The sequence below is a fragment of the Abramis brama genome (genome assembly GCF_963993115.1).
Source record: "Abramis brama genome assembly, chromosome: 9".
Taxonomy (NCBI): domain Eukaryota; kingdom Metazoa; phylum Chordata; class Actinopteri; order Cypriniformes; family Leuciscidae; genus Abramis; species Abramis brama.
The window spans coordinates 43,361,688-43,433,776 of NC_139971.1; the positions used below are offsets into that span (position 1 = coordinate 43,361,688).

General features: G+C 38.9%; 1 protein-coding gene and 1 long non-coding RNA gene across 2 annotated transcripts; one reads left to right on the plus strand and one right to left on the minus strand.

The window, feature by feature from the left end:
• Positions 1–11,658: 11,658 nt before the first annotated feature.
• Positions 11,659–31,076, plus strand: LOC311089898 (xaa-Pro dipeptidase-like). Its single transcript, XM_084124942.1, has 6 exons — positions 11,659–11,813; positions 22,904–22,981; positions 23,792–23,940; positions 24,779–24,963; positions 29,483–29,674; positions 30,505–31,076. Exons 2-6 carry the CDS (start codon positions 22,977–22,979, stop codon positions 30,646–30,648), a joined length of 675 nt encoding a protein of 224 aa, XP_083981068.1. The 5' UTR covers positions 11,659–11,813; positions 22,904–22,976; the 3' UTR covers positions 30,649–31,076.
• Positions 31,077–34,466: 3,390 nt separating this feature from the next.
• LOC311089901 lies at positions 34,467–38,325 on the minus strand. Its single transcript, XR_014607781.1, has 5 exons — positions 38,047–38,325; positions 37,816–37,951; positions 36,750–36,830; positions 36,500–36,649; positions 34,467–34,832 (listed from the first exon to the last, which is right to left on the minus strand). It is a non-coding gene; the product is annotated as an uncharacterized lncRNA (long non-coding RNA).
• Positions 38,326–72,089: the final 33,764 nt, after the last annotated feature.

Below are 72,089 nucleotides of genomic sequence, written 5' to 3' on the forward strand. Positions count from 1 at the left end.
TGACCTAGTCAAAAATAACATGTATTCCAAATAAACATCTTTGTTTATATTTATCATTTTCCCTTATATATATTTTCCAACTCACATTCTTATGGAGTCATTATCTATAATTTTCATCAGCTTGTACTTGTCAATTAACTATACAACTATTATCATTGATCTTTCCTCAAATTAATTCCTTAACTTCAATCTTATGTTACTTATGTCTTGTTCTTTTTCAGAAATAACTTAAATTTTGTAATGTTAAACAATGATCAACTTTCAAACACACTTTAACATCAGAAATCTGCTAAAAACTTAGCTTGTTTCTGTTTTTCTCTTCAAATACCCAGAAGATAATGTTTTGCTATACAATAACCCTTGTGTATTCTAGAGAAGCAACAGGCTTTCTATTTATCTCTCTCTGTGTGTGTGTCTAAAGGAGGGTAGATTCCAAAGGAAGGGGCTGCTTCACTCTCCCTTCTCACTGATGAACAAAATTAACCCTTATATTTTCAGTTATCTTTTCCTTTTTTTTCAGTTAAACTCAGATCAGTTTTTTTTTTTTTTCCTTTTCTTTTTAGTATTATCTCAGATTAATTTCTTTGAATTTTCTTTCTTTTTCCTTTAAGCTTGCTCAGAATAGTATCTCAAATATTTGAACAGCTTTACGGTCAAAATCAGAAATGCCTGCGATCTTATCTAGTTACATCGGCACATACCTGTATGACTCCAGTGTTAATGTCCTTAGAGCTTATTTTTAACCCTTTCTATGGCGCTCGTCACACTTGATCACTCCTGTCATCAAGTCTTGCTGCCTTTTCATACTTGTATTAATTCCAGCGCCTTTATGGTTGGATCACGGAAGCTACACCAGTTACCTTTGCCAAGAGATTTAATTTATTATGTATCATGTGTCAGACAGAGAGAAACAACATATAAGAACATGGCTACATGAGAGGTCTTCATTCCAGATTTCTCTGTTCCCCATTCTTAATCTTCTCATCCCATCATGTTAGATGTAAATGATTTCTCTGGCTTTATGTTTCTCTGCCATCAAGTTTCTCATAGCCTCTGTTTCTCATATGCCTTTGTTTCTCATATGCCTTTGTTTCTCATATGCCTTTGTTTCTCATATGCCTTTGTTTCTCATATGCCTTTGTTTCTCTGAGGTGGTACAGTAAGGTAGAGCTTATATACATTACAGAGCAGCTTCCTTTTAAGGTAACAAACACATATAGCTTTAAAAATGGAACGTATATGTCATGCGAACACATGGCACAATTTACTTCCATATTAAGAACTATCTCTGTTGTTTACATCTGCATCAGTTGAAAACATGTTACATTGTACATACCCTCTACAAAATATAGCTCAACCACCTGTCTCATGTGACATGATCTTCACATGGTTTCATTCTATCTATAGTCTCCTCATGCACTGAACACATGCATAACTCTGGCTTGACAAAATACATTATGAAATTATGAATAAAGAAAAATAATACAAATACATAACATTAAACAGTAAATTTTAGTCTTCATATGTGTTTTTAGATAGCCTCAGTCTTCCACATTTTTTTAAAAGAGATAGCCAATAAGCCTCATAATTACTCTTTTCTATATGACAACTAGCCCTGGTTGTTATTAAAGAATGTTTACAAATAGGCCTACTAACCAACATATAAATCTTAATAGCATAATAAGAGGACATAAGTACAGTAGGCTACATCATAAATCTACATGAAAAGGTGCAAACACAAGAAAGCTGATTCCTTAAACTCGATATTACAGTTTTTAGAAGAAAAAGACACATTTCTTGAAACATTCACCCATTTTCTCATAACATTAAACACAAATCCAAATTTTCAAACTAAACTCACAAAGCCGTTGACTCTTCTGGCAATCTAACAATTGCTTCAAAACAATTTCAACTGTACTCAAAATCAAACAGATCATACACACATTAATCAATAAAATAAGCACTAACAGATCATTCATTAGACCCTACATCAAAAAATGAAGAACACAGCATCCAGAACATTACAGAAAAAAAATGATATTGTATACACTATACAGTTAACTATTTTTTGCAATTACATAAAATATAGTAATTGCAACTGAGTAAGGTAAATATGTTGTTTGCACTGCAAGTATAGTAGAGTACTGAATATTGAATAGTAGGCCTATTGAATGTCTGTATATTCAGCACTTGCATACTAGGGGTGGGAATTGGCAAAAATGTGACGATTCGATAGTATTGCGATATTTGGCCCACGATTCAATATTATTGCGATTCTTAACATATTGCGATACAGCAAGTATTGCGATTCGATTCTGCGATATATTGCGATTCATGCCCCCATATTATTCAAAGGCTTTACAAAAAATGAGGAAAATAAGACTGCTCAACTCACTTCAAATGTCACATTTAATTCTGTGAACATTATCTTGTACACATTAACTGAAGTGCAAAAACTTTTATATATATAATTCCTACAAAAATCAGCTTATCATTGTAAAATGGCACAGCTTTTTATATATCGAAATTATATTTTATATATCTATTTAATGATATAACTTCAGTAATTAGATCTAAAACTTGATAATCATGCATGAATGCATATGTCATTTTAACTGAACTTAAACTCAACTGTGGGTGCTTAAGATATTGTTGGTCATTCAGTGTTTCTGTAAAAAAAAGAGAAAAGATAATAGTAATTATTATTAAAAGATAATCCTACGACTAATTCTACTACTAATATTGACAATATCCAACCATAGTCTATAAAAAAATAAATAAATAAAAATTATATATATATATATATTATGTCTCTCACAGTGGACATGCACCTACGATGACAATTTCAGACCCCTCCATGATTTCTAAGTGGGAGAACTTGCAAAATAGCAGGGTGTTCAAATACTTATTTTCCTCACTGTATATGTGTGTGAGGGGAGGGGTTATTATTACATTACACAAAGTACATTCAGAACTACAATTATATTTAAGAAAACGTACAGCCTTGTAGTTTGCCAACAGTTACAGAAATACTTTAAAGCTTTCCTGTTATCTGTGGGGTATGGTTTTCTTAATAGGTTACATAGCCTATTCTGATTTCACGTTGAAGAATAAAAAAGGGGTTTGGTTTTACTCTACCTTTGCATGTATGTATATGATATTTAGTGAAAAATGTTTAGACTTCAATTGTCTCGCTAAGTCAGAAAACGAAATGAATCCAGCCCTTTGGGAGATTCAGCTCGAAGGCCGGTTAGCGCCCTCTGGAGGAAGACACCATATAGCATCTTTGCAGGTAATGGGGACAGATCACAGTCTATGAGACAGATAGGCTTGTGTGCATTTGTGAATCAGGGCCGCGGAACGACAGTCTCAAAAGATTCCACGGATACAAAAGCGCATATTCAGGGGCATTCTTAAGGCAGAACACCAATGCAAAAGACTCTGAAATTACAGGTACAGATAAAGCAAAGTTGTGAATTGTGTTGTGTGCAAAGCAATGCGAGTTAGGACAATAATGCACGATTGTGTGTGGATCGCTGTGTGTGTGTATCTCTCGCGTGCATTCGTGGATCGCTGTGTGTGTGTGTGTGAGAGAGATAATCTCTCGCGTGCATTTGTGGATTGCTTTGTGTGTGTGAATCTCTCGCGTGCATTTGTGGATTGCTTTGCGTGTGTGGATCTCTCGCGTGCATTTGTGGATTGCTTTGCGTGTGTGAATCTCTCGCGTGCATTTGTGGATTGCTTTGCGTGTGTGGATCTCTCGCGTGCATTTGTGGATTGCTTTGCGTGTGTGGATCTCTCGCGTGCATTTGTGGATTGCTTTGTGTGTGTGGATCTCTCGCGTGCATTTGTGGATTGCTTTGCGTGTGTGAATCTCTCGCGTGCATTTGTGGATTGCTGCGCGCACATGTGGATCTCTCGCGTGCATTTGTGTTTTGCTTTGCACACATGTGGATCTCTCGCGTGCATTTGTGGATTGCTGCGCACACATGTGGATCTCTCGCGTGCATTTGTGGATTGCTGCGCGCACATGTGGATCTCTCGCGTGCATTTGTGGATTGCTGCGCGCACATGTGGATCTCTCGCGTGCATTTGTGGATTGCTGCGCACGCATGTGGATCTCTCGCGTGCAAATTTGTGGAAGGTTTTGAGACTGTTTTCACTCCATAGTTCTGGCCTCAGGACTTTGTCCACATCAATGGCAATGTCAGCTCTTGCCATGCAAAGGGAAACACCTTCTAGTTTGACTGTTCAAAGGAGAGAGTAAGAGCTGTTGTCACGGATGAAATAAGAGCCACCATCATAGAGCATGTGGTAAACCATGGTCTATCATTGAGAGAGGCTGGTGAAAGAGTCCAGCCTAATCTCAGACGGTCATTATCCGCTTCTGTTTATTGCTTCCACTATCCGGATTTTTCAACAAATGAATGAATAAAACAAAATGGATTTCATACTGTATGTTCTATACGGATAGAACTGAAACATGACAAGTAATGTGTCACGGTTTGGGTTTTGTTTCTGTGTCTTGTCATGTGATCCTGCCATGTGTCTTGTCATTGGTTAATCGTCTGATCATTGTTCACTGGTGTTCCTTGTTTTGTAATTAGTCTGTGTATTTAAGTCATAAGACTGTCAAAATACTTGGGTTGACTATGTGTTCATAGGATAGAAAATAAGTGCTAGAGTTTTGATCGAATAATTCGATTTTTAAACGGTTTTGCAGTGTCTTTGATAGAGTCAGTGTATATTGAAAAAGTGTATTTTCTTTTTGAAATGTAGAGTTTGTATTTATTTAAGAAAATGTGGTTTTGGCCAGAAAATGTACTATTTGGCTAATTGTGTAATGTAGGTGTGTTGCTGTGTTAAGAGTTTAGAAAAATTATTTTAAGAATTGGCAAACGCTTCTAGTTCTTAGCAATTGAAGAAAAACTATAATGATAGTATGGCAAAAAGAAAAGTAATGTTTTCGTCTTACAGTTTTTCTGAATTGCTAAAACACTAAACCCCATTCTCTGAACCAAATTCTCAATAGTCTAAACCAATTTGTTGAATAAATCACTCTTTCTGTAAAACATTAAACAAGTTCAGGTCATTAAAACACTGTTTGAAAATCTCATGCACTCTTTTTGCAAAACTCTAAACACATTCTCACTCACTAAAACACATTTCACTGAGATGCGTTTCAAAACGCTCAACACAGGCAGGCAAAAGTTAAACTACAACACAGTTGTCATCGTTTACACACAACGACTCAAAATTGTTCACACTTACCGTTTTTCTCAATTGCTAAAACACAATTTCAGAAAATCAAACACTGCTCTCAAATCATAAACAAAGTGATCAAAATGATATACACTATCAAGCAGTCAGTAAACAATACATAAAAAAATAGAAAACACATTGTCCAAAACATATAGTTGTCTGGGAGAAGTAAATTTTTAATCACAAAACAAATTGAGGTTTGGTTAAAAATTTGGTTCCCTATCGTTCGGTCACTACGGCGTACGTCGTGGTGAACGACGAATAGGAATCTCGCTAGAGAGGCCAATCTACTTCGAGTGAACTAAAACAAGCCAATGCACATTGGCGTGCAATCATTTGCATCAGCTGTGCAGCCTCGCAGCGCGGGTATTTAACGAGCAGCTGGTGTGATTGCACTTCAGCTTTTTGCTTCGGAGCCAAGCACTACGATGCGTTCTACAGAGTGTGACTTTGACGAGACGAGCCTTATTGGACCTCTCCTTCCCGGTGCGGGCGTTACAACACGGCAGCACGAGCAGTCTTCTTTTCTTCTCTCTTCTTTTTCTCTGTCTTTTTTGTTTTTGTTACATACTGAGCAAACAAAAAAGCTGTTTAACAGCTGATAAGGTGTGCCATCAGAGCGCTTAAAAGCTGTTTTTACAGCTGGTAAGACCTGCCAGCGAGAGAGAGAGAGACAGCGCACAGACAGGTGCACATTCCTGTCTGTGTTCGCAGTGACTGTTCCCCTGCGTGTTTCAGCACCAATAAGAGCAGTCCCTAAAAGAGCTTACACAGATAGAAAGCGTCTTTTTAAAGATGACTTTCTATCTGTGTGTTTCTGGATGCGGTCATTACCTGGGCTCACGGGATGGTCACGAACGCTGCCTCGTGTGTCTGGGCATTAAACACGCTGAGGCAGCGTTGGTGGATGAGTCATGTACCCATGACTGCGGTCGAGACTCACGTTCCTGCAAAGGGGCGGAGTCCCCGTGCCTCTGCCTCGATCCAATCCTCCTCAGAGGGTTGCTTCGGGCAGTGACATGGCTGACCTGAGGATCACTGTGAGCGCGTCTCCTTCGGGGAACCAACCCCCTAGGAGCCCTCACCCCACTCATGCTCCGCAGCCAGTTGAGCCCCCATTGGAGAAAGCTGGACCATCCTCGCGGTGTGTACCGGTTGTCTCCTTTGGGGCTCCCTGAGAGGATCAGATGTCGATCGCTGCATCGGAGGGTGGGTCAGACTTCTCTGCGGATGACGACTCGGCGCCGCTACCTCCTTCGGGTGTGTCAACGGTGCCTGAGACGGACCCAGAGATGATGGCCATGCTTTCCTGGGCCGCCAACGGGGTCGGGCTCGTGTGGAATCCTCCACCGTGTCCTGAACCCTCGAGGTTGGACGATTGGTATCTCGGGGTGGCGCGCGCTGGTTCTCAGCAACCCACCCCAGTGCCTTTCTTCCCGGAAGTGCATGAGGAGCTTACGGGGACGTGGACGGCACCTTTTACTGCCAGAAACCGTTCTGGTGGCTCCTCCTCCCTCACCACCCTTGATGGCGGGGCAGCTAAGGGATACACGCGCATCCCGCCAGTGGAACGGGCCGTTGCTATGCAACTGTGCCCTAACTCCACTTGGCGCGGAGAACCGTGTCTCCCTTCACAGGCCTGTAAGTACTCGTCGGATCTAACCGGCAATGCTTACAAGGCCTGTGGGGAAGCTGCCTCTGCCATGCACACCATGGCGTTGCTGCAGGTTCATCAGGCCAAGGCACTGAAGAACCTGCACGAGGGTGGTCATGATCCCCAAGTTCTTCAGGAACTTCATATCGCGACGGACCTCGCGCTTCGTGCGACGAAGGTGACCGCGCGGTCGGTGGGTCGTGCGATGTCCACCATGGTGGTCCAGAAACGCCATCTCTGGCTGTGTCTGGCGGACATGCGGGAGACCGACAAGCTCCTGTTCCTTAACTCCCCCATGTCCAGACCGGCCTCTTCGGCGACGCGGTCGAGAACTTCGCCCAGCAGTTCTCGGCTGTACAAAAGCAGACTGAGGCCATCCGTCACATCCTGCCGCGGCGGCCAGCTGCTGCTCCCACCCCTCCGTCTGCGGCTCCTCAGTCTGCTCGTCGCCGAGGGCGGCCTCCTGCATCTGCCCCTGCTCCTGCGCCGCAGCAGCAGCCTCCATCCAAACGGCGCCGTGGAGCCAGTCGCAGGCGGGCCGCCCCGCCCGTCCAGGACCCCGCTAAGAAGAGCGACAAAGCCAGGAGCAAGCGGCCCTAGGACGGGCGACCCAGAGTTGGCAGGGACTGCTCTCCAGGAGACGATGACTGCATCGCTCCATCCCCCGGAAGAGGGCCGGGTGGAAAATCTTTGTTTTCCTTTTCTTTTTGTTCCGCCGCTGGCCTCAAAACCAGCGGTACCCAAATTTTCAATAAAAGAGCAGTTTCTTCCGTCTCTGGGTCCGAAGAGGGCCCGGAGAGCAGTGGGGGGAGAGAATCCTCACCACTCTCATCCGCCTCTTCTATCGCCAGCAGACAGCAGTGTGCAGTTCGAGAATGCAACCAAGCCGTCTCCTGCACCTCCCGCCTCGTGGAACCAGGTAAGTGTTGCGCAGCACACTCAGACTCCGCTACGGGCCGCCTCCCAGAGAGAGCCTCCCGAGCCGAGCCCCTGTGTTCCACCTCGCTGCCCCACTCCGGGTACGCCTACGGTCCCTTTGGTCCCGCTTGTACGGTCTCTGCGAGCCTGGCTAGCGCTCCCCAGTCCGTCTCGCTGGCTCATTCGGACCATCAGACTCGGCTATGCGATTCAGTTTCGGGCCATCCACTCCACTACAGTGAGAGCAGCCGATGCCCATGTCTTGCGCGTGGAGATCGCAGTCCTACTGGCGAAGGACGCGATAGAGCCGGTCCCTCCAGCCGATATGAGGTCAGGGCACTACAGTCCCTACTTCATTGTGCCCAAGAAAGGTGGTGGGTTACGACCGATCTTGGACCTGCGAGTTTTGAATCGGAGCCTTCATAGGCTACCGTTCAAAATGCTCACGCAGAAACGCATTTTCGAATGCATCCGTCCCCAAGATTGGTTTGCAGCGATCGACCTGAAGGACACGTACTTTCATGTCTAGATTCTTTCTCGACACAGGCCATTTCTGCGCTTTGCGTTCGAGGGTCGAGCATATCAGTACAAGGTCCTACCCTTCGGGCTGGCCCTGTCTCCCCGGTCTTCACGAAAGTCACGGAGGGGGCCCTTGTTCCCATGAGAGAACAGGGCGTTCGCATTCTCAACTATCTCGACGACTGGCTCATACTAGCACACTCTCGAAATCAGTTATGCGAACACAGGGACCTCGTGCTCAGGCACCTCAGCCAGCTGGGCCTTCAGGTCAACTGGGAAAAGAGCAAACTCGCCCCCGTGCAGAGGATCTCTTATCTCGGTATGGAGTTGGATTCGGTCGCACAGACAGCGCGCCTCACAGAGCAACACGCTCAGTCGGTGCTGAACTGCTTGAACACGTTCAAGGGCAGGACGGCGGCCCCACTGAAATTCTTTCAGAGGCTCCTGGGGCATATGGCAGCGGCAGCAGCGGTAACTCCGCTTGGCCTGCTCCATATGAGACCGCTTCAGCACTGGCTTCACGGCCGAGTCCCGAGATGGGCATGGCATCACTCACCGGGTGGCAATCACACCGGCGTGCCGCCAGACCTTCAGTCCGTGGTCAGACCCCTCGTTCCTCCGGGCAGGAGTCCCCTTGGAACAGGTGTCCAGGCATGCTGTGGTTTTCACAGATGCCTCTGCCACCGGCTGGGGTGCCACATACAACGGGCATGCAGTGTCAGGGGTGTGGACGGGCCCCCAAATGCACTGGCACATCAACTGCCTCGAGTTGCTAGCAGTACGTCTCGCTCTGAGCCGCCTAAAAAGGCCGCTACAGGGCAGAGACGTGCTGGTCCGTCCGGACAACACTGCGACCGTTGCGTACATCAACCGTCAAGGTGGTCTACGCTCCCGTCGCATGTCGCAACTCACCCGCCATCTCCTCCTTTGGAGTCAGAAGCATCTGAGGTCGCTTCGAGCCATGTATGTCCCCGGTGTGCTCAACCGTATGGCCAACGAGCTATCACGAGCTGTGCTCCCGGGAGAATGGCGACTCCACCCCCAGGTGGTTCAGCTGATCTGGAGAGAGTTCGGAGAGGCTCAGGTAGACCTGTTTGCCTCCTCAGAAACCTCCCACTGCCGGTTGTTTTACTACCTGACCGAGTGAACTCTCAGCACGGATGCACTGGCACACAGCTGGCCCCGGGGCCTCCGCAAATATGCATTTCCCCCAGTGAGCCTACTTGCACAGACCCTGTGCAAAGTCAGGGAGGACGAGGAGCAGGCCCTACTGGTTGCTCCCTATTGGCCAACCCGGACTTGGTTCCCCGGAACTCATGCTCCTCGTGACAGTCCCTCCCTGGCCCATTCCTCTGAGGAAGGATCTTCTGACTCAGAGACGGGGCACTCTTTGGCACCCGCGTCCGGACCTCTGGAAACTCCATGTCTGGTCCCTGGAGGGACGCGGAGGTTCTAGGTGACTTACCCCCAGAGGTACTTAACACCATCACTTCTGCGCTAGTGCCGTCTACGAGATGTGCGTACGCCTTGAAGTGGAGCCTGTTCGTCGAGTGGTGTTCCTCCCGCAGAGAGGACCCCTGAAGATGTTCGATAGGGTCAGTGCTTTCCTTCTTGCAGCAAGGGTTGGAGTGAAGGCTGTCTCCCTCCACCCTTAAAGTACATGCTGCTGCTATTTCAGCATATCATGACCACATAGATGGCAAAACAGTTGGGAAGCACGACCTGGTCGTCAGGTTCGTTAGGGGGCCGAGACGATTAAATCCTCCTCGTCCCCCCTCCATACCCTCTTGGGACCTTTCCCTGGTGCTCCGAGCACTTCAGGATGCTCCCTTTGAGCCTTTGCAGTCAGCAGACTTAAAGCTTCTCTCCTTGAAGACTTTGCTGCTGATTGCACTGGCCTCGATCAAGAGGGTAGGGGACCTGCAAGCATTTTCGGTCGACGAATCGTGCCTAGAGTTCGGGCCGGGTGACAACCATGTTGTACTGAGACCCCGGCCTGGCTATGTGCCCAAGGTTCCTACCACTCCCTTTAGAGATCAGGTAGTGAACCTGCAAGCGCTGCCCCTGGAGGAGGCAGACCCAGTCCTGGCTTTGCTCTGTCCCATTCGTGTTCTTGGGATGGTACTCATCATTCTTCTTCCTCCAAACACGTTCTATTTTGGTCTCATCTGACCACATGACTTTCTCCCATGACTCCTCTGGATCATCCAAATGGTCATTGGCAAACTTAAGACGGGCCTTGACATGTGCTGGTTTAAGCAGGGGAACCTTCCGTGCCATGCATGATTTCAAACCATGACGTCTTAGTGTATTATCAACAGTAACCTTGGAAACGGTGGTCCCAGCTCTTTTCAGGTCATTGACCAGTTCCTCCCGTGTAGTTCTGGGCTGATTTTTCACCTTTCTTAGGATCATTGAGACCCCACGAGGTGAGATCTTGCATGGAGCCCCAGTCCGAGGGAGATTGACAGTCATGTTTAGCTTCTTCCATTTTCTAATGATTGCTCCAACAGTGGACCTTTTTTCACCAAGCTGCTTGGCAATTTCCCCGTAGCCCTTTCCAGCCTTGTGGAGGTGTACAATTTTGTCTCTAGTGTCTTTGGACAGCTCTTTGGTCTTGACCATGTTAGTAGTTGGATTCTTACTGATTGAATTGGGGTGGACAGGTGTCTTTATGCAGCTAACGACCTCAAACAGGTGCATCTAATTTAGGATAATAAATGGAGTGGAGGTGGACATTTTAAAGGCAGACTAACAGGTCTTTGAGGGTCAGAATTCTAGCTGATAGACAGGTGTTCAAATACTTATTTGCAGCTGTATCATACAAATAAATAGTTAAAAAATCATACATTGTGATTTCTGGATTTTTTTTTATAGATTATGTCTCTCACAGTGGACATGCACCTACGATGACAATTTCAGACCCCTCCATGATTTCTAAGTGGGAGAACTTGCAAAATAGCAGGGTGTTCAAATATTTTTTTTCCTCACTGTATATATATATATATATTAGGGCTGGAACTGTATACAGAAGTCACGGTTCGGTTCATGCCTCGGTTCAGACATCACGGTTCGGTACGAGTTCGGTACAATGAAGGGAAAAGCAAAACAAAAATGCAGAAGGCATGTCTCAGGCTGTACCACCAAAGGAAAATAAATTACTTAATCTCTATCTCTCTCACACACACACACACAACATAGCCTATTCCAGCATTGCAAATTGCAATCTTTACATCGCAGCCTGCTAAAGAGCTAAGGCGGGGCTACAGATTAGGTGTCCCTAAAGAACCCGCTTATCTAACAGTAGTTCTGCATTACATTCATTAATTTGCATGCAAATTTTATTTATTTTTTATACCCAGGGCCGGATTAACCATTAGGGCAACTGGTCACTTGCCCAGGGGAACATGACATCTAAGGGGCCCTGACAGGGACAGAGCTCAGTCAGATCATCATCCAGGTAAATAAAAATGTTTTTGATAAATACAATTTTCCAACGTTAAGCAATTCTTCAATAATTAGCCTATTGTAAATGTGATTTTTTTTTCATGCATTAAAACTCTTTCCTAATAATATTAATAAGAACATGCTTATTCGTCTCTTCAGTTAGGCTACTTCACGCCAGCGCTCAGTAGGCTAATTTTCTTCTTCGCGCTAGTAGCCTACACTTTGAGACTCAATAGAGTCCTTCATTTGCGATTTTTGGCCAATTTTTGTTCAATTTTAACTGTCGGTATAGACTTGATTATAATTTAGAAGAGAGAAAATAACAGTTAGGCTAAATGAGGCAGCTTTTGGGACAAGTCATGATATGCAATGTAGTAAGATTATACTTGGAAAATTCTAAACTTTATGTCTTGATTTGAGGAAACATTGTCAGGTAGCAAGTTAATGTCACCTTTGCAATTTGAAGTGTCTGGTGATGCTTCAGTGTATTCTGTTGAAAGATCTGTGTTAATGCCCTTTATTTGCATGTTCAGCTTGTCAGATAAAAAGTGGGCAGGAAAACACAAAGGTTAATTTTTGTATTGTGATTTTATTTAATTATTATTATTATTATTATTATTATTATTATTATTATTTTACTCCACTGCTGAGAGCCACTGGCAGAGCAGAGGGAAAAACAAAAAATCTGGTGACGTACTTCATAAGCACTGTTAGCTTGCAAACTATCTGATATTTTAACATATATTAAAAGGAAATTAAAAACTGTTGTATTGTATTTCTGTTGGAAAGATATTGAGTATACTGTAGTAACAAGGGTAAATGTTGATGTGACTTTTTCTCCCCGTTTTTAGTAAAATAAATAAAATTGTACCTTGAAAAATTGTTTAACTTACAGCACCCTTTTTTATGTTATTACAAAAATGGCTTAACCGCTATCTATGATGCATTTAATAAAGAAAAAACGTCTTGGCAAAGATGACGGGACACCATAACAACTTGCCACTTTTGTTGTTTGAAAAGAAAACTAACAGATAGGCTAAGTTTATGACGATGTGAACATATTCAATTCAAAACCCAGACGACTGACTTGATTAGAACAAACATCAGCCGTACAAGTAAGTTATAAGTTAAGCTATGGGTTTTTAGTCTGGCCCGCCGTGGCATGGTCATGCAATATTTTTTGCAGTAGCCCTATAATTGAAAGCTATCAATTTTAAAATGTATTAGGCTCCAAAAAATATAACAACTTTTAATTTAAGTGAACTTAAAACAATCTTCACATAAGCCCATAATAAATGTCATACTGACCTGGGCCGGGTTTCCCGATAACGATGTATCCCAGCAAGCAATAGCCGTCATTTCAACGTCTCGGTTAAATATAGACCCGATAGGCTATAGTCCGGCTATGTGTAACCCACTTTTAGCCCAAATAACATTTAATCTGGATAAATGTATTTTTTTCCAAAATAACTTGTGAGATATGATATTCCATCATGTAAGCAAAGTCAACTGTGATTACAAGTTGTTTGGTTTGCTTTATTTTACATGTTATATGTGTAGGCTGTGCGTAGCCAGGATTTAGCTCGTATTCAGACCCGGCTATTGTAGCCCACTTTTAGTCAAAACTGATTAATTGTAGTTTTTTGCCAGGCAGTGCATGAAATGGTTGATATTCCATCATGTTCGCATTGGTAATGATATCTACAAGGTTCAATGTGTCATTTCACGACATGGTCGATCTGTAGTCACGATTTAGCTCCGAAATGGACGGGCTATATGCAGTCTGCTTTAGCCCACCTGGCGAAATCAAGGCAATCTGGTCTACGGACGGTTTGGCTATAGCCCTGATTCAGACCAGCGATATAGTATAAGAATATTAGTCTTAAAAATGTTTTCGCTCACACAGCTTAATGTTTGCTGTCAAACATAAACATAACATTCATACACAATCTACGATATGACTGTCTATTATTTCCAATTAAATAAAATGCAATTGCATTTCTCAACCGCTAGATGGCACAATCGAAACACTACTGAGACATGACTACTGGGACTACTGGCATTGCGCGACTAGATCACTTTAGCCAGATCTCGCGATAAACATTTCCGCTATTTTCAATTTTATTTTACACGAGGCAGCTGTTGGAGAGCAACTGGCGAGCGACACTCTGAAAACCTTCAAAGTTCTACTTCGATCTTGTAAGTATGCGTGTTATTTTTGTTATGTTCATTGTTTAAAGTTAGTTGTTATAATGTGTAGAAACCGTGACATTTTAACATTACCATTGCAGAGTACTATTTTTCTCCAACAAGTTAATGTTTAGGCTACTGCACGTGTTATTGCAACTGTGTGCCCTTAATCTAAAATGTATCTAAATTCAAGGTGGTAAGCATGAAACTATGAAACTTATCATTAATATTTTTTATTATTAAAGATACCAATATATTTTTGTTTTTAGATTAGAGTAAGAAATAATAGTTTTTGATTTAATGCAAATTTTCAAAGTATACTTTACATAAAACTTAACAGCAACATAGTGCAACATGAAAAGAAATTATAAAAAAATATTTTTCCTTTCTGATTAATAAAAGGTAGTGGCAAACAGTAAAGTCTTAAAATAATTCAAATATGCAGCATACATTAAGTTTTCAGTGAATTTGTTTTAGATATATGGTGCATAAAAACTGAATGCTGCTTCTCCATGTTTTGTTTTGACTTTGTGGATATAAAAGTAGCTGGCTACTGTAGATGACCTGAGAGGTCTGCTCTGGATGGTTCATAATGCATCAGATTATAAATTTACTTTGGCCTTAAAATGTTAATTAATTTAATAACCAGCTATAGTATTTTGATATGAATTCTTTGACAGACAGATAGCCAGTGTAAAAACCTCAGAACTGGAGTGATGTAATCCACTTTATTTGATTTAAAGACACTGTTTATTGCAAATTATCCAGCAATCAGTCAACAAAGTACAGCAATTGAATATACAGAACACTTGTCAATGACTACCATTAAATGTATTGTTACCAACATTCTTCAAAATATATTTTTTTTGTGTGTGTTCAACAGAAGAAAGCCATACAGGTTTGGAACCAAGTGAAAGTGAGTAAATGCTTATATGATTTTTTTTTTTTTTTTTAAGTGAACTACCCCTATTAAGTATAATATATTTGTATGTTCATTAGAGTTATATGAGTAAGTGATAAAGAATGATTTATATGGATAGTTCACTTTGAAATTTTGGTATGTTTTAGCTTACCTCAAGGGCATCCAAGATGTAGGTGTCTTTGTTTCTGCAGTAGTTTAAATTTTGATATTTTGATAAACTGTTCTAGTCTGTCTGTCTGTCAGTCATATAATGCAGGTCTATATGTTTACTACCTGAAAGAGCACGATTGTTGTCACGATTTGTTATGATTTCTCTTACATTTGAGCGCGCTTTTTGACGTGCCTACATTTGTAATTAAAAAATTTTGGTCAGCAGGAAAAATTGTCTAACGAACAGTTCTGTTTAAAAATCCGTACTGAAATCGAACCGAAAGCCTCGTACAGAATGGTTCAATACGTGTATTGTTACACCCCTGAAATATATATATATATATATATATATATATATATAATATAATTAGTGCATCACCATTATGCAGGTAAAAAATTTCAATTATTGATATTAATTTATTAATAATATTGATATAAATTATTGTCTATATTGATATAAATTATATAGTCTCAATCTATATTCTGTTAACTCTATATTGGCCACCTCTAGTGTGCATCCTAGCAAAAGTGAATGACTGTAATTGGTTAAAAATGATTGTCAACAATGCTTTTCTTGAGCAATAATTTTTTTCTTTTTCTCATTTGGCAGACGCAGTGATGACCAACTTTCCTTCGGCGACTGAATGGAAAATAAAAAATGCAATTTCTGGTCATTTTAAACAAGCACCAGGGAGAGCAGGGGGTGGTGGTTATGGATATAAAGCTAACAATTAATTCTTAATTTTTTGTATATTTTCCAATATTTTATTTGTTCATTTTTATGTTTGAATGTTGTCTAAGTTGTTAATATAATTGTTCTAAATAAATCCTTTATATTCAATTAGTTTGGATGGATTTTCATTTATGAGAACCTGTTATATTTGAGTGAAAAGAATCCTTATGCCTCATTTTGTTGTCTATTACATGTATATGTAGTGTAATAGATGACAGGTCTATTCTTGGGCTATGGTTAGACGTCTATTAGATTTTCACTGACAGCCCAAAATCAGCCTTGTTTTAGCCTAGACCCATATTAGACGTATATATGTAGTCGTTTAATAGCTGTCTAATTGATGACTAGTCTATTCTTGGGCTATGATTAGACGTCTATTAGACGTATAAATATAGTCATTCAACAGCTGTCTAATTGTCTATTCTTGGGCTATGGTTAGACATCTATTAGACGTATATATGTAGTCATCCAATAGCTGTCTATTCTTGGGCTATGGTTAGACGTCTATTAGACGTATATATGTAGTCATCCAATAGCTGTCTATTCTTGGGCTATGTTTAGACGTCTATTAGATTTTCACTGACAGCCCAAAATTAGCCTCGTTTTAGCCTAGACGTCTGGGCTGTGTTTTGACGGCTATTAGACGTCTATTAGACGCAAAATTGCTTGCTGGGATCTTAGCTCTTAAGAGCGCTTTCTACGTGCAAAGTTACGAACGCTCGCAGCAATTCCACGAGCGTTTCCCAAAAATGACCTTAACATGAACGCGTGAGAACGCGCTCTACGTGCTACTTAAGAGTCGCTGTCCATTCGTGAAGTGCTGAAACAACCTTATATGGAATCGTATTCTGAACGTTTAACCTAATAATTGTCATCTGTTGTGGATTAGCAATCAAGACAAGTCTATATAAAGCACCTACAGGCGGAGGCACTGACAAAATGGCTGAAAAACAAAACAAAAAAAACACACGAAAAGATACCTTTCAAAAAGATGAAATAAATGTCCTTTTAGAGGAGATAGAGCGAAACAAAGATGCAATTTTTTACAGATTTAAAGGATTTCTTTTATTTATTTATTTGTTCATTCATTTAATTTCGATTAAAATTATTAGATTAAATTATTTCTATTTTTTTGTTTTGTTTTCTGACCTTTTTAATTATTTAATTTATACATTAATTTAACCAACAACAAAAAAGAGTAATAAAGTGTACAATAAAGTACAATCAAAACCTTATATTATAATCACATTGCATTTGAATAAAGTTAAAGGTGTAATCTGCCGGTTGTCCTGCAGGTGTCCTCATAAATCTGTCTTCTTACGATGCACTTGGGGATTTACGATTACTCCAGAGCACTCGTAGATCTACGAAGATTTTTAAGTGCTACTTAAGTTACGATGCTTTTGGGAAACAGACCGTAATTTTAAGATCAGTCGTACGATCGTTTTTACGATCAATTTAGGCTTACGATGCTTTTGGGAAACACAGCCCTGTGCTGTGCCCAACTGTCTACAGGTAGGAAATACACAGAAATTGAATAAAGTTATCAGACACTTCACAGTCTTCACTGCATGAAGTGCATCTATGCGGGTTCACGCAGACGAAGTCTTTCCTCCCCGCTGAACGCCAATGATTACCAATTCGTGAAATGCACTCCCGCTCTGGTTGAGCGCAGTAAAGTTCGTTTTAGGTTCAATATTAGCCAGATATTTGTTCTATAGGGTCGGTATTCTAACAAAGATATCAATAGCAAGATTAGTTTTAACATTATGTGACCATTGTATATCGACACAACGTAACACGGGGCTAGTTGTTGTAACACACTTGTTTTAAATACTTCCACACATGCTAGCATAACGAAACTTGGTGTATTTACTAGTTGCCATATCAACACTATGGGCCCTATCTTGCACCCAGCGCAACTGACTTTGTACACCGACGCATGTATCATTCCTATTTTGCACCCGCGCACAGCGCGCTTTTCCCTCCACAGAAGCACGTCGCTAAACTAGGGAATGAACTTGCGCTCCCTGGGCGGTTCAGCGCAAAAAAGGAGGCGTGTTCCGGCGCAAACGTTCCTTCATGCTATTTTGCAGGTTTAGAAAACAATTGCGCCACTAACCAGGAAAAAATAGTTTAAAGTCAGTGGCGCGTTTCGCATGTTATTCATAAGCTATTTTAAGGGTGCATGCTTGGCCATAATCAATGTAGCGTGTGCACAACGCGCACTTTGATTCTCTCATCTACACAGAAGCAGCAGTTTTCATTTTTGCAAATCATACATTATTACGATAGATAGATAGATAGATAGATAGATAGATAGATAGATAGATAGATAGATAGTTTATTATAAAAGCATACATCTAGCTTACACATTTACCCAAATTATCATACGCCTTTTTAATCGAAGTTAATTTGGGTGGGTTTCTCCATCCCCAACGTCCCTGACGAGAGCGTTGCTCTCCTCGGCTGTGAATCTCCAATATCGTCACCTTTCTAAAATAATTGCCTAAGTCATTTTTTCAGGTTTCTCAGAAAACACAAAAACGGAACCAATAATTGATTATGTTATTTAACAGTTGAGATAGTTATTTACTGCTTCGCTAACTAGCAGAAGACACCAGCCGGGTTTAAATCCCAGTTGTGTAGGTGGGGGCATGTTGTCACACTGCGTTACAATGAGCCCCTATTAGAAATATGCTATTATATTCTATATTATTATTAATTCTATTGAGAAAACATGAGAAAAAAGTGAATAAAGACTGAGAGTCAATGTTCAGAAATTACTAATTATTTATTTGTTTTGAACTATGCTGTATAGTGTTTTTTTGTGTGTTCATAGTCAAAACTCAAAAATGTGTTTATATTTAATTATTAAAAAATGCCATTATTTTATATGAAAAAGTTAATAATTGTATTTTATTAAGAAAATATTTTAGTTTGTCTCGTATTTTTTTTTTATTAGATCAGATAACATTTTAAGCTGTCATATGGTCATGTTACAATGAACCCCACCTAAGGGGCATGTTGTCACATTTCACTTCCATTCTTTCGGGGTATATCAAGGAAAAAGTATATACTGTATTAATAAAACAAAACCACATAATTGTACTAGACATGTGTGAAATTAACGTGGGAAAAAATAAATACTCTGAACCATAAGTAGATTTACACACACAAACTGAGAAAGTCAAAAAGCATTACTTTGTGCCCCGCTCTCCCCTACAGCTTTCCTGGTAGCCTTGAGTAAATTAACTTTTCTAAGAAAATGATTCATAAAACGTATAAATATCAGTTGAGCCTATGTTTACTTTCTTCACTGACACAGACGAAAATGAAAAGACTATCAGTCAAAGTTCAGCTTTAGGAGGGGAAGAAATAGGCCAGGATGAGGAGAGAGCAGGGATTGACAAATAATCTAATGACAAGGTTTTAAAGCTATTTCTTAATTTTTTTTGGCCTTCAAAAGTCCAACGCATTCTCATCCTTGGGCGTCATAATACTGACGCTTGTGACATTTCGTCGACATCGAACACACATGGCACCCTTTAGCGTCAATATGAGACGCACAGAGCTTTGTTCGGTTATGGGTAGGTTTAGGTCTAGTGTAGGGTTAGGGTTAGACCGCTAGGAGGCGCCTTCTGACCCATTTCTATCTGCGTCTCATATTGACGCTAAAGGGTGCCATGTGCGTTCAATGTCGACGAAATGTCACGAGTGTCAATATATGACGCCCTAGGATGAGAACGGGCTGAAAAGTCCTAAATTGCACATATGTAGGTCAGAGAAATCCACATTTTCTCGGGGGAGCATGTCCCCAAACCCCCCTACGTTTATATCACAATTATAAACACATTTTTTGGTTTATATGCATCCAGAGAAATGGGTTGAAAATGTAGAAAGCATTATGATTTTTTTCTCTCTTCTAACCTGAAAATTATCACAACAAACAACTTTTCTTACATCTTACAACAAATTATCTTTTTTTGTTTAGAAGCCGGTTTAAAGACACTTACTATAAATTCTATTTATAAAAAATAAAGAAATGCTCTTGCTTCATGTAGCCTTGCTTCAAGTGTGAACTCAAACAAATGGCTGAAAAACACATGGGAACAGGATGATTATTGCGCGCGGTTAAGATATTTTAACACGTTTTTTCTTTGTCTATATACTGTAGAGTGGCATTACCACAGTACTCTTTGAAGTGCTTTGGATTATAGTTCACATGATAGATGAATATGATTATCATTCACTACTATATTATAGTACTATTGTATTACCATCATCACTATGGTCTCAGTTTCAGAGTTATGTGGCCAAACCAGTCATAGTGTCATGTTGATCTGGGCACTGAATCAAATATGTGCTGGACTGAAAAATAGTTGCTATCATCTTCTGTTTGGCTTGTGCAATCACTAGGGTTTATAAGGATGAGCTGGTAAACAAGAGGTTTAAACAGGAGCTTCACAATCCTCACACACCAGCGCAGACTAGAGATGGCAGCACAACGTCTGGTCAGAAAAATGTACCATAGGAGGGAATTTACAAAGACTGATCAAGAACTAGAACAAATCAAAGAACATAGGCTGCACACAAATCCAGATGTTCTCTTCAAAATGTATTATCCAAGAAATGTACAAAGAATGGACCATCTAGACCGCCTGGTCTTCAGACCCACTGTAGATTTCATCTATTGGAAAAGATTGATGGAGGGATATGGAAACCTCAGAGCTGTTTGGACTCCAAGAGAAACACAGCCACGAAGATTTGAGATTACTTCCCTGCATGGGACTTGGCAGAATTTGAGAGAATTTGTGGAAGATTTTCCAGATAATCTGCATGAGATTAATGCCCTTGAGGACGACGATGATGATGAAACTCAACCAAAAAAGATGGCAGCACAACGTCTGGTCAGAAAAATGTACAGTAAGAGGGAACTTCGTGAACGGACTGATCAAGAACTAGAACAAATCAAAGAAGATAGGCTGCACACAAATCCAGATGTTCTCTTCAAATTGTATGATCCAAGAAATGAACAAACAATGATGTATCTACACAGCCTGGTCTTCAGACCCACTGCAGATGTCACCGACTGGATAAGTTTGATTAGAGAGGAATATGGAAACCTCACTGTTGAACCGACTCCAAAAGAAACACCAAGATTTGAGATTACCATCGAGGGGACTTGGCAGAATTTGAGAGAATTTATGAGAGATTTTCCAGATAATCTGCATAATATTAATGCCATTGATGACACTGATGGCGATGATGACGATGATGATGAAGTGCTGCCAAATTTGCAAAATCTCCATTTGTGAAAAGACACAAGAAGAGCTGCCAAACCATAAGGTACAAAAAAATATTGTACAAATTATTCATAATGTCATGCATTAATCAGTTTTTCCAGACAGTAAGTTTAGTTGTTTGTTTGTTTTTCTGTTTGCTGCTTCCATTTTAAGGAAGTATTATCGCTGAGCTAAATAACCCAACTTTAGTCATGAATAAACAAAATATAGGAAAAATATTGACTTGTTTTTTTTTATTTTATATTCATGATTATGTTCATGTGCATGTAAGAGTTGTGATTAATCCTCTAATAACATGTTTCATCATTTAATAATTCAAATATTCAGTTTTTCTGTATATTTCCATTATGTTTACTCTGTAATAATATGAGATCATGACTATAATTTTATTACTTTCATCTCTTCCACTCAGAGACCATGTTTTCATCGGGAGCCCGTGAAGACCTCAAGATCTGACCAGATTTAAAGCAGACAAAATATGAATATCTTGTATTTCTCTTCTCTATCACTAAACCAACTGTCACACTTTATACTCTAGATTATATTTCTCTGGGTGTGTTTATTAAAAGTCAATTTCTGTATTAGCTTGTATTTCTTTATAATTTCTACATATAAATGTCTATATAAACCTTAAAGTCTTGATTACAAAAACAAATCTAATTTTCACTGTTACCACACTGAAACTTGCCATTAAACTGGTATAATGTATCCCAGTGTGTGTGTGTGTGTGTGTGTGTGTGTGTGTGTGTGTGTGTGTGTGTGTGTCTGTAAGTGTGTCTGTGTCTCTCAGTGTGTGTGTGTGTGTGTGTGTGTGTGTGTCTGTCTCTCTGAGTGTGTGTATGTAAGTGTGTCTGTGTCTCTCAGTGTGTGTGTGTGTGTCTGTGTGAGTGTGTGTGTGTCTCTATGTGTGTGCGGTGCGCTTGCACGTGTCTGAGAGAGAGAGAGAGAGAGAGAGAGTGTGTGTGATTGTCTGTTTGTGTGTCTGTGTGTGCATGTGTGCATGTCTGTGTGTGTCTGTGTGTGTGTGTGTGTGTGTGTGTGTAAGTGTGTCTGTGTCTCTGATTGTGTGTGTGTCTCTGTGTGAGTGTTTGTGTGTGTGTCTCTGTATGTGTGTGTGTCTATGTGTGTGTGTCTATGTGTGTGTGTCTCTCTAAATGTGTGTGTGTAGTGTGTGTCCGTCTTGTTAGTGAGAGACTCTCAGTGTCTGATATTGTGTCCTCAGAGCGAGAGATGTGTCTGAGTTCAATCACATCTGGACTGATAATAAACTTCAGACGTGTTTCAGATTCAATCTTAAATGCACAGTTCACCTAAATTACTATAGCACTTCTGTAACATGTAGTGCACGTGACATTATGTTCCAAGTCTTTTAAAATCATATGATTGTGTGATTGAATAGACCCAAAAATTGCTTCTTTTTTTGTATCCGCAGATCTTAATTTTTCATGCATATTCAAACCTAGCGAATCACAATCATTTATGATGCAAGATTTTCAGTGAATAATAACTTACATTTCAAGTTTTGTGACACAATTGTTGTTTTGGGGGTGAAGTGTAATTTAATACTTAAAGGGACAATTTTAAAATCAAAACAAGTATTAATGTGAACTCTCATGAACATAGAAGCATTGAAAAACATTTACCCATAATGCATCTGTCACTGACCAACTGACTGAACATCCTCAACAGTTAAAGATATAAAGATGGATGATGTTCATTAGTATGTAATGGATATGGTCAATAATTCTGGTCATTTATTTGAGTTATTTTGTTTGCATGTGATCATGTTATCACTCCAACAGTGGGAATAACTCCTCCGTCCTGCATTACGGACACGCCGGCTCTCCCAATGACAAAACCATCCAGGATGGAGACATGTGGTGAGTTCATGAGCCGCTTTTCACACGCATTACTTTAATAATCATGTTCAGTGTCAGTTGTCTTGTTGGTTCATGCTGGTGTACAGTCAGTGTAGTGATGAATATTTCCAGTAATATTCAGGTTTATGGTCTGGTTATGAGCAGTTGCACACTGACCCCTGGTGGACACGACTTACAAACACACTTTCACTTTCTGCAAGAACATCTTAGAGATATGATTTGAAAATCACGATGGTTGAATTATTTAAAGTAGAAGCTGATTTAATACAATCAGATTATGTTTATGTCCAGCATCATCTGTCTTTAAATTAAACTAAAACAAGTCTCTGGAAGTACTTGCATCAAAATTCTGTATCCATAAACAAAAATGCATTAAAGTGATGCGTAGATGTGCAGAATTTAGTGAAATTCAGAAATCTTCTGTGTCATTTATTGCATTAATATCCTGTACATTGAAAAGCATACATTATATGTATGTTAAATGGTTATTGAAATATACAGTATAATAAAAAACTATGGATAAGGAACTGTCCATAAGCTTTATGTGATGTTTGGTGATTCTTACTGTTCATTGTAAAATGTCAAATAAATAATAATAATAATAATAATAATAATAATAATAATAATAATAATAATAATGAACCAGGGCTACTCAGTATTTGATGATGTTATCAAACCAAACCATAAAACTAAAACAAGCCATAGAAGTGGTTTTAGATGTGGTCCAGGCTGGTGCAAAGGGAAAGATTAATCTGAAAACTGATTTATCATATAAAGATGAAGCTAAACTCTGTGGTTGTGTCCTGACAGTCTGTTTGACATGGGCGGCGAGTATTACTGCTACTCCTCCGACATCACCTGCTCTTTCCCGGCCAACGGCAAGTTCAGCGCGGACCAGAGAGCCGTTTATGAAGCCGTGCTGAAGTCCTCCAGAGCCGTGCTGGACGCCATCAAACCTGGTACACACTCTAGAGTCACAATACTGCAGATCAGGAGCAAAACTGAGTCTTTTACTGACCAAATCTATGACTATCAGCAGAAAGTCTGATCTACACTTACAGTCAAAGGTTTGGGATTTTTGATCAAAAATATAGTAAAATTGTGAAAAACTATTACAAATTAAAATAACTGTTCTCTATGTGAATATATAGTAAAGTGTAATTTATATCCTGTGATCAAAGCTGAATTTTCAGCATCATTACTCCAGTCTTCAGTGTCACATGATCCTTCAGAAATCACTCTAATATGATGATTTGATGCTCAAGAAACATTTATGATTATTATCAATGTTGAAAACATTCAAAATCTTCATTTCTTGTGGAAACAAGGTAGTTTTCAGGATTCTTTGATGAATGGAAAGTTCAAAAGAACAGCATTTATTTGAAATACAATCTTTTGTAACATTATAAATATATTTACAGTCACTTTTGATCAATGTAATGCATCTTTGTAGAATAAAATGATTAATTTCGTAATTTCCAAACTTTTGAATGGTAGTGTATATTGAAATTTGAGTTTTGTTATTTAAGAATGCACTTCCAAAAAAGTCAAATAGACACTGTGTGTTTGGTTTAAAGTCAAAGAGAGCTGTAAAATGACCTTTGACCTCAGTGTTTACCTTTAATCCTCCCTTGTATGGCTTATTCTACTCTAAGCAATGCTTGAACCTTGTATTTTGAGCACTTCTTGCGTTATTTTTGCCTCTTCACGATGACTCGCTTGCTATAGTCCTGATAAAGGACTAAATGTAAATGTAATGAGGGTCTCAGCTCAGCGGTGCGTTGATGTCCCGCTCAGGTGTGAAGTGGACCGACATGCACCGTCTGGCGGACCGGGTTCACCTGGAGGAGCTGCTGAAGATGGGGATCCTGCGTGGGGCGGTGGAGGAGATGCTGAAGGTTCACCTGGGCTCCGTCTTCATGCCTCACGGACTGGGACACTTACTGGGCATCGACGTCCACGACGTGGGGGGGTATCCAGAGGTCAGTTCTGAGCTTTCACTGGTACAACACATTCACACACTTTTTTACTCTATTTTACCCTGTAAAATGTATAATCCGGTGCTTTTCGGTGAGTGATGAGACAAAAATCACAAACAATATGTGTAATTTTGAGATTGGAAATTGTTATAAGATCAGTAATTATGTGTTACTACGCCAAAATGTTAAGAGGCCAGATATGATTTTAGATTTTTGTTGAAGATAAATCTTAAAACTTTTCAAAAAACTTTTACCTTTTGTTTATTTCTTCTTCTTTTCCTGCATTTTAACATTTTTCTCACCATGAAAATGCCATGGAATGGTAACAAATCTGGTAACACCACAATGTTATACATTAAAACCAAAACCATGCAGATTTTATAATCATCAATGTCACTGCAAAGTGATTTACTCACTTCATTTGATAACTTTTATACTGTACATGTATATAATTTTATCCATTTTGATATTGGAAATTGTTATATATCAGTTAATAGTAATTATGTGTTACTGCGTCAAAATGTTAAGAGGCCAGATATGATTTTAGAATTTTGTTGAGGATAAATCTTAAAGCTTTTCAAAAAACTTTATTCTTTTAAACTTTTTATTTTGCTACATTTTAGCATTTTTCTCAAAAATGCCATGGTATGGTAGCTAACAAATATGGTAACAAACAAACACCAAAATGTTATAAACTAAAACCAAAATCATACAGATGTTATAATCATCAATGTCACTGCAATGTGATTTACTCACTTCATTTGACAACTTTTATACTTTTCAAATATAATTTTATGCACATAATCACTCACATGAAGCCATATACTGTACACTATATATCAAATCTCTTCTGTTTGATGATTTATATTGTCTCCAGATTTAGCTTCAAAGTGCTGAACTTCTCAATGAAAACTATTAAACATTACGATTATAAACATTAACATTTTGAATTTCTGTAGAGCTGCTTTGATATATGTATGATGACAGGCACAACACAAACAAAACTGTATTGAATGTTTCTTGTACTTGTAAATCATATATAAAACTACATTTTAAACTATGCTTTCATAGTAAAGATAAAGGAACATATTTTACTCATGAACTGACTTCGTAAAGGAAGGAATGAATCATTTAAACGCCTGATTAAAACCAAATGTTGTTAAAAGCAGTGTTTCTCAGCCGTGTCTCACAGACACACTCATCAGACACACTGTTCAAATCACCTCCTACACACTCATTCACTATTCCCTACATTACTCCACTAATATAATGAGAACGAGTGAGTGAATCTGGACGCTGAGTGAGTCGCTTCTGCATATTGTGTGTTTGCTGTTTAATAATTCATTGAAACACAGCAAACTGGCAGCTCCAGTAGTAATGAGAAGATTTATCCTGAACTCTGTCATGGAAACTAGCATGTATAAACCATAATCAAACAATTTAATTATCAATTAAAAGGGAATTTTGATATCAGCTTATGATATTACACTGGACCAGTGCAGTTTGGAGAATGGCTGGATGATTGATTCAGCTGCGGTGCCATCTCCTGGCAAGACTCAGGAATTCATTCAGTGTGCGACTCTCACGGTGCATTATGGGTAGTCTCTAGTCAGGTCTGTGTTAGATGAGGAGGTATTAAGTGTGTCCCAAATCGTGTACTTGTGCTCTATTCTACGCCATTTTGTAGTATAAATAGTGCGAGTAGTGCGTTCACACTAAACATTCTAATAAGAAAAAGTGCACTAAGGACTCGGATGATGCACTTATTTAATTGGAGCAGCACCATCCCTTTCAGCACCGACTGAACCAGGACAAGATGTGTCCGTGTCCTCCAAACTGCCATCTTGGCTGATCCCAAAAGGTAATTTAGCAAAACCCCTTTTCTTCGTTCACTGACTTTGTACTTTGGACCAGTAATAAAAACTTGATAGGAAAATTCCTCACCCATGCTCTCGAAACAAACCCTTAAAAAATAAAAAAGACCTCTTAGCCTCCCACACTGGATAAACAGATGATCAACCGCTTCTTCCATCCCATAAAAAGGACATTCCCTCCGTACTTCTGGATTCAGGAGCGCCGTGTGTGTTTGTAGCTCTTCTACCGCATATCAGTCTCCACTGTAAATCTGCTGTTTCTCAATGGGCAGGGGCGTAGCACCAAATGTTGGGCCTCGGCCACGGAACCAAGGGGCGGGCCCCTTACAACAGCACAATATATATATCAATATATCTTTGTGGGCCCCCCCTTCGCCGAGGGCCCCTATTAATCTGTTCCACTATTACCCCCTGTCCGACGCCCCTGTCAATAGGAGATCTCCAGCGTCCTCTCTTTAACTCTTCTCAAAAGAGTTTGATGAGACACTTTAACACACAATGTAGAGTGCTTTTTTTTTACCAATGTCTTAAAATAATCCCAACTTTTAAAGGCACAATATGTATTTTTTTTGCTTTAAAAATATAAAAAATCACTATATCTATGTTATATATTTGTGTATTTGTGTATTTACATTATCCCGACAGTTCCAATTAACTTCTAAATCCAGAGAAATTAATATTTTAATTCGAAGACACGGACCGTGTCTTTATTTCCGTTATGTCGCAGTCAATGGCGTCATATCCGCGTTGTCCCTGGTTTCCGCCTATGGTTTCCGCTCGTACTGCCATGATAACCAGAGCTATGAGCAGAGCCGTCTGATTAACCAAAGCGACAGACGCAGACAACTGTGGATTTCGCAATGTCTATCTGCACGCTGTTGTTGTTTCGTTCAAACATTACGGACCATGGCAAGCAGACTTTGGATAAAAAAGGAGAACTAAAACGAGAATCAATATCAGCGCGGTGTTTTCGAGATGCCGAGAGCTCCCATAGACAGAATATAAACGAGAGCTCCACGTCCGAGACTTCGACCGCTCCTACATGTACTTTATTAAACAGGTGAGCACATTTACATAAAACTAATCAATGTTATATAGTTCAACAATGATAAAATGTTAGAATATGATCTGTATGTTATTCTAATGTTGATCTAGTTTACTGCTAGTCTCAAACAGACAAACTAACACATACATTTCAACACATTTAAATGCAGTTTAGTGTGCTAGTGTAATGTTAGACCAAGTGAAACAGCGCTGTGTTACCTCACAAGTTTAATTTGTCTAATAAACTGACCTGTGAGTAGTAATTCTGCGTGTAGTTCGGTAGAATGAAATGCCTATATTCCTTTTATATCCGCGGGACTCGCGTCGCGTGTGGAGCTGATAGCTGTCTCTTAGCAATCCCGAACTGCTTCATATCACAGTCATGATAAAAGCATCGATGTATTCAGTCATCCATAAACATTATTAGATCGGTCGGCTTGGCATTGACGACAAGTTCCATAATTCTTAGCAAATGTTGCGTCATCAAACTACGCCTTTGTTATTGTAAAGGGTTAGCGACCCCTAGAGGAGAAAAAATCCCATATTGTGCCTTTAAAGCTACAATATGTCATTTTTTTTCACCACTAGCGATCGCTAACCCTTTACAATAACAAAGGTGTCGGTTGATGACGCATAAGCGGAATTATGGAACGTGTCGTCATGCCGATGGATCTAATAATGTTTATGGATGAGTGAATACACTGATGTGTTTAACATGACTGTGATATGAAGCAGGGCGCGATCGCTAATAAGAGACAGATCTCAGCGCCACACGCGAGTCCCGCGGATATAAAGGAATGAGGACATTTAATCCTCCCGAACTAACGTTACCCGCTAGTGCTGAATAATACTCACACGGGTCAGTTTATTAGACGAATGAAACTTGTGAGGGAACGCAGCGCTGTTTCACTTGATCTACACTATCACACTGAACTGCATTTGAGTGTGTTGAAAGTTATAATGTTATTCTGTGTGTTAGTTTGTCTGTATGAGACTAGCAGTGAGCGAGATCAACATTAGAATAACACACTGATCATATTCTTACATTTCATCATGTTGAGCTATATAACATTGTTTAGTTTTATGTACATTTGCTCATCTCTACATTTGCGCGTCTCTGTCAAGTGGAAGTTAGCCACGGACGCTAGCTCTCGGCATCTCGAAAACGCCACGCCGATATTGATCCTTGTTTTAGTTCTCCTTTTGTCGCAATCATGATCCATAATGTTTGAATGAAACAACAACAGCGTGGGTGCGCCGCTAGACGTAACGCGGTTGTCCACGTCTGTCGCCATGGTTACTATGGCAGTATGAGCGGAAACCAGGGATAACGCGGATATTACGTCATTGACAGGCGTCAAGTGAACAGGGACGAGCCATTATTTAAAACTGGAATTTCTCTTAAAATTAAAAATCTTTGGGAACTTTTGGGATATTGTAAGCACACAACTGCAGGAAATATATCACACTGTGCAAGTGATTTTGGATTTTCACGAATGTGCCTCCAGGAAAGGGTTGAGAAGCTCTGCTTACGATGACCAGCAGCAGTGGTTATAAGTGTGTGTGTGTGTGTGTGTGTGTGTGTGTGTGTGTGTGTTGTCCAGGGCATCGAGCGCGTGGACGAGCCGGGGCTGAAGAGTCTCAGGATGGGTCGTGTGGTGCAGGAGCGGATGGTCCTCACGGTGGAGCCGGGAATATATTTCATCAATCATCTCCTGGATAAAGCGCTGGACTCCCCGACTCAGTGCGGCTTCATCAACAGAGACGTCCTCAATCGCTTCCGCGGCTTCGGCGGGGTCAGAATTATTACTAAAAAATCTACATTACAGTAGATATACAGATAAACATACATTCATAACTAGTCCTTTCTTTAACACCATATCATTTTTGCTGATCATTTTGTTGATTTGTCAATGTATAATATTATATGCTATAATGTATACAATAAATTATACATTATATACAGTACATATATAATACACTATATATGTATATTTCTTTTATCTTTCACTTTATAATCAAAAGGACTAAAGTTCCATGCATTCAGATTTTATAAGTGAATATTCTGAATGTTTATGCTTTTTCGAATATGATCTTTCATGTGTGTAATAGTGTTTTGTGAATGTATAAGTTCTGTGAAGTTTTAAAGATCAACGAATCGATTCTGAACTGCCTGAAAGAGTCATCAGTAATTAGCATAATTTCAGTCTGTGGTCTTGATTGGCTGAGCAGCGTCTCTTAGCCCCGCCCTCAAACACTGTAGTGTATCTGAGACTGGAAGAGTTTGGTTCGTGTTGTTTGTGTCAAGAAGACGCTGTTTTCTGAGATTGATACGGTAAAACCCACGCCATCGTTACTGTTCGTATCACTGTGATCAAGAGCTGAGATTCAGATATGATAATGAGCGTTTGCTTTCTGACCAATCACAGCAGAGCAGCTCTCAGAGAGGCGGAGCTTAGAGAGACTGAATCCTTGATGGAAGCGTTTCAGACACTGAGAGAAAAGAGCTGACGCTGAAATTACAGTATATGATAAGATGGGGGGAAATTAAAGTGTATATGACAGTATATGAGGAAATTAAATGCAAACATGAATATTGCTGATCATGTGTGTGTGTGTGTCTCAGGTGCGCATTGAGGATGATATCGCTGTGACGGCTGACGGCGTGGAGCTTCTGACCTGCGTTCCTCGAACCTTGGAGGAGATTGAGGCGTTCATGGCCGAGGAAACGTCCAAACCCTTCAGTCCCATCAGCAGCCAGAAATTCTGAGATTATGATGATGATGATGATGATGATGATTATAATAATGACACTCCTTTCCTTCAACATATCAGACTTTAAACTTTAAGTAAATGAGCATCTTTGATATTTCATATCAACACACAACATGTGACCACGTCTGATGACTTCACTTATGGAAATCAGTGTCAGAAATGAATTACCAGATCATTTATGCTTTCATGTAGCAGCTGTGTAACATTTTCAGAGTTTGATTATTAATAAAGCAGCTCTGAACATTATTTAGCCTGACTTAAACTTTACTCAATTCATTTGAATTTTATCCTCTACACTTTTTGCAAGTTTGTAAGAAAATGCAATGCTTATTTTTAATAAACATCTGATTTTTCTAGCATCATTTAGAATCGTGTGCAACCTTTTATTTACTAATTAATAAAATTCTGTCATGTTTAAATCCCATATATGAGTTGTTTTTGTTGAACTAAACGTGGTTGAATAATCTAGAGGAGAAACACGAGTCCTCGGCTGATAACAGAAATGCTCTTGATCACTGTGAGGATGATAGAGGACTGAGGGTTTGCTGGATGAAATGTGTGTGTGGATTGTAACTTTATGTCTCATTATATACACACTTCATCATTTAGTGTTGTTTAGTTTCTTTAGTTTGTTTCCAGCAGTTCAGTTGTGATTCTGCTCTTCTCAGAAACCTTCAACTCTTCTCGGAAATATAGAAAATTATGTTTATTGGAATGATGTTTCAGTTTTCAGTAAGACGGACACTCCTAGGTACAGTATGTTGGAGATCTGGTTGTGTCAGACGTTAAATGTGTTTTTAATTTTTGTTTTATTCCTGAATGAATCATGCATTCGAAACCAGAGGACTGGTAGAGCCGGATCAATGTCAACCCTTCTGAACCTGATCTAAGTTTATATCAAATACAGGATGAAAAATCACATGTGGTCAGGATGATCATTGAGGTCAAGATATTTTAACATGCTTTCTTCTTTTAACTCTGTCTATCTATCTATCTATCTATCTATCTATCTATCTATCTATCTATATCTATCTATCTAGTCTGGGTTTGATCATTTCTCAGTAGTTTGGGACACATCTGAATAAAGCTTGTCATGGAAATGTTCAAGGTTGAGCTGTTTTATCATTGAGCTCCTGTTGTAGTCGAACTCGCTGCTGAATTTAGTTCATCATTATTACAGATATTCTCTTTTTTTTTTTAAACAGGATCAGTGTGTTTTAAACATCATAATCTTGATGCTGAAACTGACATCTTAATCTCAGATGTGTTGGGTCAGAATTATTACAAACAATACATATTTTCCAGATACACTTGATGGAGATTTACAGATTCACATCAATTCATAAGTAGTCCTTCCTTTAACTTCATATCATTTTTGCTGATAATTTTGTTGATGATTTGTAATTATATAATATTATAATATAAATCACGGCTGACGGCGTGGAGCTTCTGACCTGCGTTCCTCGAACCGTGGAGGAGATTGAGGCGTTCATGGCCGAGGAAACGTCCAAACCCTTCAGTCCCATCAGCAGCCAGAAATTCTGAGATTATGATTATGAATATAATAATGACACTCCTCCTCTTCAACATATCAGACTTTAAACTTTAAGTAAATTAGCATCTTTGATATTTCATATCAACACACAACATGTGACCGCTTCTGTATGACTTCACTTATGGAAATCAGTGTCAGAAATTAATTACCGGATCATTTATGCTTTCATGTAGCAGCCGTGTAACATTTTAATAAAACAACTTAATAAAAGCAGCTCTGAACTTGCTTTTAGCCTGACTTAAACTTTACTCAATTCATTTGAATTTTATCCTCTACACTTTTTGCAAGTTTGTAAGAAAATGCAATGCTTATTTTTAATAAACATCTGATTTTTCTAGCATCATTTATAATCGTGTGCAACCTTTTATTTACTAATTCATAAATTTCTGTCATGATTAAATCCCATATATGAGTTGTTTTTGTCGAACTAAATATATTGTTGGAATAGCAGTAAACAGAGATGGATGAGAGAAATCCTGACACTCAATAATATGACTGTATGAATGAAGCGCTTTTACAGTTCAACGACACAATCACCTTTTGATTTTGACCCTAAAGTGTTCGTGCATGATTTGAGCTGAAGAAGTTAAATGTATGACACCATCATCGTCAGATTAGGAGGAAAAACTGCTTTCAGAAAGACATGATAAAACATGAATAATGGTCAATTAAATGGTAAATGGTCAAATAAAGTAAACTATGACATATTATACTCAACAATTCTTCATACAGTGACTTCCAGTAACATCTATAAAAATATGCGACCAAAAATGATTCGGACACTTTGACCTGATCATGTTTTGCTGAAGTGTGTTTTGTCTTTAATTGCTAATGCTCTTTTTACACACAGACTGAACAAAATGAAGCATTGCTTGGTGATTGGTTGAGCTAAACTGGTATTATCTAATTGTGTAGTTAAATTTAACAGCTGACAGATATTCAACATAATTCATGTGTGAGACAGTCTAACAGAAGATGGACAAAACCAGTGAAATATCAACTGAGTTCTGCTCATATTTTATTACAATTTTCTAAACTATAGCGAATAATGTGAGAAATGTTGAAGGTGTCTGAATAAATGTTGGTTTGACTGTATATTATTTAGAAAAGATGAAGAAGATTTGATCCCCTAACCTCAGACTTTACAGTTCTTCAACACTATAAGTCGCTGTAAATCTGGTAACTTTGAGAGACTGGTTGAATAATCTAGAGGAGAAACACGAGTCCTCGGCTGATAACAGAAATACTCTTGATCACTGTGGGGATGATAGAGGACTGAGGGTTTGCTGGATGAAATGTGTGTGTGGATTGTAACTTTATGTCTCATTATATACACACTTCATCATTTAGTGTTGTTTAGTTTCTTTAGTTTGTTTCCAGCAGTTCAGTTGTGATTCTGCTCTTCTCAGAAACCTTCAACTCTTCTCGGAAATATAGAAAAATATGTTTATTGGAATGATGTTTCAGTTTTAAGTAAGACGGACACTCCTAGGTACAGTATGTTGGAGATCTGGTTGTGTCAGACGTTAAATGTGTTTTTAATTTTTGTTTTATTCCTGAATTAATCATGCATTCAAAACCAGAGGACTGTAGAGCCGGATCGATGTCAAACCTTCTGAACCTGATCTACACTGTTAGACAGTTCTTGTAATTTTACAGGAAATTCCTGGCTAATAGTTGCCGTAAATTTACTGTAAACAGTATACAGGACTGTTATTGTAATACTTAATACAACATCCCTACTGTAATTAATTACAATAATCATGTATATTTACTGGTATTTGCCAGGAATTTCCTGTAATTTCACAGGATAGAATACTGTAAATATTACAGCAAAATGTTATATTTACGGCAACTCAGTAGCCAGGAATTTCCTGTAATTTCACAGGACAAATCAATATACTGTAAAACATTACAAGTATAAATATTACAAGTAAAAAGCTGTCATTTTCCGTATTGGCCAATTAAAAACACAACAATGGTATATTTTCTTTTTTTTTAATTAACAAACTGTGCAAAAATACATATTACAAAAGTATCCACTTTATCACACATAAAACAAAATTTTACTTTTAAAGAGATACTCCACTTTTTTTGGAAATAGGCTCATTTTACAACTCCCCCAGAGTTAAACAGTTGAGTTTTACCGTTTTCGAATCCATTCAGCCGATCTCCGGGTCTTTAGAAGAATGTCAGAGTTTTTGGTCCCATTGACTTCCATAGTATATATTTTTTCCTACTATGGAAGTCAATGGGACCAAAAACTGTCTGGTTACTGACATTCTTCTAAAGACCCGGAGATCGGCTGAATGGATTCGAAAACGGTAAAACTCAACTGTTTAACTCTGGGGGAGTTGTAAAATGAGCCTATTTCCAAAAAAAGTGGAGTATCCCTTTAATGAAGAAGCTCACTTCCAGACATCCAGGCAGCCAATCATCAGGGGGAACATGATGATATGGAACAAAGGTGTCCAGCCAGACTTGAACTGCATAGGGGAAGTTGTTCATGTTACTATCCCATCAACTCAAAGTCCAGTTTTCTTAGGAGGGTGCAAACAGGTGCGTTGAGCCTGTGTCTCTTCTCGGCTTTACTGCCCGTCTGGGAGTGGATTCCACAAAAAGCTCTGAAAACCGAGAGAGAGGAAAAAAGTTAAAGTTTTCATATCTGTTAAATAATGACAAATACTGTATAAAAAACATAAGTAACCTACTTGCTCATAAAATAAAATGACTTTGATGTATTTATTTAACATTAACAACTTTAACCATACAATTTAATTTAATGAATTAATGAAAGTTGTAATGTTAAATTGTTGTCCGTCAGTCTCTTCTGTTTACACAAATTATGTCCTGCAGGGGAAAACCAACTCTACTATAGAACAGACACTTAACAGCAATAGCTGGGTCTCCATCCAACTTTTTAATGCACATTTTAACCATTTGAAAAAGAAATCCTGACTGGAAACGGTTAAAATTCACATAAAATATTCTAATGTGAACAAAAACTATGTGGATTGACAAATTTGCATTTTTTGCAATTATATCAGGTGTTTCAAGTTGCCCTGTCAACCTTACGTTTTGATCCCACAGCTGTTCACGACTCCTAGGTGCGTGACCATTTATAATTCGCATAACAGAGTTGATTGAAATGCTCTCCAATTAGAGGGTTTTTTTGCCAAATTTTTACGAATGCGTTTAAAAGTTATGTTTTAATTGGATGGAAACCTATCTATTGACATCATTGCATAGAATATATCATAGAACCTAACAATACTGGTAATAAGGTAATAATTCATGGGACGTTACATATGAGAATGATGGATTCACTTTACAGTAAGAATTATCATGAATTCATGTATAAATTCATGCATGAATTATGCATTCATATCTCATGAATCATCAGGAACTAACACGAGTTCAACGTTTTTCATTCATGACTTCATGAGTGAACAACACCTTAATTAAAACATTAACTAAGATGGGTAAATCATCATGAATTATGATTTATTACGCATGATCATGATGTTTTCTTTGTTCACAGTTATGCCACTGTTCATCAGTGTTTCTAAGGACCAGTCACCACTTTAGTTGAGGGGCCACACACATGAAGTCATTGATAGATAATGCTTAGTTAATGATGACTACTGTATTTGAATGTCAACAGTTCATGTCTTCTTCAAAGCCTGCAGGTGATGATGATGATGATGATGATGTTTATTTCAAACCTGCATTCTAATTTTCTCACAATCAACATAACAGGCAACATAGCAGACAAATTATACAAGTGCATGGTTTGAAAAGGAGGTGGACGAAGCAAACGCTTGTGGTAGTTGGACAGACCCCAAAATAGACCAATCACAGCTCAGAGCACACAGATTCTGTTGACATTCAAATACAGTAGTCATCATTAACTAAGCATCATCTATCAATGACTTCATGTGTGTGGCCCCTCAACTAAAGTGGTGACTGGTCCTTAGAAACACTGATGAACAATGTGCTAATGGTCGCATATGTGAACAAAGAAAAGCATCACGATCATGCGTAATAAATCATAATTCATGATGATGTACTCATCTTAGTTAATTTTTTTATTAAGGTGTTGTTCACTCATGAAGTCATGAATGAAAAACGTTGAACTTGTGTTATTTCCTGATGATTCATGAGATATTAATGCATGAATGAATGCGTAATTCATGCATGAATTTATACATGAATTCATGATAATTAATGTACCCATACTGTAAAGTGTTACCTCATTTTCTTTATTAGTGTGTAAACAGTTTAAACATACCTTTGTATAAAGTCCCTGAGGCGTCTTTAGGATACTGCATGTTGAACACATAGTAAGCAGCGAAGGTTTCAGCCACTCCATTCAAAAGACTGTTTTGGGCCCCATCACAACTGTTCCTTCTATGAACACTTGTTGCGATTAGTGTCTCTCCTGAAATGCATTAACACAATATGATAATAAAAGGTGAGTAAATCATGGGGTAATTTTCATTTAAAAGTGAACTACTCTATAAAATAAGGGAAGAATTTACCTTGCACAATTAAGCAAGGTGTGCTGGATAGGTCTCTCTCTCTCTCTCTCTGGATATCAGCAGCTGTGGCAGAGGGCTAGGCTAGGGAATAAAAAACGTAAACATTACCAAATGTATTACCAATTACACAAATGCCAAATGAAAAATCTATTATTATTTTAGTCCATATAGTCTGCCAGGCAGCCACATGTAATTTGAGACAAACAAAATGGTTAACTTAATTTTAATACTACTGATAATTTGCTGCCTTTTCTGAAGACAAAGAGAGCATTGAAAGCTTTTCAACAGAACCCAGGCTCCGGAAAAAAATATATTTTATGACGATGCTGGTTGGATTTAGTTGCGCACGCGCAGTTTATTTTAGATACAGACAGTTACATGACTGCTCTTCCAACCTGGTTTGCCAAGCACAAAGTAATGTTATAACATATGAGCATACCAGATGCTATATTCAGCTTATCTCACAGTTATAGCTGACTCACATAATTAAAGATACCAGCATTGTCGTTTAATTAAAGCCCATATTTCAACTAAAATGTGCTTGTGTTTATTCAGTGGCCGTAAAATCTAACGTTACAAACTTCGTTTATGCTAGTGTGCAAACCACGGCTTCAAGACCCCCGATTACAAGACAGCAAAGCCCTAATAATGTTACGACAGCCTGTCCAGTAGCACGTGTAATCAATGCAATAATAACCTGAGCTAACTGATCGGGCTAACGTTAATGCTTATTTTTAACAGTCTGGGCTAACGTTATTTGAGCTATCGTCATTGTGGTGGTTTTCCATTAACGTTAGGCTACGTTACAAGCTCAGCTCTACTCGATTCTACTCACCATGTTTGTTTTTCCATTGAAAATAGTGCCGTGTATCTGCATGTGGTAACGTTACTATTTTCTTTATGGATTGAGTAACTTAAAGAAGACGCCGCTTCACCGCAGTCAGTTCAGGTTTATAACGTCGTTACCCGGGAGTGAGCGGGGCGAGTTGAGCTAACGTTATATCTAACATTACTCTAGTTAATGTTACTGAAATATACCAAGCGAAAAATTGTGAATATCTCGTACCTTGTAGCTGCATGTGGTAACTTTTTTCCGTATGGGTTGAGTAAGAAGACGCCACTTCACCGCGGTCAGTTCATGGTGTTGTTTTACCGGGAGTGAGCGAGTCGAGTCGGGGCGAACGTCACAGAAGCTAATGTCACTGAAATATACCAAACGAAACAATCACCACTCATATGACCGGTATTAATATATCCATAGACTTATAAAAATAGATTTCATGTTAACGTTTCATACCTGAGATGTGTTCCTTCCAAAAGCTGCTTCTTCCAAAAGTGTTTGATTCTGGTGCCGTTGGCCGCCGCGGTACCGCGCAATTTCAAAATTCAAATCGCAGCAATCCCACAATGCTATGCGGTGGCTGTAAAATAATGCTTCTACAGTGTAGTTACAACAAAATTACAGGACTGTCCATAAATTTCCCATCATGCATTTGTATTTACAATAAAAACATGAATACAATATGTTGTTGTAAATTTTATTGTAAAAATTACATCAATTGCTAACAGTGTAGGTTTATATCAAATACATGATGAAAAATCACATGTGGTCAGGATGATCATTGAGGTCAAGATATTTTAACATGCTTTCTTCTTTTAACTATATATATACACACACAGTATATATAGTCTGTCTGGGATTGGGTTTGATCATTTCTCAGTAGTTTGGGACACATCTGAATAAAGCTTGTCATGGAAATGTTCAAGGTTGAGCTGTTTTATCATTGAGCTCCTGTTGTAGTCGACTCGCTGCTGAATTTAGTTCATCATTATTACAGATATTCTCAGTTTTTTATTTAACAGTATCAGTGTGTTTTAAACATCATAATCTTGATGTTGAAATTGACATCTTAATCTCAAATGTGTTGGGTCAGAATTATTACAAACAAATCATATATTCCAGATACACTTGATGGAGATTTACAGATTCACATCAATTCATAAGTTGTCCTTCCTTTAACTTCATATCATTTTGTTGATGATTTGTAAATATATAATATTTTACGCTATGATCGTATGCATATAAATACATTATACATTTATATTCTATATTTTTTATCTTTAACTTTATAATCTAAAGCAGTTAAGTTATTTTTCATTCAGATATTATGAATACACAGTTCTGAATGGAGTTTCTGATTTTTCTAGCATCATTTACAATCGTGTGCAACCTTTTATTGACTAATTCATGAAATTCTGTCATGTTTAAATCTCATATGAGTTGTTTTTGTCGAACTAAACTTGTGGGAATAGCATTTAACAGAGACGGAAGAAATCCTGACACTCAATAATATGACTGTATGAATGAAGCACTTTTACAGTTCAACGACACAATCATCTTTTGATTTTTACCCTGAAGTGTTCATGCATGATTTGAGCTGAAGAAGTTAAATGTATGACACCATCATCATCAGATGTTACTGCTGTTTTAATAATACTGAAGTGTAATCTCAGCACACAGGTGGAGATTGTGTTTCTTCATTCCAGTAGATTCCAGCTGTACTTGTTTCCACACGTGTAAAGCAATAGTTTGAGGCTGTTACTGCACTAAGATTGCTGTTGAGTCACATGACTTCTCTTTACAGTAAATCATCTGGATACAGAGGGTTACTCAGTCTTCATGAGGATATACGACACTTTAATATCAATTTTGTTGTGCCAGTTTTCATTGTTAATTGTGTTCACCTCATAGCAATGTGCATCCAGAGAAATGAGTTGAAAAAGTAGATTCGTTTTTTTATTTTCTCTTCTAACTTGAAAATGATTATAACGAAAGTGACAGAGTCCCTCAAACTCGCAAGTCTTGCCTACTTAAAACTAATTGTCTTTGTTTAGAAGTTAAAAAACATACTTTAAATCTTATTTATAAAAAAAGAAAGAACAATTTTCTCTTTCGAATATTTTCTGTTCTTGCTTCCTGTACTGTTTTAGTTTCTAATCTTGGCATTGTGTACTATGATTACTGTTTACTCTTATGACAAATTGCCTGTGATGTTCCTCATTTTGGATAAAAGCGTCAACTAAATGAATAAATGTAAATGTGTTTTTGCTCTTGCATGATAATTTCGATGGAGGTCAAGCGTTGTGGATTGTTCCAGTAACACTGCATTAACTCAGTGTATGCTCATAGTCACACGAGTATTCAGCTGTTAGCGGAGAGAAAACGATCATCAAGAGGATCAATGTGGTTTTCACAGAGGACTGAAGGTTTGCTGGCTGTGACTGCAATCATTTGCTTATTTGATTTGGGTGGATTATAACCTTTATGTCCTGTCTCATTGTACACACTTCATCATTTAGTGTTGTTTTGTGTCTTTAGTTTGTTTCCAGCAGTTCGGTTGTGATTCTGCTCTTCTCAGAAACTGCAACTCTTCTCGGAAATGTTTCTAATTATGTTTCATTTTCAAGTAAGGTGGACACTCTTAGGTATGTTGTAGATCTTGTTGTCAGATGTTAAACTCTATATGATTTTTATTCCTGAATGAATCATATTTGTTGAAGCTCCAGTTAAAACCACATGACTGATGAAGCCAGTTCCATGTAAAACCTGCTGATTCATTTTTAACACAGGAAAAAGACTGAACAGTGTGAAATATGAAAAAGATAAGCCAAGATTATGTTATCCCAGGTTTAGAATGACCCAGGTTCAGGTGTGAAAAGCCCTATAGAATACAGTGGCATTACTGTGGCCCTCTTTGAAGTGCTTTATAGTTAACATGATAGATGAATATGGTTACCATTCAGTACTGTGATATATGTTAAAGTTCCATGGTATTACCGTCACTGAACCAATGGTTTCAGTTTCAGAATTGTGGCCAAGCCAGTCAGGAGCACAAAACCACACAGACACGTTCGTCTGGTCACCAAATCTAATATGTGAACAAAAGTTCACTGTCATCTTACGTTTGGCTTGCGCAATCACTAGGGTTTATAAGCGTGAGCTGGCTAACAAGAGGTTTAAACAGCTTCACAATCCTCACACACCAGCGCAGACTAGAGATGGCAGCAGAATTACCAGAGGAGGACACGGTCGGAGACGGTGTCGGGTTCATAAAGATCTATAGAAACCAGAATGTTACAAATTGGAGTGAAAAAAGAAAAAAAACATACAGAGATAATCAGCTGGATGGAAATGCAGATGTTCTCTTCGGAGTGTATAAACCAGTATTTCCACCCATTGGAAAAAATCCACACTGTTTTCTCTTCAGACCTAAAAGAGATCCCATCTGGTGGATGATAATCATCAGAAAAAAATATAAAAAACTCACTGTTCAGTGGACTCTCAGACGAGTTACAGAGCCAGAGAAAGCCCGAGACGTGATTAATGTCAGTGGTAAATGGGAAGATCTGGAAATATTCTGTCGTGAGTTTCCAAACTGTCTGCGGGAGATTAATGAACCTCCCAATGATCCTCCCAATAATCCTGTCGATGACCATATTGAAGATCTGAGAGCAAGAATTCAAGATCTTCAATTAGAAAACAGAAGACTTAGACAACAACTGCAGAATTAAAGAAGTCCTGCCTAAAACATGAGGTATAGTATAATACAATCACACTTGTTGTTGCATTAAATAATGTTAACAAATAAAACTTCTGGTTTTAATAATGTATTAGTAAATGCTGAAATTAACATTAACTAAGATTAATAAATGCTGTAGAAGTTTTGTTCATTCCTAAAGTTAAATAATGTTAACTAATGAAACCTCATTGTAAAGTGTTACCCAAAGTTCTGTATGAATATTCACTATTATTCATGATGTGCACAGAAGGGATGTGATTCATCTAATAGGCTATCAACTGTTAGATTCATGTTTACTCTGTAATAATAGATATGAGATCATGAATATAACAGTAGTTTATCTGTTTCATCTCTTCCACACAGAGATCATGTTTCACCTGACGGGAGACACTGAAGTCCTTCTGCATCTTTCATCAGATTTAAAGCAGACCAAATCTATATTTATTTTATTTCTCTTCTCTGTCATATTCAAGTCATATTCAAGTGTGATCAAATCTGTCACAGTATTTCTCAGGGTGTGTTTATTGTTAAAATCAATTTCTGTAATTGAATTTTTGGAAATCTGCAATTTCTTATTACAGTTCTTCCCGAATTGCTAAAATACTAAACCCCATTATGTTACTAACACTCTCCTGTGTGTTTTGCTTGTTTGGTGTTCAGTAGTTACAGGAGTTTCACACGTATATGTATGTGCACAAATACACTGTATATACAGTATGTACAACTGATGAACTTTTCATAATGAACTAAATCAACACTGAACTGTCTTGATCTGAATAATGACACTATTGGCTTGTTAGAGGCTTTTCAGGAGAATTTTTATTTGTTACTATTGTGAAGCTCCTTTGAAACAATCTGTATTGTATAAAGCATGGAAATAAAGGTGACGACTTACTGGTATATGTGTATTCAGGACGTATTTACAAAATAAACAGAAATGCAAAGGTGAAAAATACAATCAAACCAAAAGTTATTCAGACACCAGATATCATTTAGGTAACACTTTACAATAAGGTTCATTAGTTAACATTAGTTAGTGTATTAACTAACATGAACAAACAATGAGCAATAGCCTACACTTGTTACAGTATCTATTCATCTTTGTTAATGTTAGTTAATAAAAAATCCAGCTGTTCTTTGTTCATGTTAGTTCACAGTGCATTAACTAATGTTAACAAATACAACCTTTGATTTTAATAACATATTAGTAAATGTTGAAATTAACATTAAGTAAGATTAATTAATGCTGTAATAGTGTTGTTCATTCTTAGTTCAAGTACAAGGTATTAACTAATGCTGATATTGTTTTACTAGTGTGATCAGGACACTATAGTTCATTTATGTAAGCAAAATAAAGTAAACTGTGACATATTATACCCAAATATTCTTCAGACAGTGAATACCAGTAACATTTATAAACATTTGGGACCAAAAATTATTTGGACACTTTGAGCTAATCATGTTTTGCTGAAGTGTGTTTTCTTTAATTGCTAATGCTCTTTTTACACACAGACTGAACACAATGAAGCATTGCTTGGTGATTGGTTGAGCTAAACTGGTATTATACCAGTATATATAAAATGGTATAACCATTTTCTAAACTATAGTGAATAAACTGTGATAATGTGAGAAATATTGAAGTAATGTCTGAAAATACTTTTGGTTTGACTGTAAATTTGTTTCTCCCAAAAATTGAGTTTTAATTTCTAAGTGATCAATTTATGGTGTTTTCACTCATGATTGTTGACTGTAGGTCATCAGTCAGTGATTGTGGCATTTAAATGACATTGTTTTCTATATGAATAACAAGAGCTGTTAGTTTTGAATGATGTGTGTAATGTAGAGAACTGTGTTTAGGGTTTTGCTAAAAGTTTGTTTTGCAGACTTGGTCTGAAGATTTTATGAGTGAATGGTAAAATGAGCTTAAGGAACACGATATTTTGACATTTTATCACAGCTTAATTTAATTGTGTTCAATCCACATTATATATTTAAAACCTAAATTTACTTAATTAATGTATGTTAAAACTACATAAATAATTTTGGTTGACATAACTAACTGGGCAGTGGGTCTGTAGATCCCATGCTTCTCAAGGGTCTGCATTATTGGGAGTAAATTTAGGGATTAAAGTGTTATTTTATGTGTTTTTCAGTAAAGGGGAAAGATGTTGGTTATGTTTGTGTTTAATGTTCAGATATGTTTATATCAGATATAGATATTTAGAGGAATTTCTTTAATGCTTTTGAATTTTGTGGTTACCATTATGCAGAATTGTGCTTGAGTTTAGACTTTGGGCACTCAGTGATAATTACTAATGTCAGTATTGGCACCAGTCTTTTTGAAATTGTTAATTAAATACATGATGAACAAAACTGCTCGTCTGAACATAAGAAAATTAAGTCTCAGTAAAATTAATAAAACAATTAAGTTGGACCAACATAAAAAAAAAAAGTCTGGCTGATGTAATAAAGTTAATTTAAACATTCTTGAGTAAAATAATTGGACCTAGTTTTTGAGTGAATGTCTCCCACTAGTAATTTTTACAGTTTTTCTCAATAATTTACACACAAATACTGGTACTTGAGACACAATGACCACAACATGTAACTCATTCACCAAACCCCTGAACCAATCCTGCTAAACTACAAGCACAATTCCTGCTTTACACTCAAAATGCAGTTCTAAAACACACTTTTTTCAAAACACTACACACAATTCTCTGCTTTTGGCACAATTTTCATGCAGAAAATCTCTTGTTTTCACAAGGAACACACTGCCATTCAGATATGCACACTGGCTCTTCACATGGGCAAACACCCGTCACACAGTTTTACAATTAGCAGTCAGAGCTTTAGCATAAAAGAGCAACAGGTGAGCTCTTCAATGGAGCAATGGATGCCAACATCGGATTTTTTTATTATTTTTTTTACTGTAACTGTATACAGTAAATTCTTCTGTTGTTTTGTATGTAGACCACTGTATGTACAACTTTGTGTTGGTTGGGATGTACACTGTGTACATTGTTTTTGTGGGAAAAATAAAATGTATTTGTTACCGTGTATTTGTGTGTTCTGAGTATAAAAAATATTTGAAAATATTCTCAAATATTTTACAACACACTTATGTATGTACTGTCTGTAGTAAGTGTAACACTGAACCAAAAAAAAAAGGCCCAAGTCATTATGATGAATGGAGAAGAAGTGTTTTCCACTCATCATAGTGTTTTACATTGAGCACATCAGTGTTCAACTGGTTCTTATAAATGTCTATTCATATGATGGTTTGTGTGTGTCATTTGAAAACAAAATACCATTTTGAGAAGAAATAACATTGTTTTGAATGTAAAGTTTCATTTTGCAGGAGAATTGAGGGGTTTTGCCCATTGTGTGTGTGTTTTTTGATTTGTGTGTAGAGTTATGAGAATATGAGGCATGCTTTCAGAAAATGTGTGTAAACAATCGAGAAAAACTGTAAAGAGGTACATGCTGTGATATTCTGCTCCAGAGCAGGTTTAGCAGCGCTTTTACAGGCTCTGATAAAATAAAATAAAAACGCATTAATTGGAGTGAAGAAGAAACCTTACAGTTATGGTCAAAAAAATATTTTTAAGGCAAATTGGATGTTACCGTCAAAATATCGAAACATAACTCATACACAAGTTCGAGACAAGCTATTTTTTAAACCGATCATGTACTGTATTTGTGCAATCATTTATACTGATGATGGAAATGCAAAGAGGAACGTTTATGAATGTACAGTGTGACACTTCAAAACCTGAAAGTCCAGGATTCATTTGTAACCCAGGATACAGACTGAACAGTGAAACATGTTAAACCAGGTTTAGAATGACTTGAGTTTACAAAAATAGTATTACCATGGTCCTCTTTGAAGAGCATTTGATTACTATTTGACATGATAGATGAATGGTTATCATTCAGTACTGTGGTATATAGTAATAGTAATAGTATTACCATCATCACTTTGGTCTCAGTTTTAGAGTTATGTGGTCAAACCAGTCATAGTGACGTGTTCATCTAGAAACCGGATCAAATATGTGCTGGACTGAACAATAGTTCCTGCATGTCATCTTATGCAATGGTTTGTAAGCGTGAGCTGGTTAACAACAGGTTTAAACAGGAGCTTCACAATCCTCAAACACCAGCGCAGACTAGAGATGGCAGCAGAAACAAGAGTGGTCAGAGACATGTATGAAGGGCTGGTTTTAATAAAAAAAAATACAAAACTGAAAAAGAGAGAAAAAAAAGTGAAGACAAACAAAGAGATGACCACAGAGAAGAAATGCTGAACAAAAACCCAGATATTCTTTTTAAAATTAAAAGAAAAGGAAAACTGCATGTTCTGCTCTTCAGACCCACGAATGACAGCTGGTGGATAAGAAAACTTCGAGATCAATATCCTGGCATCTTTTCTCAGTGGACTTTCCAACATGCTCATAACAAGCCGATTCGGCATGTGATGAATCTTATGGGTAAAAAGGATTTATTGGAAAGATTCTGTGAGATGTTTCCAGCCAATCGTGCGAGGGCACTTGCCCATTTGGATGAAGTTCAAGAGCTGAGCGCAACAATACAAGATCTTAGATTAGAAAACAAATACTTAAAGAGAACAATTGGAGAAGGGCAGCCATAAACACAAGGTACAACATTCAATACGATCACATTCTTTGTAGAAATGGTTCAAAATCTTAATATATTAATTATATTAATATCAGACAAATGTGAGTTGAGTGGTGTTTGTTTGGTTTATCTGTTTGTTGCTTTCATGTTAAAACTGTCTTTATAAGTTGTTCTAACTAACCCTAGTAATGAATTTAACAAAATGTAGAAAATGTTTTTACGCCATGCACCAGAAATATTCAACAAATTATTAAACTGAGCCAATACCCTTCTCAACCACCAGGACATTAGATAAATTAACAAAAATGAAGAGAGGAAGTTATTATGATCCATATTTTTTTCATAGAGTTAAATAAATGCTGAGAAACTCACATCATGTACATTCAATAAAATATATGCAAGAGCAAACTATACACTAATATGTGTCAATAAGTTCAGTATGATTGCACAAAATCTCGTCTCAACACTTTTGATGAATGCCTGTGCAATTATTAATTTTGTCATTTCATTTGAATGTCAACATTTGTAAGATTTTGTTATTTTTTAATGTAATTCTGTAATTCATGGGGGTATTTATTCAATAATTCCATTAATTAGATGAACATTTACGAAATCTTCACTTTTAAGCAAAACATGCTAATTGAGTGAAATAAATAAAATATGGATGATGATTTAAATAAACATGTAAATATACAAATGCCTTTAGATAAATCATGTAATTTACCAGATGGATTTTACTGGGATTCTGATTTGTCTGTCATTATTCAATTATAACTACATTTTATTTAAAATAGAATAGCTGAGCTTAGTATGTTTCATTACATTGTAACATTGTCAGCCTTTTTATAATGTATATCAAATATTGTTCAAAGAAGTATTGATTTTTCCTCTTCTTCCCTATTGGATATAAGTGTGCAAATGTTTCTATTAATTTCCTATAATAACACATTGGCTGATGCATCATAATCCTCCTCATGCTAAACTTATATTTAAATATGTTACAATTTTAAAAGTAAATGCACATTGTTGTTAAGTGCTGCATTTTTCCAGCAGTTCATTTGCTTTATCTCTTCCACACAGCGATCATGTTTTCAAGAAGCCCTTGAAGACCTCAAGATCTGCAGCTTTTGACCAGATTTAAAGCAGAACAATTATACATCTACTTCTCTTCTGTCATATTCAAGCCGGACAACTGTGATTAAATCTGTCGCACAGCTGTCACACTTTTTACTCATTTCTCAGGATGTGTTTATTAGTCAATTTCTGCATAAAGAAAAACTTTATTAAACTCTCCAATACAAAAAAAAAACAAAACCTGTTACTACACTGTTGTTAACACATTATTACATGGCTTGGCTGAATTCCAATGTAGAATGCGGTGTGTTATTTCTTGTTATAAAACGGTTAGTTCCAATCCTTGATTCTGATTGGTCCAATAGCTGTGCTTTATTCACTTCACTCAATGGTTCTATGTATCACTACAACACCCCTACCAACCACTCTTAGCAACTTAAACATATGTGCGATCTCATTGATATTGTCCATTGAAGCTATAGTGGAGTATTGTGAGAGATCGAGAAAGCGAGTGTAAAGTTACCTGCATTCAGAGTAGACATTGCATTTTCCTTCAGGTCAGTCCTATATTCATAATAAAATATTCCGTTTGAATGTCCGCTGCAATATCTTGTCCTTTTAACAGTTAACCATTAGCAGCTAAGGGATTTTCCCTGTCATCTGTCAGTTGCGTCTTCCTTCTCCGTGATCACAAGTTTGAGTCTTTTCAATATAAAAGTCTTCTCTACCGACTGACTCATTCATAAGACAGTCTTTGCCGCCATCTATTGGCGAAATAATGTATGTAACTTCTGTTGCTGTTTACGGTCAGGGACTATTTTTTCCAGCGGAAGGAATGCTTTTAGTGATTTTACTTCATGAAGTTGCATAGATAAATATTTTTCAGTTTTAATATTTGTATTGTGTGGCAACCGTTTTATAAAGACAATAATGTGCTCGAGGCAAGTGCTGTATCGTGAATAAGTATATAATGCTAACGTTACGTTCACACCAAACGCGAAAATGCGTCTGGCGCGAGTGATTTCAATGTTAAAGGAGAAGTTCACTTTTAAAATGAAAATTCTGTCATCATATAATCACCCTCATGTTGTTTCAAACCTGTATGTATTTCTTTCTTCTGCTGAACAGAAAGGAAGATATTTAGAAGAATGTCAGTAACCAGACAGTTTTTGGGTCCCATTGACTTCCATAGTATATTTTTTTCCTACTATGGAAGTCAATGGGACCCAAAAACTGGTTACTGACATTCTTCTAAATATCTTCCTTTCTGTTCAGCAGAAGAAAGAAATTCATACAGGTTTGAAACAACATGAGGGTGATTATATGATGACAGAATTTTCATTTTAAAAGTGAACTTCTCCTTTAAGTCAGGTAAGACGCGTTTACGCGCGTCTGGAGGTCTTGCGGCGCGAATGAGGCGTTTAGCGCGGCGCGCCTAGACGCGAATTCGCCTCATTCGCGATTAGTGAACGCAGCATAACAACGCCCTTCAGCCGTTACTTATTCACGATACAGCACAGCCTCTCATACCTTATTGCTTACATAACAGACCGCTGCGAACACACCGTTGCCATGAAAAACAGAGTGTTGCTATGGATGCGGAACAGACTATTTTCTTTAGCGGAAGCAATACAATCATTTTTAAATCAATAAACTCCTTTTTAAATCAATATTTTGTGTCAAATTATTTATTTATTTTGTAGGTAGCCATGTAATAAGCGGGATAATGTATAGCGAGGCGGTTGTTATAGTGAATACAACCCCTTCAGGCTGATTCAAGCTCCGCTTCGCGTCAGCTGATCAGCCTGTCGGGGGTGTATTCGCTATAACAACCGCCTCGCTATACATTATCCCTTACATAATGTATTTCAGTGTAGTTTTACTGTGTTCAGTTGTTTACCCAACAGCTATTAGTAATTCTCTCTCTCTCTCTCTCTCTCTCTCTCTCTCTCTCTCTCTCTCTCTCTCTCTCTCTCTCCCTAACACACACACACACACACACACACACACACTCACACACAGGGAAGGACTGACAATCTGTGCGTTCTGGAAAAGGCCAGAATGGCCGTTCAACCTAGGGCCGTCAGCACACACACACACACACACACACACACACACACACACACACACACACAAAAAAAAAGTCTAATAAAGCAATATGAACAGCCAACAGCAGGGGGCACTAATACGATCACTTATTCTATGTGTAAAAAAAAAAAAAAAAAAAACTGAGGAAGAAGAGTCGGCCTACTAGCCACTGACAGAAAGTTAGTTTTATAAGGCTTACCTAACTTGCTTACATTATATATATATAAAAACTTGTTTGAAATCTGTTCGCGGCCAAAGCAAGCAGCTGTGCGGGCTGATCTCGATCACGCGAACATTATTAGGCTACACAACACAGAGCTGCACGATCCACTGAGAAGCATTTCAATTCAGCGCAGAATTCTCTATCTATTATAAACCCACAGATGACAATGTGATTTAGGTTAGTTAAAAGACAGATGAAACAGCGCAAAATACAGGCGAAACATTGTTCCAAGAACCAACCAGTTAGAAAACATTTCACTCCACAGTCCACAACTTTACTGTAGTAAAACAAACTTTTTTTGGCAGAAATGTTCCTGTATATATTCATATTAGAAATGCTTTTATATATAGTCATGTATAAATGAAGCTATTAAATGTAATGCAGTAATGTTTTTGTTTAGAAGTTAAGGCAGTTTATTTACTTTGCATTTATATTAATACTAAATATTTGTGCTACTGTTTTTGATTACACATACAATAGGTTTATAGAGAATAAAAAAAATGAATATATATTTTCATAATTTTTCAGGAATTGTTGATTTTTTTTAAATGCTTGTAAGTCTGAACCAGAATATCAAGATATTTTATTATTTCGCATATGATGGTGAAAAGTTAAAAAAAAAAAGTTAAAAAGCACCACCATGTTATGTATAATAAATATTTTTGAGTATAACAAACAAGTAGCCCTTCTAGATTATTTTATGCCTTGAGGTAGCCCTTGCACACAAAAAGTTTGGAGACCCCTGGTATATAGTAACTATATGGTTTCTGTGGCTAGTGACATTTCATTATTTGTATTTTATTTTCAGTGCAGATGTAATGGCATTGTACAATTTTTTTGTTTTTATTTGAAGGCCAAGGCTTCATTAATAAACACAACCCCAATTATCATAACTGGTTTTGAGATGTTACTTGCTTGTCTGATAGGCTACAGTATGTGGCATAGTATCAGGACATCCTGGCTAGTGTCTGTCGTGCACAGCTAGAGGCGAATGGCTGGATGATGGGCCTATTTGGGAGAAAGTCCAGGGCTGTTTTTTAGCCCCAGTCCGTCCCTGCACACACACACACACACACACACACACACACACACACACACACACACACACACACACACACACACACACACACACACACACACACACCATCCTATAGAGCAGTGGTTCTCAACCTCTCCTGCAGGGACCCCCTGACAGGCCATGTTTCTGTTTTAACCCTGAAATGGCACACCTGATCCAATTAAATAAAGGCTTAATGAGTAGTTTACTAATTGATTAATTGACTAATTCCTACTCTTCCTACTCTAACTAACTACTCATTAATTGAATCAGGTGTGCCATTTCAGGGTTAAAACAGAAACATGGCCTGTCAGGGGGTCCCTGCAGGAGAGGTTGAGAACCACTGCTATAGAGCAAATCTCTACAAAGCCACGCCATTAAAACCATTATACAGCGCCCTCTTCTGGATTGAGTTTGTCCAATACTTGTCCAAACTACAGTGTTGATGTCCTACTATATCTTCTACTCTGTAAAAAAAAAAAAATCACATTAAAAATAAAACAAAGACTATTGAAGTGAGTTTTACAAGAAAGTACTATTTCAGACTTTCTACTTCAAAATGTAACGTTTAACTCAATGAGCTACTTTCCGTTTCTTTGTAATTATTTGTGAAATGTACAATCAATTTCTGAGTGAAAATAGTTTCAAAGTAAATCCAACACAATTTTTTCAGTGTTGTAATACTTGACCTGTGTTTCGAACAGTGTCATTGGTCAAATGGTTGTGTGTGAGAATATATGGTAAAACTAAAATAAAGAAAAATGAGCAGAAGACATGAAAGAATAATTTTTACTTTACAATACTTTAGAATACTGATCCAAATAATTATTAGTTCCTTTAGAATGATGTAGTAACACTTGATTAATTACTAGTGGGGTTACCGTTATAAAATATGCATTATTCCTATTAATTATGAACCTGAAAAAAATGACCACATTCAACTGAGTGCCTTTACTTACTAATTTGTTAATCAGGGTTTCTTGTTAGTTAATAGTAGTTACTAGAATGTTAATAGTGCGTTACTCATTCGTTCCTGTGTAGTTTTTCATTAATGAATGAACAGTGTTATAAAGTGTTTCCCCCAACAGTCTTTCATTCAGAGCATCAAGAAATGAGATGCACAGTAAAAAATAATTCCGTAAAAAAAACGGATAATGTACTGGCAGAAAATTACCAGGACATTTTCCGTTAAATTACGGACAGTTCCTTCACCTCTAAAACGGAAAATTCTGTATATTAACAGTACATTTTCTGTACTATTAACGGATAATCCTTATACAGAAATTTCCATATTTATAGAAATTTTATACCATATATTTTGGTGGCAAATAATTCAAGAACGATATATACAAATTGAACATGGTTTATTTTTGTACAAATTTTCATACATTCTTAAATACATTCAATGGGTATATATATATATATATATATGTGTGTGAAATCATGTACAAAGCACCATTAAAAAGTGCTTGTATTGTGGAATAAGTTTTAGACATTACACAAAGAGACAGAATTAAAAAAAGAAAACATGAGAAGGTACTTGCACAATATTGGTGTTGCAAAATTCTTTGAAAAAAACTTAATAAACTGAAAGTCAGGATTCAAAACATTTTCAAATACAATACAGAAAGAAACAAACAAAAACAAATGCAATACGAATACAGGTCTGCTGCTTTTATCATTAAAAATAGCTTTAGACAGTCAATAGTAGAGTGAAATGTTAGTGTTGATGCCATTTTTCTGTAAGAGAACACCATATTCCTTAAAGGGTTAGTTCACCCCAAAATTTTAATTGTCATTAATTACTCACGCTCATGTTGTTCCACACCCCACAAGACTTCCATTCGTCTTCAGAACAAAAATTAAGATATTTTTGAGGAAATCTGAGAGATTTCTGTCCCTCCATTGACATCTTACGCAACTATCAATTTCAAGGTGCAGAAAGGTATACAGACATAAATGTAATCCATGTGACTCCAGTGGTTTAACCTCAAATTTATGAAGTAATTTCTACCTTTCTGGAGCTTGAAAGTGGTAGTTGCGTAAGCTGTCAACAGAGGAAGAGAAAGCTCTCAGATTTCATTAAAAAAGATCTTCATTTTTGTTCTGAAGATGAACTAAAGTCTTGCAGGTTTGGAACATCAGGAGGGCGAGTAATTAACTGTCTGGTGGTAAACAGACAGTGCTTTAGTATCAGACAAATGGGCTACTAAGGCCATATCATCAGCATACTTAAAAAAGAAACATTCCGTCCCTGTTGCAGGATATATTGTTTGTGTAAACAGAGAAAAGAACAGGAGATAAAACACATCCTTTAGGGAGCCCAGTATTTAAAAGCTGTTTCCTAGAATTAAAACCGTTCACACGCACCTGTTGTGGTCTGTCCTGTAAAAAGTTCTTAATCCATAAAATCAGTGTTGGGTGGACCTGAAGCTCGACTAGATATTGCAGAAGTGTGTATATGTGTACAGTATTAAAAGCAGAGGAAAAGTCCATAAATAAAATTCTTGTGTGAGTGTGTAATGAGTCCATCTGTCTGGTCACAGTGTCCAAGAGAGTTAGAGTTGCATCCTCCTGTCACGGTTCATGAGTGCGCTGCTTCCTGCTTGTCTCGTGCATTTGTTATTGTTGTCTGTGTGCCATGTGTGTGTGTGTGTGGGTGTCACCGAATCATTTATCATTCAATTATCTCATCTGTAATCAGCTTCGGCGTCAGCTGCCACTCATCTCCAGTTCCTTTAAAGACTCACTGAATTCTTCTCTTGTTGTCAGATCGTTGGTCGATGTCTTGTGCTGTGTTTCCTGTTTCCCGTGCGTTTGGTTTCTTCCTGGAGTCCTGTTCTGTGTGTTCCTCGTGCCCGGATCTTGTCTTCACCATCACGCCGTTTCACCGCCGGATTCACATCGCGACCATCTAGTCCCTGCGCCACCCTGCCTCAGCCGTCTGACCATCATCATCTGCCTGTGTCTGTACTTCTGTTTTGAGTCATTAATAAATATACATTCTTGAGATCGCCTGCATTTGCTTCCTTTTTCCAGTGCGTCATGACAGAACGATCTGACCCATCGATGGGAGCAGCAGGCGAGACCCAGATGTCGATGGAAGCTTTCATCGGCGCGAGCATTCAACGAATGGACGCTCAAGAGGAGGGGCTTAACAACACTGGACGTGCCATACAGGCACTGGTGGCGCAGGTGTCCGAGCTAACCCAGCAAATTCAACACCTGCGCATGCCCACTGCGCCACCCACGCCGTTCGTGCCCCCCGTTCCTGCTGATCCGCTCTCCCAGTCCGAGCCTCGCATGCCAGTCCCTGAGAGGTATGCTGGAGAACCTGATTATTGTCGTGCTTTCATTACCCGTTGTGAGATGCATTTCGCCCTACAGCCACGCACGTTTGCCACGGAAACTTCTAAGGTGGCATTCGTCCTCACTCTCCTGACTGGGAGGGCGGCCCTTTGGGGTACAGCGGTGTGGGCGAATAGAGACCCTTGCTGCACGTCGTTCCAGGCACTCGCGGAAGCCATGAAGAGTGTCTTCGACCGCGCGGCGGCCGGGAAGGAAGCTGCTAGGAGGTTGGCGGAACTCAGACAGGGAGAGTCTATTTGTCTCCACACTCGTATGGGAGGTCGAATCGAAGGTCAAGAAGACCTTAGAAGGGGTAACGCCCCCGGTCGGGTGCCCACCGAACCGTTTATTCGTGCCGGAGGAACTACGGTCTGAGGTTATTCAGTGGGGTCATTGTTCCAACATAGCCTGTCACCCAGGAATCAATCGCACGAGGTTTTTGGTTAAGCAGCGATTCTGGTGGCCACGGATGGCCCGCGACATTCACGATTTTGTATTGGCTTGCTCGGTATGTGCCACTGGTAAGACTTCCAATCGCGCGCCAGATGGGTTACTCCAACCGCTGCCAGTCCCTTCGAGACCCTGGTCCCACATCGCTCTAGATTTTATTACCGCCCTCCCGCCCTCCCAGGGCAACACGGTTGTTTTGACCGTGGTGGACCGGTTCTCGAAGGCGGCTCATTTCATACCCTTGCCCAAATTGCCGTCAGCCAAGGAGACAGCGGTTGCCGTCATAGACCACGTCTTTCGTTTACATGGCCTTCCGATTGACGTGGTCTCTGACAGGGGTCCCCAGTTTGTGTCCAAATTCTGGCAAGAATTCTGTAAATTACTGGGCGCGACTGTTAGCCTGTCCTCTGGGTTTCACCCTCAGAGCAATGGCCAGACCGAGAGAGCCAACCAGGATTTAGAGAGAATGTTACGGTGTTTGGTTTCCAAGAATCCGACTTCCTGGTGTCAACAACTGTCTATGGTGGAGTACGCCCACAATACGTTACCAGTGTCATCCACGGGCCTTTCTCCGTTTGAGGGTAGTGTAGGATACCAGCCACCTATTTTTCCCAGTCTGGAATCCGAAGTCGCGGTTCCCTCCGCACACGCCTTTGTCCAGAGGTGCCACCGCACCTGGACTAGAGCCCGTGAGACTCTACTCCAGGTGGGGGCGCGCACTAAGGCTAACGCCGATCGCCACCGGTCTAAGCCTCCCGTTTACGTCGTCGGTCAAAAAGTGTGGCTTTCTACTAAGAACATTCCTCTCCGTTCCGTCTCGAATAAATTAGCACCCAAATTTATTGGCCCGTTCACTGTCACCAAGATTATTAGTCCGGTGGCAGTCCGCCTCAACCTTCCTCCAGCGTACAGGAGGATACACCCCGTGTTCCATGTCTCCAAAATTAAGTCTGTGTTTCGATCAGCGATTAACCCGCCTGTACCGGTTCCCCCACCGCCGCGTCTTGTAGATGGGGAACCGACGTATTCGGTTAACCGTATTCTGGACACCAGGCGGAGGGGACGAGGATTCCAGTATTTGGTGGACTGGGAGGGTTACGGTCCGGAGGCGAGAAGTTGGGTTCCTGCGAGAGACATACTAGATCACTCCCTTATTGATGAATTCCATCAACAGGTAAGGGAGTCTGGGGACGCCAGGAGGCGTCCCTAGGAGGGGGGGTACTGTCACGGTTCATGAGTGCGCTGCTTCCTGCTTGTCTCGTGCATTTGTTATTGTTGTCTGTGTGCCATGTGTGTGTGTGTGTGGGTGTCACCGAGTCATTTATCATTCAATTATCTCATCTGTAATCAGCTTCGGCGTCAGCTGCCACTCATCTCCAGTTCCTTTAAAGACTCACTGAATTCTTCTCTTGTTGTCAGATCGTTGGTCGATGTCTTGTGCTGTGTTTCCTGTTTCCCGTGCGTTTGGTTTCTTCCTGGAGTCCTGTTCTGTGTGTTCCTCGTGCCCGGATCTTGTCTTCACCATCACGCCGTTTCACCGCCGGATTCACATCGCGACCATCTAGTCCCTGCGCCACCCTGCCTCAGCCGTCTGACCATCATCATCTGCCTGTGTCTGTACTTCTGTTTTGAGTCATTAATAAATATACATTCTTGAGATCACCTGCATTTGCTTCCTTTTTCCAGTGCGTCATGACACCTCCACTCCACGTTTAGCTTTATAAGCAAACTGGAGTGGGTCCAGTCTTCCTGTCACAGAACTGGAGAGGTGGTTACCTATTACTCTTTCCATACATTTGCAGAGTAACGAAGTCAGGGCAACTGGCCTAAAATCCTTGGGGTCTTTGGCCTGTGTCTTTTTAGGAATCGGGATGATGGTTGATTCTTTCCAATGGTGAGGAACACAGCCTGAATCCAGGAGGCTCTGAAAGAGTTATAATAATGTACGTATATATATATGAGCTTGCTGGGCTTGAAGAATGGTTTTAGAATCGGGTCTTATGTATGATTCGAAGGCCGAGGAAGACCATCTGCCCAAGATCTTGATGGCCGACGTGGAGATTCCTCGTTCAGCTGCTGTAGTAGCTGCCCCAATTCTGAATGAGTGGCCGGTATAGAGAGAGGGGGATAGACTGCAGCTTTTGACGACAGAATTTAACTTGGTTCTGAACCAGCCTTTTGAAAGAGGTGCACCGTTAGGTAAGATAAATAGAGAGGCATGATTAGAAGTTTTAGGGCAGATTTTAAGAAATTTAACCATAGATGTGAATGGACAAAAATTGTTATTGATTTGGGGGAAAGATAAGGTGACGCCGGAGCCTTGAGCGTCATTTTTTGAATGTTTAAGAATTAGAGTGAAGCAATTAGGTGAGAAACAAATATCAGAAAAGGAAATACCACGGGTAGGATCGAACTTAGTAGTATCTGAGGAGAATTCGCCTGGACGCATGAAACCGTAAAAAGCAGCTAGAAACACTGCTTCTAACAGAATATTGATATAAGAGGAAAAGAGACCGTTGCGGATGGAACTGATGAATTTATGCAACAACGGCAGAGTAATGGGAAGACGTTTATCGATTTGTTTACTAGAGGATTTAGTTAAGCCTTTAAGAAGTAAACGAATGGAAGTTTCGGAGAAAAGACTTGGAAAATTAGGATTATAGATTTTTGCATAGAATTGGATACCAGCGAGGAGTCGGCGGATGGAAGAGATTTTTTGGTTTCTATTTTCAAAATTAAAGACGAAAAAGGAACAAACGGTCGAAATCAAAATTGGAAATACTGGAATTTGGAAGGCGAAGCAGAACATAGAAAAAGCTGACCATGCGGACGTGTAAGCTTTGAAAGTTGAGGGAGCGACACCTTTAGAAATATAATTTCTAGCCGATGTAAGCAGATCGTTTAATTTAATATTATTGCTGCTAGGGGAGGACAGGGTGCTGGGTCCGGGTTGGCTAACGGGCAGAGCCGTCTGAAAGTCTGGAATCGAAATCGAGAGAGCGCGTCAGCAATAACATTGCAGTGGCCAGGGATGTGTTCAGCTTTAATGATAAAATTAGAAACAACGGATTGCCAGATTAACCGTCTCACGAAAGGCATGATTGTAAGGCATGATGATCTGCCTTTGTTAATGATGGCAACTGTGGCTTCGTTGTCGCAGAACATCATGATGCGTTTACGAGACCATGCATGACCCCAGATCATGCTAGCGATGGCTATGGGGTAAATCTCATAGAGCGTGGATGAAACTGAACCAGATAGAGTTTTAGGAAAATCGTTTGGCCATTTTTCTGCAAACCATTTTCCTTGGAAGAAGCCCCCGAACCCAATAGAAGGGGCAGCGTCTGTGAATAATTGTAATTCGATCGACGATTCGAAAATGTCGTGGTAGAAAAAAGATGTGCCGTTCCATTCGCTTAACAAGCACTTCCAAAAATGTATGTCAGACAAACACCCTTCGTCTAGATGAATTTGGTCGCTTAGTTTTTCGAACGGAATGGGCCAAGGTGAGCAATTGTGAAATGAAAGCTCTGCCTTGAGGAATGATGCTCATGGCGAAATTAAGGTGGCCGAGTAGCGAGTGCATGTCGCGCTTAGAAACGGTTTGTAGAGAAGAAAAAGATTTGAGGAAAGATCTAATTCTTACGAGCTTTTCGGAGGGAAGAGAAGCTTGCATTAGAACTGTGTCGAGGGAAATTCCCAGGAATTCTAGCAAAGTAGAGGGACCCATGGTTTTTTCAGCGGAGAGGGGAACGCCGACGTCGCTGAAAATCTGTTTGAGTATGTCTAGGATTGAAGATTGCTGAGACGGAAAATCGATCAGCAGAAAATCATCGCGTAGATGTAAAACGAATGGAAGCTTGCAGGCGTTCAGCAGGATCCAACATAATGCTTCAGAGAGGCTATTAAAGATGTGAGGGCTACTTCTGCAACCGAATGTGAGCCGTACTGCAAAATAGAATTTTGAATTCCATTTGACGCTGAAAAGTGGCCAGTCGGAAGGGTGTATTGGCATCGTTTTAAAAGCGTCGGTAATGTCGGCTTTAGCCAACCAAGCTCCTTGACCGGCAATCTTGACTAAGTGGATAGCGTTGTCTACTGAGGCATAATGTAAGGAAAATGGTGTTAGAGGTATACATTCGTTAACGCTCGCTGTGGAAACAGAATGAGGAGAGGACATGTCGAAAATTAGACGTTTTTTACCGGAATATTTCCGTGTTGCAACACCAATGGAATTAATCCAGAAGGTCGAGAAAGGAGGGGAAGCAAAAGGGCCTATTACGTATGCTTTATTAACCTCTTTTTCTAGCAGATTAGATACCACTTCAGGTTCATTTATAGCTGACTGTAAGTTCTTGGCTATAAAAGAAGTAGTGAGATGAGAGAGGATACCCACCCGAAACCCCTGTGACAAACCTGTAATTAAGTAATCGACAAAAGTCGGATCAGGGTGAGAAGAAAGGTAGTTAGAGAGGTTAGAAATATTAATGGGGGTTGAAGGGTGCTTTTTCAGAATTTTCTCCCTTTCCCTCTGATTGGAGGTTTGTACCGGAGAGGGCAGACCGATTTCGGGTGAGGGTCCTTGCAAAAGCTGCAGATGTGATCGAATTTGCATTGAGAAAAGGAACAAACAGATTAATTGAAATTAACACAAGGAAAAACATTTCTAACTGGTGCATAGCGTTTCCTGCTCTCTTGTGGAAACCTTACGTTTTTAGCACCCTGGACGGCGCCCGGCGCTTGACAAGCAAATGCTTTCGGGCAGAGTGAGGCCGAATGTCCATGAGCGCTACAAATGGAACATGCCAGCATTTTTTGACCACCGAAGTGGCGAACAAGCAATTCCGTGTCGGTAACGGACCAGTCTAGTCTGGAGTTGTAGAGCGAGATGAGAGAAGCAGATTTGGCTGAGAAAGATTTGTGATATTCGTAAAATAGGGTTCCCCCGTACCTTTGGTTAAAAGATACAGATCTAACTCTTCCCTCCGATCAGGAAAAAACTGGCACAATATGTCTCTGTAAAGGCTGAATGAAATGACAAATTCGCCGAATGAAAGATTCCGGTTTAATCTGGGATCAGAGGTTTTGAGAAGGACTGCCACGTCACCACAGTCTACCATTTTTCTGTCAACGGCAGGCGAGGGAAGCAGAAGTGAAGCCAAGTTAATGTCCTTACCTTGGACAATGTTCGCTCTAATAAGAGGAGACACTGTAGCTGCAGCTGGAGAGACGAAACGCCTACCAAAAGACTGAGCTGGGACCGCTGAAGAAAGGTTAAAGGAGGAAGTTTCGGGTGTGGCAGAGGCATCCTGAAATGTTGACTCTGTCGGCTGAAGAAAAATTGGCAGGGCTGAAGTAGACGGCACATTCGATGTATCGCTTAATCCGATGGCTGGGAGAGGAAGCTGGGAGGTTGCAGAGACGTTAATAGCTGGGACCGAGCTATTGGAGTTATTGAGTGAGTGTTCGAATTTCAACATCTTTGATTCCAAAGTCTTTACGGTTTGAGAGAGGCTTTGGACGGCTTGGAGAATTTGGGAGTTAACTCCGGCGGGGTCGGATGGAACCGGCGTAATAGAAGCTTGAGAGTGCTGCGTAGATCTTTTTGCAGGGTGTGGCGACGAGGATTTAGCAGTTCTCTTCCTGCCGGCTTGTTTCGTCTGGCCAGGTGCAGGAGCGGTTGCTAAGCTGTGAGGAGCAGGTTCAGGTGGATTGCCCAAAGTATTGAAGGCCAAGTGCAGTAAATCCTCTCTGGATAAACCTCGGCTGATGGGAATACCAGCAGCCTCCACAGCTATGATTATGTCCTCCGAAGGCCAGCTTGCCCATGGCCAGCTTGCCGCATGCGCGAGCTGCGTCGTGTTGGAAGAGGAGAAGGCCGAACGAATTCATCGTCAGAATCTGAGTAATTACAGACGACAGGCGTGTCAGTGGACATGGCGGTTTAGCAGGTGAGCGAGAATAATTGTCGCTTCAGTATCTGCGAACTAAACATGTGTAAGTACCGGGCTTTTATACAGTGAGCATAAGAATATGATTGGATAGAAGTGAAGGCAATAGGTGACGTAGTAATTGAGTCTTCCTGACAGAACTTATGCTAAAGCTTTCATTTCTTCAACACTATAAGTCGCTGTAGATCTGGTAACTTTGAGAGACTGGTTGAATAATCTAGAGGAGAAACACGAGTCCTCGGCTGATAACAGAAATACTCTTCATCACTGTGGGGATGATAGAGGACTGAGGGTTTGCTGGATGAAATGTGTGTGTGGATTGTAACAGTATGTCTTGTAGGCTACACACTTCATCATTTTGTGTTGTTTTGTTTATTTAGTTTGTTTCAGCAGTTCAGTTGTGATTCTGCTCTTCTAATAAACCTTCACCTCTTCTCTGAAATATAGAAAAATATGTTTATTGAAATGATAACAGACACTCCTAGATACAGTAATGTTGTAGATCTGGTTGTGTCAGATGTTAAATGTGTGTTTTATTCCTGAATGAATCATGCAGTCGATACCAGAGGACTGGTAGAGCCGGATCAATGTCAACCCTTCTCCATTGACTCATTTTTGGTGGGTGTGGTTTCATCCAATTAATTGTAATGGTTTTTCGTGCACATAATAGCAGGACATGCAGAATATATCTCTGGTTTTGACTACAAAAATCTTGGGGTATTCCTTCAAGCAAAAAATACAAGGGAGTAAAAGGCAGATCTACATGCATAATTTTCATAATCTCATCCTTAACCCCTTGCCAAAATGTAAATGATTTTGGACATTCCCAAAATATGTGCGTTTGGTCTCCTACCTTCCCACACTCCCTCCAACATTTATCTGCTTCTGGATTATCCACAAATTTTGATATCACCTGTGGTGTTATAAAAAACCTGATTTTTGTTTTCGCGTCAAACTCTTTCCAGTTATGACTGTTGATGCCCTTATGACATCCTGTGCATATGTTTACCCAAGTCTCATCCTCTATATGATCATTCATTTCAAACTCCCACTTTGTCTTTATATGGAACGTAATGTCAAACCTTCTGAACCTGATCTAAGTTTATATCAAATACATGATGAAAAATCACATGGGGTCAGGATGATCATTGATGTCAAGATATTTTAACATGCTTTCTACTTTTAACTGTATATCTTTGCATTGTCTGCCTGTGATTGTTCATTTGCTGTAGTTTGGGATGCATTCGAACAATGCTTGTCATTTTCAAGGTAGAGCTGTTATATCATTGAGCTCCTGTTGAAGTCGGATTGGCTGCTGAATTCAGAAGATGGCCAAAGGGTTCATAGTTGTTACAGATTTTTCTGTTTGTTATTAAATAGAATAAGTGCTGAAGTATGTTATAAACATCATATACTTGATGCTGGGAAGTTGACATCTTAATCTCGAGTGTAAAATAACCTGGTGAGAGAGATGAATGAAGGAGTGAATCGTGAAAGACATGACTGAAGATCACAAGGTGAAAATCACCACATGACTCCATACTGACATCGGCTGATACTCAAATCACAGATCTGACTTCACCAAATCCACCAAATCCATTAGTTCTTCCACACAATCACTCCTATCAACCCAGTAACTTGTAAATGCTGTCTGACGTTGAGATACTGGCTGGACGATCTACAGGGGGCGGTAGGAGAGTTCGGGAAACCTGTTTGGAAACAATGAGTTTTGCAGTTTTATTGAGTTTTAAGGACACATTTCACCTTTAAAAGCTTTAAAGCCTCTGTTTTCCTGCAAATATGGTTTTTGGCTTTTATATTTAAGAATGCACTTCCTGGCCATTGTTCTCAGTCGGAAAAGGGTGGCTTGCTCACTTCAGGTTGGTGGAGAGTTCCTTCCTCTAGTGGAGGAGTTCAAGTATCTCGGGATCTTGTTCACGAGTGAGGGAAGGATGGAACGGGAGATTGACAGACGGATCGGTGCAGCTTCTGCAGTAATGCGGTCCCTGTACCGGTCTGTCGTGGTGAAGAAGGAGCTGAGCCGCAAGGCGAAGCTCTCGATTTACCGGTCAATCTACGTTCCTACTCTCACCTATGGTCATGAGCTGTGGGTTATGACCGAAAGGACAAGATCCCGGATACAGGCGGCCGAAATGAGCTTTCTCCGCAGGGTGGCTGGGCGATCCCTTAGAGATAGGTTGAGAAGCTTGGTCACTCGGGAGGAGCTCAGAGTAGAGCCGCTGCTCCTCCACATCGAGAGGGGTCTGTTGAGGTGGCTCGGGCTTCTGTTCCGGATGCCTCCTGCACGCCTTCCCGGGAAGGTGTTCCGGGCATGTCCCAACGGGAGGAGGCCCCAGGGAAGACACAATGGAGAGACTATGTCTCCTGGCTGGCCTGGGAACGCCTCGGTGTCCCCCCAGAAGAGCTGGAGGAAGTGTCTAGGGAAAGGGAAGTCTGGGCATCTCTGCTTAGACTGCTGCCCCCGCGACCCGGCCCCGGATAAGCGGAAGATGATGATGATGAATGCACTTCCTAAAAGAACTAAAAGACACTGTTTGGTTCATTTCACCGATAAATCAGAGTCAATATTACTGCTGTAAAATGACCTCTGACCTCAGTGTAATGAGGGTCTCAGCTCATCAAAATCAGAGAAGGAGAAATTTCTTTTGTGCTCTTAGATTTTTTCTCTTTATTAAAGTGTATCTCTTTTTTGTTTCTATTTCATTTTTTCTAATTCATTTTTCCTCGAACCGTGGAGGAGATTGAGGCGTTCATGGCCGAGGAAACGTCCAAACCCTTCAGTCCCATCAGCAGCCAGAAATTCTGAGATTATGATGATGATGATGATTATAATGACACTCCTTTTCTTCAACATATTATGAGTTTAACCTGTATCTAAGCATATGTGATATTTCATTCTATAAAGGGAAACACACCATATCAGACAGATGTGTAACATTTTCAGAGTTTGATTTTTAATTAAAGTAGTTCTGAACTTTGTTTAGCCTGACTTAAAAAAAACTTAATTCAAACACTAAATTCATTTGCATTTTATCCTGTACACTTTTTACAAGTTTGTAAGAAAATGCAATGCTTATTTTTAATAAACACCTGATTTTTCTAGCATCATTTAGAATTGTGTGCTAAAATGTATTTACTAATTAATACAATTCTGTCATGTTTAAATCCCATATGAGTTTTTTTGTCGAACTAAACGTGTGGGAATAGCAGTAAACAGAGACGGATGAGAGAAATCCTGACACTCAATAATATGACTGTATGAATGAAGCGCTTTTACAGTTCAACGACACAATCACCTTTTGATTTTTACCCTAAAGTGTTCATGCATGATTTGAGCTGAAGAAGTTAAATATATGACACCGTCATCGTCAGATTAGGAGAAAAACTGCTTTCAGAGAGACATGATAAAACATGAATAATCATGGTCAATTAAATGGTAAATGGTAAAAAAAAAGTAAGCTGTGACATATTATACCCCAAAAATGCATCACACAGTGACTACCAGTAACATCTGCGACCAAAAATGATTCAGACACTGATCTGATCATGTTTTGCTGAAGTGTGTTTTCTTTAATTGCTAATGCTCTTTTTACACACAGACTGAACACAATGAAGCATTGCTTGGTGATTGGTTGAGCTAAACTGGTATTATCTAATTGTGTAGTTAAATTTAACAGCTGTTTGTGAGACAAAATAACCTTGAATTTGGTTACATGTCGTATTTGCCAAAATAACTTGCGTGATTTATGATATTCCATGTAAGCAAAGTCAACAGTGATTACAAGGTGTTTGTATTAATTTCTTCACTCATTGTATTTCGTTATCTAATTGATGACTAGTCTATTCTTGGGCTATTGTTAGACGTCTATTACATTTTCACTGAGAGCCTTCATTTTGCCTCTGGTATCGACTGCATGATTCATTCAGAAATAAAACACACATTTAACATCTGACACAACCAGATCTACAACATTACTGTATCTAGGAGTGTCTGTTATCATTCCAATAAACATATTTTGCATTCGAGCAATGCTTGTCATTTTCAAGGTTGAGCTGTTATATCAGGCTAGTTATATCATTGAGCTCCTGTTGAAGTCGGATTGGCTGCTGCAGTTCAGAAGATGGCCAAAGGGTTCAAATAGTTGCTACAGATTTTTCTGTTTTTTATTAAACAGGATAAGTGCTGAAGTATGTTATAAGTATGTTGTTTCTTTAGTTTATTTCCGGCAGTTCAGTTGTGATTCTGCTCTTCTCATAAACCTTCAACTCTTCTCTGAAATATAGAAAAATATGTTTATTGGAATGATAACAGACACTCATAGACACAGTATGTTGTAGATCTGGTTGTGTCAGATGTTAAATGTGTGTTTTCATTTCAGCCATTTAACATTTTCAGAGTTTGATTCTTAATAAAAACAGTTCTGAACATGACTTAAACTTTACTCAATTCATTTGTATTTTATCCTCTACACTTTTTGCAAGTTTGTAAGAAAATGCAAAGCTTATTTTTAATAAACATCTGATTTTCTAGCTTCATTGTTTGATTGCTGTTGAGTCTCCTGACTTCTCTTTAATAACTTTACAGTAAATCAGAAGAATAAAGGGAGTTACTCAGTCTTCATGAGGGTATGAAACTCATCTGAATGTTGTTGTGCCGGTTTCCATCATTAATTGTGTTCATATCATCTTTATGTATTTACCTGCATCCAGAGAAATGAGTTGAAAATGTAAAGCTTTTTGATTTTTTTTTTATCTCTTGAAACTTGAAAATTATAACAACGAAAGTGACATGAGTTCTGAAACTCACAAGTCTAGCCTTCTTACAACAAATCACATGGGAACAGGATGATTATTGTGCATGGGCATTGGTCAGGATATTTTAGCATTTTCTTCTTTTTTTAACTATATACCTTTGCTTATCTGTCTGTCCAGTCCAGAGTAAAGCCATATTCCCACTTGCAATTTTAAAAGGGGTTTATGGGTTGTGATATTCTGCTCCGCAGCAAAAGGATTGACTCTCATTAGAGGATTATTAGTAGACTGGTAGGTTAGGGTTAGAATAAGTTGACATGTACTTGTAAAATTACTTAGTCAGTAGAATGTCTATTGGAGGACCATAAAAATAGAGTTAGCCGATATTAAGCAGACAGTCCATTAATACTCTTATGAGAGTTAGTGTACAATGTTACTTATAGTCAACAGATTCAAAAGGGACCATCAAAATAAAGTGTTACTGAATATTGAATGTGAGAATAAGAACTTTTTTTTTTAATTGTTGATTATAATTATTGTTCACGTCTTCATTGTATATGTGTAGAACTTCTGTGTTTTTATGAGAAGTGAGAGGACAGTTTCAGCATTGGTTGATAATAAAGTTCAATCAATCAATATCTGGGACTTTCAGACAAACTCAAAACTACAAATCCAGGATTCAATAACCCATTCATAACCCATGCAGGATAAAGACTGAACAGTGTGAAACATGAAAAAGTTAAGCTAAGATTCTGTTAACGTCTCGGGTTAACGTGTGTAAAAAGCCTATCCTATCCTATAATTGTCCTATTGCAGTGCTTTGGATTACTATAGTTGACATGAATGTATATGGTTTTGTGGCAAATACAGTATTACAGTAAAATACCATGGTATTACATATGCACCATGGTTTCAGTTTCAGAATCATGTGGACAAACCAGTCCTGACAGACAGGTGTAGATCTGGAAACCGAAACAAATATGTGCTGGACTGAACAATAGTTGCTGTCATCTTCTGTTCAGCGTGCGTAATCACTGGGGTTTATAAGTGTGAGCTGGTGAACAAGAGGTTTAAACAGGAGCTTCACAATCCTCAAACACCAGCGCAGAGTAGAAATGGCAACACAACCTATGGTCAGAAACATGTACGGGACGCGGGATGTTTCAGGCTTGAGTGTCCATGCACGAAAAAAAATTAGAGAAGCTAATCTGGACGCAAATCCTGATGTTCTCTTCAAAGTGTATAGTCCAGTTTATCCACCTGTTGAAGAAAAGCTATGTGCTCTGGTCTTCAGACCCACTGCGGATCCCATCAGGTGGATGAGATTGCTCAATGAAACATATAACAACATCACGACTCAGTGGACTCACAGACAATTTACAACACTACCCCGAAATGTGATTAAAATCTCGCGTCGAGGGGATGAAATCAGCAGAATCTGTGTCGAGTTTCCAAACCATTTGGAGGAGATCAATGACCCTGCCAACAACTATTGAAGATCTGGGAGCAAGACTACAACGACTCGAAGTAAACCAGGAATAAACACGGGCTACTGAAGATATAAGGTAAAACATTTAATACAATCACATTCTATCAATGCAGCAAAAAATTTACAAATGCTTCAAAATATCATAATTAAAACTGCGATGAAAAAAATGTCATATCAGACAAATGTGAGTTTGATGGTTTGTTTGGTTTCGGTTTGGTTTGTAGCTTCCATCTAAAAGCATTGTTTAAAAGTCATTTCACACTGTGATAAGTAACCCCAGAATAACTTTAATCATGTATCAACAAAATGTAGGAAATATATGTTTCTGTGATGTGCATATATGAGTTGTAATTCATCATCTGACAACAGCTGTTCTGTTTTCCTGAGAACTGATTCATGTTTACTCTGTAATAGACATGTGTGACCATGAATATACAGAAGTTTATTATTTTATCTCTTCCACACAAAGATCATGTTTCATCTGACGGGAGACATCGAAGATCTCAAGATCTGCATCTTTTGACCAGATTTAAAGCAGACCAAATATGAAAATCTTGTGTTTCTCTTCTCTGTCACACTTAAGCCAGACAACTGTGATTAAATCTGTCACACTAGTTTATATGTATCTGCATGTGTGTGTTTATTGAAAATCAATTTCTGGATAAAGCCTGTATTTCTACAGTAGTCAACATTTGAAGTGGAACAAAAAAGTTCATCAAAGTTGATATAAGACAAGATTGGGTATTGTTCAAAATTAATTTGTAACTTTAATGAAAGGTTTTGATCCACTTCAAATGTTGACTACTGTATATAGTTTTAATACGGTATATCACTTTCTATATAAACCTTAACTTCTTGACTACAAAAAAAAAATCGTATTATATATATATATATATATATATATATATATTGTTCAGTTCTTGTTTTCTGTTCCTGATTTCACTGTAAAAATAAAACCTTAACTGCTGAATTTTGATCTTTTGCTCTTCATTTATTTCAACCTCACTGTGACACATAAAGGAAATGTTCATTCCACGATGGGTCACTGTATGTTATACATGACCATTAATACACTTGAAAGCCACAGTCTTTAATTACACACTATTACGGTAATAAGTATTTTATTTAAGCTCAAACATTTTGATGAACATTTATTTGCCGATTTACAGTTTTTACACATTTCTATTAACTCAGATCACTGTTCTCAAAACAGTTAACACAGTTATCTGAACACTTTCTAATTGTCCTTGAAACAGGTTGTAAATTTTCCTTAATTTCATGCAAATTGCAAATCACATGTACTGTATCATTTTTCAATACACTGTGCACAAAATTCTCAAATGTTTTCACAGTAGTTACAGTTCCCTTTCGAAGGGAACTCGACACTACGTCATTGACGCTTTGGGGAAGGCGTGACAGGTGTCTGAAATCAAATATCAACTCACAGCAATCATGTTGACCGGCGACAGCCCGTGAATCATCAGCTTGATTGATTAACACGCAACCTGGATGTATAAAAGGGAGCCTTGCACACATGACAACATCTTTTCGTCTTCAGGGACTGTTTGTCTGTTTGGAGAATATCGCTGAAACGCGCAGAGAAGAAGGAGAATTTTTGCAAGTGTGCAGACCCATGCCCAAGATATTTGACATCGGGTGAAACACACACGATCTGTGCGTTTTTTGCTTGGGAGAAGAGCACGCACGAGAGGCTCTCGAGAGTGTCTCTTGTGCAAACTGTGAGCGTTTTTTCATTTGAAGACGCTCCGCTCTCGTCGGACCCTTTTCTCGAGGGAAGAGGGTTCAGCATCTAAGCCCCGTGCACGCGATCTGTGAAATAATACTGTTTGGGTGCGAGGCATTCACAGTCAGCTCCTGAGGGTGCTGGCAGTGTTCATTGAGAAATATCTCGCCGCGCGTGCATCCGTGCGCTGTCGGATGTTTCAACCTCGCACCTGTTGACTTTCTTCTCGAGGAATGAAAGCCAAATATATTTTAAACGGCTCGAATCTCGCGTTTGCCGAGGCAGTGTGTAGATTACGAGAACGTATAGATAAATATCAAAACAGTATTGTCTGGTGATTATGGCTGCATTTAATTCTATGGAATTAAAATGATGGAATCTTATCTGACTTTAAGAAGTTAGATATTTTTATTCAGCCAACCATCCAGACCGTGTTTCACTTATCCAGTGTTAAAAAAAAAAAAGACTGCATTTAATTCTGAGGAATTAAAAAAAAAAGCTCCCATATACTGTGGCTTATCAGGTCATAGGCCTCAATAGGCCTTCCTGAGTATGAGCTCCTATATACAGTGGTTATCGGGTTATAGGCCTCACCAGGCCTTCCTGATTATGAGCTACTGACTCGGGTGACTCTGATGTACTGGTGCTTTTGGATTTAAGTGCTGCATTCGATACTGCAAGACTTCGCAAATGTGAACATCCTTGGGAGTATTGGAGCATGCAAATATTGGAGCATGCAAATAGGCAGTTTTTACATCCACCTTGTGGAGGTCAATATCATATTGTGCCGTCATTTGCATTAAGGTACGTACTGAAGTGATATTTGCTGTTGGGAAGAAAGTCTCTTTGTAATCTACACCCATCACTTGACTATAGCCTTTTGATAAATATCTGGCCTTGTATGCCTCAGTCTCATCTGCATTGTTTTTGACAGCATAGACCCATCTACCCCCCACTGCATGTTTACCTTCAGGTAGTGTAGTTACAGTAAATGTGTCTTTTGTGTGACATCTGTGCCCACATCTGTGACTCACTAGAGCTCATAGCATCCTTGAATGTTTGTGGTACGTCACACACTCTGTAACAGAAGTCCACATTGGTCAGAATATGGTCATCACATTCAACATCAGAAACATAATCAGACAAATATGGAGCTCTTCTGGTTCTCTTAGGGTAATGTGTACTGTGATCAACTCCCTCTTACTTTCTTTTAGTCTCATTTTGAGGTTTATGAGTCTTTTCTGGGGTCTGATCAGTCACATTTTCTTTTGACTGGGAGGATACACATCCATATCAATTACATCCTGCAATTTGGAAACATCCTCATAATTGCAGTGGCCGAGGATCTCATGCCAGGTTTGAATGTGATCCGTTACAACTATCATTGTCCTGGTTGACAGTGTTCAGATAGTACAGTCTGTTGTATTCTTGAATGTGAAATTTAGTACCGCTCTTGTGAATGAGTTCATCACGTCCTTGTTGGAAGCTGATCGAAGCTCCATTCTTCGTTGCAGCTTTAACTGAGATGTCCTGCAGGTACGATGGGATGTAAAATGCGCTCCTCAGCATCGCCTTCACCTGTTGTCCCTCATTGTCAATCAAACACACCTCCGCATCTCCTCTTTTCAGCGCCACTCCGCTCGCTATTGTCTCGTCAGCCAACTCAATGTAGTGTTTCTCTGGCTGGAATTTGCCATCAAACTTTAATTTTTCAATGTCTGTAATAATGTGCGATGTCGCCCCAGTGTCAACCATTAGTCCCTTTTGTTGCACACTGTAGAATTGGCAGTCACTCGCTCTAAAGACAAATGTGTGTTCGTCGTTGTCCTCTTTATCAGCGGCTTGTTTAACATTGTCTCTCTTTTTGCATCTGTAATTTTCATCTTTGTGCGTCAAGCTATTACAGTAATTACACCACAGTCTTTTGTGATTTTAGGTCGGGCAAACACAGTCTTTGTGCCGCAGTTATAGCACGTGATGTCCGAGTCTGCTAATGTTAAGCCGGGTGCACACTGTGCGATTTATAATAGTCCTTTACGATTGTTGCTTGTCAGACTGTACGAACATGATCATCGCTGTAAGTCATGTCACACTGGAAGATCTCAGTTGTCATTGATGTCAGACAGTCCAGACGCGTTAAAAAGGACGCACAAAAAACTTGTCTGGAGTTTTACATCATTAATCAATGACACAGACGGTGGCCTAGTGAGCTCCGTTACACGTGGGATTGAAATAGTGGCTACAGAGAAATCTCTAACGTTAATTTTGGCCATGGCTTGTCTTGAAAAACGAAGACAATTTGGCGGCTGTCGTGGGAGAAGTCACTGCAGGACTGAGAGACAAATCTTCTGACACTGACAGAATTTCGTCTAAGGTAAAATTTGATCGCAACGGAAACATGTCAAACTAGCGATCAAAGACTTCAGATTTTAGCCAAGGATCAGAGGATTCTTTTAGGATTTGCTAAATTTGTCTCAGACGGCCAAATCGTGGCCAAAATCGCACAGTGTGAACTCGGCTTTAGTCGTCCGGAGCTGAGGCACTCGCTCTCATCACGTTATCATCGCTCGCGCTGGTGTGAAACTTTTACGTACTTTCAAAACTCAACTTGGTTTTGAACTCTACAAACGTTATATATGTTTTCATCACTTTGTGTGATATGGATGGCGAACGGTTTAAACGAGTCTGGCAAACCTTTCAAAATCATCACAATTAACAGTCCATCACTGAGATTCTCGTCTGCATTTCTCAGAGCTCTGATTGCAGTTTTCTCTCATTTGCCATTTTCTGCAGCGACGTCAACTCTGTGTACAGGCTGATTATTCACGGTTTCCTTTACCAGAATAATAACCTCTCAAAATCTGTACACAGCAAAATCCCCAGTGTTAAATTAACACTCCTCAGTGTACATATGTGTCCACACTACAGAGTGTTAAATTAACTGTGCAAATGGTAATGCTTACAACCTTTTTATAGATGTTATGAAGACTTAAGAAATCATATATATGAGCAATTAACACACAACATAACACATTCTGATAGATCACAAGAAACATTGAAAAAGTGGAGAGAGAAAAAAAACAAAGTGAAAATAACAAAAAGAGGATGTGGAAAATATGGGGAAAATGCCCATGGAAAAGAGAAGAGAGAAACCATAAAACATACAATTAAAGAACAACAGGACATTGTTGAGATCAGCACAGATACTGTCTCTCTCAGCAAAGACAAAACCCTCATGATACCAGGAGACCAGCATGGCAAAAAAAGAGATCAAGTAAAAGACATTATGCTGCAGATCTAAGAATTAAAGAAAGAAATTGGCAGAACCATGGAAAGATCTACACACAAAAATGTTGTGAACAAATTATTCTTTTAAACAGGTTCTTTTTAGTGAACCGGTCGAACACCAAATCGGACTGAATCGATCAGTTCGCTACTTGAGTCAGTGATGATCCTCATTTTCGGACATAAAATGTAGCCAATAAGACCCTCAAATCTATTCCGAAAATGGTGTTTTTTGTTGGACAATTTTAATATTGTCCAACAAACAATGTTCATATTGAAGGTTATAAAAACAAACATAGTGTAACCTTGCTGTCTATCTGCAGTCTATCCAAAAAAGGGGTCAAATCACATTACATTCTAACATTACAACATTACAATCTAAAAACAAAATAATGCTTTTTAAAGAAGTAGTTAAATTGATATTAATATTTTTAAAATAAAAATAAAAACAAAGCTAATATCATAAAAATACACATGTAGGTTTGAAATTCTCTAGCACTTTTATGTTCACCAACAACAACAAATATTCAACAACAAATATTTTAGCTAAATATATTTATAATTTAGTGCTAATGTATATTTTAGTCAGAATAATTGCGCTCTTATTGCGCTCCGTCTGTTCGGCGCGCATGGACGCGGC

Excerpts from the sequence above, each read along its gene's own strand:
- LOC311089898 (XM_084124942.1), top strand. Across the intron at positions 23,941-24,778 it reads GCTGGACGCCATCAAACCTG|GTGTGAAGTGGACCGACATG; the intron begins GTACACACTCTA and ends TGTCCCGCTCAG. Across the intron at positions 24,964-29,482 it reads ACGTGGGGGGGTATCCAGAG|GGCATCGAGCGCGTGGACGA; the intron begins GTCAGTTCTGAG and ends TGTGTTGTCCAG.